At 38.2% G+C, this 60,948-nt stretch overlaps 1 protein-coding gene across 1 annotated transcript; it reads right to left on the bottom strand.

Moving 5' to 3' along the window:
- Positions 1-13,054: 13,054 nt before the first annotated feature.
- Positions 13,055-40,083, bottom strand: LOC149787364 (cytochrome c1, heme protein, mitochondrial-like). The gene is made up of 8 exons (XM_089977940.1): positions 39,970-40,083; positions 36,509-36,550; positions 35,472-35,620; positions 30,351-30,477; positions 26,411-26,581; positions 24,754-24,901; positions 16,177-16,277; positions 13,055-13,885 (listed from the first exon to the last, which is right to left on the bottom strand). Exons 1-8 carry the CDS (start codon positions 40,039-40,041, stop codon positions 13,784-13,786), a joined length of 912 nt encoding a protein of 303 aa, XP_089834066.1. The 5' UTR covers positions 40,042-40,083; the 3' UTR covers positions 13,055-13,783.
- Positions 40,084-60,948: the final 20,865 nt, after the last annotated feature.

Genomic DNA, 60,948 nt, shown 5'->3' with positions numbered 1-60,948 from the left:
AAGACGAAGCAAAATCTGAAATAAGAAGAGTTTAGAACTGATGGATCGTTTACATTTGGACATGTGGTTGCAAGAGAAATATTTGCTGAACGGGGTAAATGTTCGCTTGAGACTGAATCGTAGCAGTGCCGCTTTCCATTTGTTGGCTGATAGTACTGCCAAAAGCAAAATCGAGGAGGCCAAACTCTACGTACGACGCGTGGAAGTGTTACCTAAAGTGGGAAACGACATCAGTCAAACGTTGAGCAGAACGACCGCCAAGTATCCCATACGACGCGTGGAAGTGAAAACGTTCACCATTCCCGCTAACCATCAATCCATGATCGAAGATCATCTGTTTCAAGGACAGTTACCCAAGCGTTTAATCCTTGGTATGGTCAACAATGAAGCCTTCAACGGAGACTTCGATAAAAATCCTTTCAACTTTCATCACTTCAACGTGAAGAAAATCGAAGTCAGTCGCGATGGCAAGACCTTGTGTACCCGACCTTTCGAACCTGACTTTGGTGACACAAAGATGAATTACTTGAGATCGTACTTGTCCCTGTACGAAGCCACTGGACAGTTAGGGACCAACACCAGTCACGGCATTACGTACGAAGATTACGCAGGAGGCTATGCTTTGTGGGCATTTGATTTCACTCCAGACCAAGGCGGCGACGAGGGACGTTTTCACCCTATAAAATCAGTCCACATTCGTGTGGAACTTCAGTTTACAGAACCACTGAAAGACACAGTGAACGTTATCCTGTATGCAGAATTCGATAATACCATAGAAATCAACAGTTTGAGAGAAGTCATTCTAGACTATTAGAAGCTATGGAAGACTGTTATCCCGCTTTACCTAGTGGAGAAACTTTGGAAATGGAATGTGAGGAGACCGTGGAAAAAGAATCTCAAGACAAAGACGACGAAGTTATGATGAAGTCAAGATGGCCAGAACAAGAACCCCATTTAGTCTCCTGTTTTGCCAAACACTTGGTCGAAAAAATGACGGAATTGATCAAGAAAGATTGCTATGGATGTCAAAACGATCATCCCAGTCAAATTCAACACGATAAATGCCTGATGCTGAGTCAAGAAGAAAAATTGGACGAGTATCTGGACAAAGCTTGGAGTCTCATCTCGGACGAAGTCGTGTTGCATCAGTGGTATAAAGACTTGCGTGAACATTCTTGTCCACCATTAACCGCTCAAGAGATCCATCGTATCGAAGCTCTCCTGAATCAGAGTGAGGAGACGAAACGAAGAAACGGTTATTTGTCAGACATTTTCAAGCAAAATGTCAGGATCGAATTGATGACTTATTATTACCTGTGAAGAAGAAAAAAAAAAAAACAAATCAATGGATACCTGGGAACTTTATTACCTTTTGAACCACAGTTCGTATACGGCTTCTTGGAATCCTGTCGTCTGTGCTAAAGATGAACTCCCTCGTCGCAAACCTCAAGACCATCTAGCTTATGTCATCAACACGGACGACAGCCATCTCCCAGGAACCCACTGGGTAGCCGTCTACTTTCCTCAAGAAGGATGTGTGGAATGTTTCGATTCGTACGGATTGCCCCCTTTGGAATACGATATCATTGACTTTATGAGAAGAAATGCTCAGACCACCCGATTCAATAATGTGAAATTACAAGGCACAGATTCCTTGGTGTGTCGCCAGTACTGTGTGTATTTTCTGCATCATCGCAGCCTGGGCTATTCCTTAGAACATTTAGTGACTCATTTTGATCCTCGTTCTTCTTCAAGAAACGATGTGAAAGTAGATCGATGGTTTTGTGACCATTATGCTTATCTTTTGTCTCAAGCTAGGAAACGTAGTGTCCATCAATGGCCTAATGACTTCCAACAGTGGAAATCACAATTTCATTCACAACGTTGTCAACCCTGTTTAAAGTAGAGTGTGAATTGAAAAAATGTTTGTGATTTGAAAAAATGTTTGATGTTATATTGTTGGATTATTGTTAAAAATGTTAGAGTTTTTGGTTAGTGTTAAGTGATTTTGAATAAAAAAATGTTGTGTTTTGAAAAAAAAATGCCTTTGTCTTTTGTTTGGCTATAAGAATGTTGATTCATGCTCTCTGACTTCTCTCTATCCCTCTCATGACACTCATTGACCGTTGCGGCTCGAAAACCGTAGAGGGATGTTTTCCTTCACGTCCGCGCTTTGACTTTAAGAACCGGGGTAGTTTCCAGTCTAACCATCCATTGTCGACTCATCCTCCTACGATGTGCTCCAAACTAGCTAAGCTAAACGAAGCCTACGTGAATTTGCATAGGGTCAGACACAGTCTGATACCGAAGCCAGAAGAGATAGAGAATGTGAGAATGTTAAAAGTCACTGAAGACCTCATAGAAGAGCTCTTCAGAGAAGAAGTGAACAGGGAGAAAGAAGAATGGACAGAGAAGTACAGACTTCAGAGACAGCAGCAACAGCAACAACAACAGCAGAGCAGCAGCAACAGTAGCAGCAACCTGAACCTGACAGAGGCTTTGTCGATTGTCGTATCGACACCAAAGAGTTCTTCTTCTCTTTCCGAAGAAGCAGACCTATCGTCAGAAAGTCTATCCTCAGAGGACGTCGCATTCTTAGAAACTAAAAGATTGCCATAGCAAACAAAAAAAAAAAAACAGCCCTTTTCAGGGCTACCCAATACTCTAGAAAAGAAATAACAATCGATTTGCCAATGTGTGTATGTAGAGTAGTGTGAATATAAACACTGACTCTTTTTTATTAGTGTGAGGGTATGTGTTTGTGTTTGTGTTTGTGTGTTTGTAAGTGCTCAAGTACGTTTGTGTGGATAGTATATTAAGATAATGTTGTTTTTTTTTGCTGTTTGACGTGTGGGGAGAGTAGATTTGGGGTTTGATTGCTTTGCGTATGTGGATAGTATATTGAAGTGATTACTGAAAATTTTTAAATTAGTAATGGGTAGTATAAAAAAGTGAGTGAGTGTTTCTTTTAGGTCCGCGCGTTGTTTGGTTATGATCTAGGTATGATAAATTTTGTTTTAGGGGGATGTTTTCCTTCACGTCCGCGCTTTTAGTATAAATTGAAACTAGGTGGGCAGTCTAGCTACCCTGTTCATTCGTTGACAAGACAATGAATACCAGAATTGTGAAACTGCTAGAACTCCAGATGCACCTGGAATATGCCAGGCGCATAGTAAATGAACTGGCCGCGGAGGCCATTGTCGAAGAGGGAAAGATGAAAGAGGAGGAGGAAAGAAGAAAAAAGAAGAGGAGGAAAAGGAGAGAAGAAATTTCAGAAAACCCAGAAACAGAAAATTGGGATTCTGAAGCCACTTATCCAGCCTCTGCACTCCCAAGGAAAAAGGTAAAAGGAGACTGGGGAAGAAGATGTGTGTGTGGTGCCAGGCCTGGAAGGTGCCATCATTAACCAGGTGTCACTGGAGTTCAAAAACAAACAGCCCTTTTCAGGGCTACCCAAACCTTTATAAAAGAAATAGTAATCAATTTGCCAATGTGTGTGAAGGTAGAGTAGTGTGAATATAAACACTGACTCTTTTTTATAGTGTTTGTGTTTGTGTTTGTAAGCGCTGACGTAGGTTCGTGTGGATAGTAGATTTGGGGTTTAATTTTAATGCTTTGCGTGTGTAAATAGTAGATTAGGGGTTTGTTTATTGATGCTTCACGTATGTGGATAGTAGATCATATGAAATGAGAAAAGTAGGGGATGTTTTCCTTCACGTCCGCGCGTTTTAAGTGATAATCTAGGTAATATCAATTTTGTTTTAGGGAGATGTTTTCCATCACGTCCGCGCTTTCACTATAAGAACCCACAGTATTCGTCGTTCAAACCATTCTACAAAGAATAAAAAAGAAGATGGCTTCAAACCAACTTGATAAAATGAAAACATTGCAAGACGTCCTGGACAATTTGGGTATGATGGAGCAAATGTTGGTTAACATAAACGAGGATCACTATTCTTATAGTCCCCATCGTGTGAAGATGGAGATAAACAATTTAAGAAAAGTGAAGGAAATGATCAGTGCTCTGATGAAAGAAATAAAGGAGGAGAAGGAGGATGAAGAGGAAAGGATAAGGATGAGAGTATGAAACGAGAAAATTGAAAAGGAAGAAGAAAATGAGAAGAGGAAGAAAGAAGAAGAGGAGAAGCAGAAAGAAGAGAAAAAGAAGGAAGAAAAGAAAGAAAAGAAGAGAAAGAGTGTAGGACAGAAAATAAGAAGCTGGTGAAGAAATAGAAGAAATTAGAAGACGAAACCCAAAGGCCCTTTTCAGGACCACCCACATTTCTCGAAAAGAGATTGACTTTCCATTGCCTACCCCATTTTTTAATTTTTTAAAAAAAAAAAAAAATAGAGTGACCCAAGACTTTTTTCCCCATGTTTCAATTCCCCTTGAGGCTAAACAGTCCCACCCTGTTTATTCCCATATTACCATGTTCAATTCCCCTTGAGGCTAAACAGTCCCACGATTTTTCGTCCATGTTAAATTTCCCTTGAGGCTAAACAGTCCCAGGGTGGTTAATGTTAAATTTCCATTGAGGCTAAACAGTCCCGGGGGGGGGGGGTCTGTAATGCTAATTTCCATTGTGGCTGAATCGTCCCTATTCACTACTATCAAGGAAAAAGGTATTCAGCTATGTATTTCACAATCTGAACCCTCTACTTACTCAAAAATGACTGACTACTTAATAGCACGTTTGTCAAAAGTAATTACATTTATTTGAACATCGTGTTATGTATATTTTATTTAATTTATATTTGATTTAATTCAACGGTTTGTAAGTTTTAAAATCTTTTAATTTTAATTATATGTCAAAGTAATGTAATTTTGTTTACAAGGAATTTGATATTTTCCAGAAAATTCAATTTGACCGGACTCTATTCGTGGACGCCTAATTATAGAAACACTGTTTCTATTTTTGACATAGCTCCTATCCTTGATTGAGAATCAAGTAAAAACTTCTTTTTAAATTCTTTTTTAATGTGTGAATGATAATGGTGAAATCGAGGTTGTACTGGACTATATGCCATTAGACTTGAAGATACCTTCTAAATCATTCTAGAATATGATCACGTGACCCTCATCCGGGAATATGTTTTGCGTCTGAAGGTACTGTATAACCTTTGTTTATAGAGATTTTCTCAGTCGGATTTTTACTTTACACTGGAAAGTGTCTATTTGTGACAGTTTGGAGTTATATTTTTTATTTTTATCCAAATTATTTGGATTTTAAAAGACTATTTCTTTTTCCTGGAAATATTTGAGTGCTTATACAGATTTTTGTGACAAAGATATTTCTGTAAATTTTATTCGGGAACTGTAAACGATACATCACCATACTGACTACAGTATACGTCATCGCCTTCCATTTTTTATTTTTCGTCTGGATTCGAACTTGAATTCATTAGAACATTTCATTACTATGACTTCTAAAATTAATTCGTAGATTATTCTTGGATTATTTTGGGATTTGATTCTTAAAACCGTAAGTTCTTATTTTTTTATGTATACCTTATTTTTTTCCAGGGAAATAAATTATTTGTTACATTTTCAAAGCTTGTTGTTTTCATCTTTCTTTTGTTACCGTTTATTACAGCCTAAACTAGTAATATAAAAATCGATGAATTTAAAGTAGTTGCGCACGGGACTTACATAGATTTTGTCAAAATGGGTTAAGCACAAAAATGTTTATATCAGAGTTACAAACAATGACGACTCGTGCTTTTTGTATGCAATCGAATAAATTCTAAACACTTCCGTAAATGAACCCCTGATAATAACAATATTCATTTTTAAACAAATGTTCCTGTTGTTTTAGTAGATGTCCGATGAAAAGTAGGATCATAGCAAATTTGACAATGATTTTGATATCACTGCATATATCTATGAACTTACCGAAATTTACCAAATGATCAAAAAGGAATATACACTTTGCCATGATGACATTTGCACCATTACATTGGAATGACAAACATAATAAAATAGAATTAGGATACAGGTACAGCATATAATCTAGAACAGACGGAGTGAAGCCATCAGATACTCAAAACGTATTTCAGTTATTCTAACCAAGGTTTGTTTCTGTTAAAAAGGGTACTCGCTGATATAATTTAGATATTACCAAAAAAAAAAGACAAAGATTTAATTCCATTGAAAATAATGGTTTTCAAAAATAAATAGTTAAATAAACAGTTACAATGAACGGTCTGCTTTCCATGGATGGAAACAAAACTTATGAGGGAAATTAGGAAACTATAAAATAATCAGTTATGTGGCGTAGTGTTTAAAACTGGCGTAATAATCGGGGCTGCATGAATTTCTTACCATCTTGGACACCACACAGATCACTATATCATCTCGTGTTTGGCAACTTTCAGACAAACAAGTCTGCTATAACGCATGACAATGATGACAGTACTATACAGCATCATCAACAGCAAACAGCGATTCCACAATAATTGGTGATAATAGTCCGACATATACAATTGTAATAGAAATATATATTGCAATGGAAATAGACGTGTGTGTGTGTGTGTGGCGGTGTATTTAAATTTCAGTGTGAATATTAATCACGATGAATTATAATCTCATTCATGTAAGTGAACAATTCAAAATGTCATCAAATAAAGTGGTAACAACCATGTGACGACATCTTTGTTGCTAACAGCATTGTTCTAAGGTACACATTTCTATCTTTTAAACGACTTATTTATTTCAAAGATAAATATTAAATAGGTTTTCTGTATGACAAGTTTTGGAGCGACCTCTCCAACCACTCTGGGGCGAGTTCTCCATGGGGCGAGTTCTCCATATACTGTCTCTTAGGTGTATGAAAGCACATATCTGAATGGGGAAAATAGGTATTATGCACGAAGTGGAATAAAAGACATGACATACAATACAGAATATATATACGAAGTTAAATAATTGCCTCCAATTTTCGGGATTTTTTTGGGTTGTTTTTTTTTTAATTCTTGCCGATGTTTTCCCGGACTTTGTTTATAAAGACAATAACACGCATGGACGACAAATATTTTTACATGTATTTGTTCTTGTCTTTATTAACAATTGGTTGTCGCTACGGGCTACAGCGGTATACTTTATTTCTTCGTTGCATTTTTATTTAAATTCTCCTTTTTAGAGTCATCTGAAGTAAATAATGGCCTTTCAGTGCCATAACTATGAATTAAGATTAAAATAGAAAGAAGTTTAACATTTACACACCATTACAAACGACGAACAACTGAAAGTACCACATACATCTTTATAATTGATTTCAGAGTTTTATCAAATATGGCACAAATATGTACAAAGATTAAGTTCAAAGTCTTATTCAGCACAGTTTTAAAACACGAAATATAGTGTATCAACATTAAACTGACGAAGTTTAGCTCTAATGTGTTTTGTATATTTTCAATGTATTAATACAATCAACAAAATACAAGTAATGCTTGCAACCTGTGCTGTAGGTAACTAAAAATTCCTACTACTGTACACAAATTATTACACATTAACATTGCAAAGATATAAAACCAGTTACAAAACTGGAACAATGGAAATACGTAGCCATTTATTGACATTAGACAAGATTATTTCTAGTTCAATTTACACAACCTAGATAAATATTCGCTAGTATTGCCATTTCTTTTGTGATGTTAGTTCCGCCTTTGCACGCTTTCTTTGCCAGGTTTGCATCCCACATCTATTTTCATCCGGATGCATTGGAATTTTCCATTGGAGGAATGTATAAACTTCGAAGTATTGGAGTTTAGTTGGTTTTGTAAAAATTTTTTTAAGATTCTTGTCTTTTCTGCGGAGATTTCTTTTGTGTCCAGATGGTTTCATCAATTACATATAAAGAGGAAGGGCCAAATAATTTATAATTGCCATGGTTTCATCAATTACATATAAAGAGAAAGGGCCAAATAAATTATAATTGCCATGGTTTTATCAATTACATATAAAGAGGAAGGGCCAAATAATTTATAATTACCAGAGCCAAATAATGCGTGACACAAATCTATGAACTAAGCTTGAGTTACACTATATAACCTGTTGATTAATTCGGGAATCTTGTGTTGTTTGCAATAAGTAACCTGCTTATTTATTATTTATGGATTCCAAGTTGTTGCTGGTCCAAAGACTAGTGATTGTTTTGTTTTTCACTGGTTTGTATACAGATTTTAATTTTTTGTCATGAACCTTTTAAAGTACTGTGCAAAATTAGAATATTGGTTTAAATACATTGCCCGATCGTCTTCTCGTGTCGCAAACTCAGCGTCATGTCATCTTGACTGAATATCAAGTCACCGTCTTCATTTAAGAGCACAAAAAGTTTAGATTTTGTGACAAGATCATCACGTCCATGTTTATGCAAAGAGTCCCCAATGTTGTCTTTAATATGCTTAGTGCAATACAAAATTTCTGCATTAAAAATTTTGGATCTTAGAGCATTTTCAGACCTTTTTCATCGTCCGTACCAAATATAAACATATCATCTCCAATTTTGTTGCGAATATGAGAAAAGGATTTGTAATACCTGTTTTCATCCGACTCCCAATGAAGACATTGTAGACCTTAGAAAATAGGGAATGTACAAGTTTTCCTGTTTACAACGCTTCTATTTTTGTATGACATTGAAGTTACAAAAACGTCATCCAAGTTAAAAGTTCTGTCTATTCCAATAATGTTTTTATTCTGACCTGAATGTTTTTATTTTATCAAGTCCAAAATGTGTTCTTTAGTGTACAGTACAATAACTGGGTATTTTCTTTTTGTCAGAATCACTTCCTGGGCATTGTCATTTGTGTGAAGTTCACCTAAATTTTCTATAAAATCATCGGCTAGATTTTTATTTCCTTGTTCAGCTGTTTGACTTTCTTCTTTTATCTATAAACGTTGTCTTCAATTTGCCTTAAAGATTTTGGCGCAGTAAAGCCATCTTCTTTATGCATCTGTAAATATCTATCCGATGCCTTCATCTCCCCTTTACCATTTACAGCTTCTTGTAGAATATTTGGATTTGTTTGCCGATAGGGTTCATTACGCTTACTGTTTCCTGTTTGGATGAAGATCATTGATTGGTTGCAAATAAGGTGAAAGCTGATTTTGTTATTAGGGACTGACCATATCTTTCTTTTCTTTTACTTTGATATACATGTATTTTGTTCAATTAATATAATGGGTATATTTTTTCTTTTGCAATAAATCAGAGCAAGAATATTTTTCAAGCTATCTGAGGTCTACATTTTTCTGTTAAAAATAAAATTTCCACCCACTCCCCTCTAGATTAATTAATGGTGGTATTATATTCATGAGGGTCAGAAATCTAAAACAAAAAATACATATAGTCATGTTTCAAGAAGTTTTTAATTTAGACACCAGATTTCAACTTTTGACATTTTTAAAGAGGAATCAAATCAATATAAAATGGATCCTGAAGTTGATTGTGCTGATGCTGCTTTACATCCAATTAGATTATTTCAGTTTTCAAGAGATGGTATTTATTCTTTAAGGACAGACTTGTAAGCTTTATGAACTGGGCCAAGCAAATTTGGTTTTAACTACACTGGACAAGGTGACAGTAATACCTATTTCACCCTGACCACAAAGATTCATGATTGGAAAGATGTGATGAGCATGAACTATGGTCTTCTAATTGTCTTTACTTGAAAAAGTTTAGTCATGAAGAAGCCATGGCTGAAGATAAAAAAAACAAGTCTCAGCAGCTAAAAACGAGTTCTAAATATGCTTCCAAAATTACCCATTTAGATAACATGATATTAAGTAAGAATGGGAGGAATAAATAATTGATTTAACAACAGACACTGCATCAGTGGAAAACTTGTTTGATTAAAAACTCTACATGAAATTTTGTTTCAACTGATGCACTTTGTTTCAATGTAAATTTATATGATCTGGTAAAATGATACTAGTTGGTAAATTATGTGAACATTGTTGTAAATTATTCTTTTGCTGGTCTTTGTTAACACTAATATCAAAGGTAAGCATTATTTTAGGGTTAAGCCAACTGATTAGGATCATTTAAGTATTGGATATAGGTGATTGGCAAGCATAATCTCCTTGGATCTGCACAATCACTGGCACTGTATTACAAACATTTAACTTAAAGACGTCATTTCATCCAGGTGTAAAAACCACCAATTAGTTTGTGACAACACTGGCTGTAATCTGAGACAGTACAGGTTCATGGTTGTTTTACTTTAGACACATGACCCTAGGATATTTCCCAATTGTTGGTCAACCTTACAACCAGGATCTGGCAGCTACCTGGCTACACTTTGAATAAGTTTGTTTTATTGGTTTCATTTTAGTGTAACAATAAAACTTGACCAAAAATTTGTTTGGCTTTCAGTGCATTAATGTTTTGGTTCATTAAATGTATTTCGGTGAAATTAATGAAAGAAAAATTAATGAAACCAGAATTTTTATTTCAAGAGGATTTTGCTTCAGTGAGGTGTTGGTTTGAGTGCTATTGCTGTATATTTCCTGTGCTTCATGGAGGCACAATCTTACATGGTTTTCACAGGTAAGCTAGACCATGACTTTCAAGTCACAATAACATACGAAGCTGACGATTCAAAGCCCACCACCACCTACACTAGGGGTGAAATGATGCATCAATACTTTTGCCATACTAATGCACATATCGATACAAGGGGCGGAGAATCAATACAAAACAATACTTATCCTGTGACACGTTACTGTAATAGTCATAATTGTCATCAGTCTGGAACAGTTATTAGTCGGTTTTCTTTTTTATTTTTTAAATTTTTGTCCAAGACAGATGTCACAGACACAGGCATTCATTTTTGTCAGTAAAAAGGAAAAACCTTTTGAAAACACCCACTTGCCTTCTACAAATTAGCACAACATGGTACATAAAGTCCACATACCCCCACCTTGCTGATTCCATGCTAATTATATTATCTCAGCTACACGTGTAGTATAAAAGAGACATTCCAAATGCATTTCCCCTGTATAACGAAGTACTTTAATAAACATACCATTAAGTTAGTTGCACTGAATTCTGATTGATGGTTATTGTTTGTTCCATTCCAGGATAAACAATAACCATCAATCAGAATCAAGGTAACAGGGAGTAATGGCAAAGTAACAGAAATTCATGCAGAAGTGGGTATTAAAAGATCTGTAAAGTATGTAAATCATACACGAGGAACAATTTGGAACATTTCTTTCTATGCAAAGATTTTTAATGAACGCATGAGTATGTCACCTTGAATGAATATTAAAATTATTTACAGTGGCAGTAGGTGTTGTAAATATTGTTCATTCTTTACTTACAAAGACAGTTGCCTCTGACAGTAGCAGTTGTTTTAAATCTGCAGGAAGTACAATGCAATATACTTTATTGGAATTCATCCATACACCCACACGTGGACTTTTTCTAGATGAGATTATCCTTGCACATGGAAACTGCACTATTTCTAGTTTTGAAGACGACACTGTAATGTCTTCCAAGTTTAAGTGAAGACATGAAACTGGTAATAATTTATTTTAAAGCAGTGCAAAACAAAGGACATGGCAACCAAGATGAGTCATACATCAAATGGGGTATGACCTAAAAGGTTCTATTAAATTCACAGACAACAGGTACTGTCTGAAAGTATTTTTTTTTTGTTATCTTGCCACAGATGCGAATAGCATATAAACAGATGCCAAATCTGTCTCTGTATGTAACATGCATACTGGAAATACAATCAAAATGTCAACACATAAAAAAGGCACCAACCACCAGTGACAGACCTTCTAAAGATGAAAACACTATCAAAAGTGTATCAATAATGTATTGTATTGTAGGCTGTAAAATAAGAATCACATCAATATGTTGCACAGGTGTATCATTTCACCCCTAACTTGCACTTAAGGTGATGATAAATAATCACTTATTTTTGTTTTTTCTAATAGTTTTAAGTCATGAAAAACATATTTCATGATACATTTATCAATAAAGTTGTGTTTCGTGGGGTTCAATGCCATTTTTCAGCAAATTACATGCTCTATATGGTGGCCAGTATTATTTGGCACAGGAAAAGCTGGGAAGAACCAATGACCCTAGGGAAGCTACTGGCAAGCTTTTTCACATACCCATGTTGGCTTAACCGAGATTCAAACTCAGGTGGACATCAGTGATATGTGTGTGTGATCTGTAAAGGCGAGCACATTAGATCAATGGGCCAACCAGGGCCTCTAATGAAATAAGGAGTAACAATGGGAATTGATAATGATTTAATTTGCATTCCACAACTGTATCAACTTGAAAACTCCGTAATAATATGACTCTAATGCTACAGTAATAAATGCGAAATTTTGTCCTTTACTTTCCAAGGCATCTATGATGATGTATTCAGTTCATGATTCATCTTCTGCTGAGATTCAAACCCTTGTCCAGTTCAGAATGAATTCAAATTCTCTATCTGTATGATAATATTCTTTCTCCATACACAATTTGGTTCCTATTATCATGCATCTTGATGGATCTAGGGTTGCTCTTTCCACTATTTGGTGTGTATTTGATATTACTCTCCAAACGCTCCTGGTGGCCAGATGTGTAAAGCATTCGGCTTCTAAGATCAATGACATCCCACTCCTGTCTGGGTTAGAGTTTCCATTTGGCCAACTTGTGAAAAAGCTAGCCAGTAGCTTCATGTTGGTTGGTGGTTCTTCCTGGGGGATTTCCTCACATTCTTCCTCCATCAAATATAGTGGCCACCATGTAAAGCCTATCATGTTCTAAATATGGCATTAAAGACACAAACCACCTCTATATGCATTGATTTCTTCGCTGGAGTTATAAATAACACTGTAAGCTAGTTAATTACTGGCTTGCGTAGCATGCATGTCTACTACTTACAAATTTAGTTATGAGAGTGTATGGACAAAGTGATGGGAGCCATAATCCATGGTTCCAGTTTTGAATCCCAGTAGAGGACAAACTTAAACTAAAAGGTTTTAAAAAAATTCTCATTTCTTTTTAAATGAGGTTCAGCAGGGGCAATCAACAAAACTGACTCCTTGTAAAATCAAACATAATTTAATTTGTCAAACTGCTATAAATTAGCAGAAAGATGTACAGTGCTGCAATATGCACAATATAAAAGCTATCCAATTCCTGTCATTGTTCTTCTGTCTGTACTTCAAGCATGTGCTTCACAAAATTCAAAAGGGCAGTTAATTAGGTCATTACATGAGGTAACTGTGGTCCCTTCATCAACACCAGAAAAATGGTTTTCAACATTATTAAATTGTTCTTTTTCAAAATTTAAAAATACATGTGAATGAGAAAATACTGTAGTTAGTGAAATAATATAGGCAGCTAAACTTTGAAAACTTTTCAGAAAATGATGAATCTTGCTGGCATACGGAAAGATTTGTTGCCCAAACAAAAAAGTATAGCTTGTATTTTTCAACACTATTATTTTTGTATTTTATTATTATTTTCAAAGAAAACTTTCAACACTTCTTTCAAATTAAATATTCAGAACAAAATTATTCTTCGAACATTTTTCTGATGTAAATGAAGAGCATGGCTTGTCTAACATCTACACCAAACATTTTGTACAAAGTGTTAACAATACTAAATTTCACGTTTCATGCACAAATATATACTATTGATTAGCTTTAGTACCAGTGTTCATTTCTTATGTATCCTTCACTTAAGGTTTTAATATATGTTGCTTTGAATGAAATTTTATCACTGTGAATAATGTATTCAGGTACAGAAGTGTCTAATTATGGAACAAATCATCGGGGCTTGAAGGCAATCTTTCGGGTTTTAAGAGAAGACCATTTAGATCTCTTCATGTAGTAGGCTGCAGCAAACAGCACAGAGAAAATCATCAAAGCCTGGAAAAATAAAAAGATTAAGATGAAGCAAAGGATTAATATTAGAAACTCACAGAAACTAGCCTAATACTTAAAAGCCAGTGACTGGAGATCTCTGCCCATAACATGCTCAGCACATTCCAAAGTCGGTCCATAACAAAGTCATCCAATTACAGACTCGGTCCATACAAATTTAATTATGAAATCATTACCACCACTGTTGGCCCATGGCTTTCTTTCACTTATTAGTAAACAGTAAATATTTATTATACAATCCAACAATGTTGGGTTTGGCCCAAAGTTTCTAGTTTTTTGTGAACCTTACTTTTGATCATGTATGGTTTCCTAACACTTGTTGTTTATGAACAATAAATACATATTAGAAACAAGTTATTTACTAATTAGTTAATCATTAATGACTGCACACTTGACAGATTTTATAACTGTAATAAGCAAGCAAACAATAAAGTAAACCACTGAAGAATGCACATGTTATTTGTTCAAGGATTTGACAAAAGATTGCAATGCAATAAAACAATGAGAAAAACAGTTAACTACCTTTTGTAAATGGGTGTTTTGAGTACCTTTTGTAAATGGGTGTTTTGAGTACCTTTTGTAAATGGGTGTTTTGAGTACCTTTTGTAAATGGGTGTTTTGAGTAAAAATTAGTGCCACTCCAAGGACACGAGGTCAACCTTTTTGACTTCCAACAGAGACTGGTGGGTGAACAGCATATACTAAGAGATCAGTGTAGTGGGTATAAAGACCTGGCAGGCAGACTTCACTAGTACTAGTCTGATTACTCCAATGGAGTGACCAATACTTCAAAGCTACTGAGATGGGGGGGGGGGGTCAGATTTATGGCCCTACATGTTGTTTAAATATGCACCTCTGGTACATAATGTGTTTAAAGACTTTATGTAGTCATCTGATACAATGTTATTCAATTGTATCTTTATAGCCTCAATCTTAAATTCCTATTGAGGCCATAGTGCCCCCCCCATATGTTAACCTCTACACCTATATCATTATAATTTGATGCTAGATTGACAGATATAACTACAGTAAAACCTGTCCTAACGGTCACACAAGTTCAGCAGTCACCTGGTTAAAATAGCCATTTTACCCCACCCTCATAAATTTCCAACATAAATGTCATATAATTAGCAGTCAGCTGAATTTTGCAGTCAGCAGTGATGTGTTTTCTTAACCAAGCAGTGGTTTCACTGTGTCACATGCAGTATATCAGTAGTGACTGCTCAAAGCATGCAAACTAAACTTCTTTTTATGAGCAAGGAATGGTATGCATGAAGGTATATTAGTGAATTAATGTTTAAACTTTACACATTTTGACTGGACTCAACATAATCCAGTGAAACTCCAAAAGTGTCAACATATCAGCTTTGAAAGCAAGGAGTTTTTTATAATTGCAGAATCAATGTATAAGAAACATTATTAAGGGAGAAAGCAATGAAATTAGCCAAAATAGACATCAATTTCATTTTGGACCAACTATACATCATAAGAAGTCTTCTGGTGAAAATCCCATGGTAATATTCTTTCCATCCTGGAGAATTAGCAATAACAACATTTTCAAGATGTCCTTTGTGGTGGCCATATTGGATATCCAATTGGCAGCATTTTCATTTAGGGTCAACCAGACACTAAGAAGTTTCTGGTGAAAACCACATGGCAATATTATGTTTTGTTCAGAAGCAGCTACAACAAGATTTTTCAAGCTGGACATTGTGGTGGCCATATAGGGCATGGTCTGCACCATTTTTATTAAGAACCAACTAGAAAACACCTTTTAGTGAAAACCACATGCTGACATATCCATTATCCATTCAGTAGGCATATAGAGATAACATTGTGGCAGCCATAATGGATGTTAGAGCAGCATCATTTTCATTTTGTACCAACTAAACCAAAGGATGATTGTGTGTGTGTGTGTGTTAAGTTTCATGGCAATATCCAAGTAGTTAACGATGAGTTGTGATAACAAACTTGTGCAAATGGCTGACAGGACAATATATCGTTCCATAACTCTTCTTGTCTATAACCAATAGAGCTTATATTTATTGTTCACAGAAAGATGGCTAAATTGTTTGTTGTCTGAATTAAAGCGCTTCAGTATCCATGGTAACAATGACTGAGAACAATCACATTAATTTTGTTTTTTCCAATCTTTGTTGCAGAAATAAAATGACTACAATAAAGTTACTTCATGTTCATTAAATATAAGCCAATATGAAATACAAATTGAACTTGATAAAAAATTTCTGTTTCATTAAGAAGTATTTTTTCTTCACCTTTAATCCCATTTTCTTTCTTGTATCATGCTCAGGTTCAGCAACCCATCTAAGGAAGGTACAGACATCCTTAGCTAACTGACTTGTTGTAGCTGGAGTGCCTGAAATGAAACAGAATAAACACATCAGGACCCAACCATACTGTTACTATAAATAATAATGAGGACTTTGTATAGCACCTAATCTTTAGAAGCTCTAAGCGCTTTACAACATTAGACAACACCTATAACCAAAAAACATGATATTATTACAAAAAACAAACACCATGAAATTAAAAAGAAACAAAAAAACATGCTGAAAATATTTAAGGTAGGGAACATTATTAGGTCTTTAAGTTTGTTCTTGTAGTCGAAATGAGTTTTAAGAGCACTCTTGAATGGGATCACTGTGTCTTTGTGTCTAAGTTCAGTGGGCAATTCATTCCACACAGCTGGGCCCTGGTATGCAAAAGAACTTTGTCCATATGACTTTGTTTTCATAGTGGGAATAATGAGTATACGATTGTCAGAAGAGGAGTGTAAGTATCTTGCTGGTGTGTACACATGGGTGAGGTCGGATAGGTATGTTAAACTGAGTCTGTCAGTGAAACGTAGCACAGAGAACAAATTTTGTGTTTGATTCTGGATTGAATGGATAGTCAGTGTAGGGTACAGAGCAGCGGGAGGTGTGCTCTGATCATGGTACTCTAAGTATGATCCAAGCAGCTGTGTTTTGAACTTTTGTTAGTTTCTGAAGTAGATATTGAGATGAACCAGACAGAATTTAGTTACAATAGTCGTCTTGAAAGTGCTAATGAACATACAAGTGTTTTAGTGGCATTTGACATCATAAATGACATCATTTTTATTTTGGAGCAACTATACATTATAAGAAGTCTTCTGGTGAAAACCCCATGGTAATACTAATTCTTGTTCAGGAGGACAGCAATCACGAGTTTCAAGATGGTCATTGTGGTGGCCATATTGGACATCAGATCAGCACCATTTTCTTATAGGACCAACATAAAAAAATCTGATGACAACCCATGTCAATATTACAAACTTTCAGAAGGAGTAGTGAGAGTAAGATATTCAATATAGCTGACGTGGCAGCCCACATTGAATACAGATCTGCCCCATTTTCATTTAGGACCATCTAGACATCATAAGAAGTCTTTTAGTGAAAACCCCATGATGATATACCATCCATGTGGGAGTAGCCAAAAGATCTTCAAGATGGACAACATTTTAGGACCAAATAGACCTCATAAAAAGTCTTTTGGTGGTCAATATGACTTTCCATTCAGGAGTCATCGTAATAAGACTTACAAGATGGGCACTTTTCACTTAAGATCTACTAGACATTACAGGAAATCTTTTAGTGAAAACCCTATGCTGATATGACCATCCATTCAGGATGAGTAGTGATACCAAGATTTTCAGGATGACCACTGTAGCTGCCATAGTGGATGTTCAAAAGGCACCATTTTCATTCAGAAACAACCAGTCCAGGTATGAATGCATGTTACGTTTCGTGGTAATCCCCCAGGTATTTCAGGTGGAGTAGCGATAACAAATTTGTGGTAGTCCACCAGGTATTTCAGGTGGAGTAGCGATAACAAATTTGTGGTAATCCCCCAGGTATTTCAGATGGACTAGTGATAACAAATTCGTGTTAATGAACATATAGATGGATGAGAGACCATCTTATAAGTGATTCTGGTCTATCACCAGCAGAGCTTTGAAAAACTAATGCTTTATACTAAAATGGGTCAAACATCATGTAAACATTTTGTCTGAAGTGAAGACAGCTGGTTTATAACACTTTTAATATATGGCCCCTTAGTTAAATATATAATGAGAAACAAGGTTTGTTAACTAACCAGAGAAATTGTTGTTTCACATATAGTCTTTAGTCTTAAATTTATTCATGTTTACAGTGATACTTCTCAGTAATCTAGGCATCATTTTAAGAGGGAGGAATTTTCCTTTCCAATGAGTTATATGCATCCTTACGAGTTAGACCAGTCAAAAGTTAAAAGCCAGTGAGTTTCACTTTGTGATTTTGTGGGGATGGTGTGACATTGTTAAATTCATCCCAGGTCACTAGTATTTTCAAGGCTATGCAGCTTTATTGCAATCTGATTAAAATCAGATCTCCAACATTATACATGAAGATCTGACAGCAACCACTTAGGGGTCAAGTTCTGGCAACCTATCTCATTACCACAATCACTAATTTTATCAGTCAATCAGAAGAAGTCTTATATTTTTGCATTTGGAGACTGAGCAGTGTGGATGAAGAGCATGAATGTGCAACAAATGATTTGATTTACTTTCAAATTTTTGAAAGCTGCATTTCCATTGGCTAAATCAAAGGTCACCAGAACATGACCCATAAGTGGTCGTCATCTGATCTTCAGATAGGACAGCATTTGATTTTAATCAGATTGGCTTTATTGATACTCTCTTGCCAAAGCAAAAACACTAGCATATGAGTATGTAATTACTCCTGACAAGAAAAATGTTAACTTAAAGAACATCTGTGGATTTCACACCAGCTTTCACATGATGCACACATTCGAGCTAATAGTGAGACAAAAGCTGATTGGTCATAATTTAATTTGGTCCATGATGCGATCACCTTTCAATTCTTTTGGCAATCATCAATCTCCCAGTTGATATGCACCCTTAAATAGCTCTTGAGAAATGGAAGTCTGACTGAAATGGATTACTTATGCATACTTAGTATCAAGTTTGCACTGGGTACCAGTGTAAAAAATTTCAGTTTTCAGTTCAGTTAACTGACAACAAGCAGGCAAAATATGCAAAAGTAATCGATAACTGATGCATGCTAGATGTTAAGCCAGATGTTCTATACACAATATTCCCTCAAAAGGTACAAGATTTTCTCACAAAGTACATATGGAAGTTTCTTCACTGAATTCACAATAAAAAAACTTGTCTCAGAGACTGGCAAATATAAGCAAATGAAATTAGAATTTTAACTAGAACCTAAAGACAAATATTCTATCACTGTGACTTGGTCCCAAGGTAAAAGAGGGCAAGCTAGCTTCTTGAAAAATGAATTGTCTTAGCTTCATGACTCATCCCAAATATGAATAAAATCCATTCAGGAAATATAAGCAAATGAAGAAACTTGAACAAAAACTAAAACACAAATTTCCTATGACTGTGAACTTCACCCAAAATGGTGAATGAGCATCTCACAGAATGAACTTTCTTTGCTTCTTAATGATTGATCTCAAATATGAAGAAAATCCGTCCAGAGGTTTAGCAAATAAAAGCAAAATGAAAACTTCAACCAAAATGTTAACACCAACGTTTAGGACCAAAACTTTGACCCCAAGCAATAAGGGACGAGTAAACATGTCTCAGAATAAATTGTTTTAGATTCATAGTGATTTATGTCATTTTTGATGACCATATATCAAACGGTTTCAGAAATATATGTAAATAATTAACTTAACAAAATGTAAAATCATTCACACTAATGCATGCAATGCAAGTGTTGTGGGTAAATGATGATAATTTCTATTAGGACAATTGAATCCATTTGATTGGTCAATTTCAAGTCTGACTCCAATTTCAGCCAATTAGATCAATGCACTTCAGACTAAGTTGAGTTCATAACTTTAGAAATATAATTCCTTATATTTTCTTTCATACTTGGAATGAGTAGCCACAGCTGAGGTAACTCTAAAACATACTACATAGCTTGTAAATTAAAAACTCTGACCCAAAAAGTCTGTCATGTAGTGAAATTAAAATCCCCCAAATTCACTGCTACATAATTTATTTTCTAATTCCATTTATGCAAAACATCACTGCTAATAAAGAGTGATATTAAGTGTTGATGTAATCAACCAGTTTCCATAAAATGAAAACAAGATCAGTGCCCATTTGCTTTTTGCTTTTCTTTCCTGTTAGCTAGCTACAAAAAGATGTAAACAAAAGGATAGTATAAAATGTTTAACATTGAGGTTAATTTAGGGTGTGACTGAACAGATGTACAGATGCCAAAGTAAAAACTATGCTCAACTTCTACTAAGGCAGGCTTGACAAAGAGTGCAGGTCCATGAATTTGTGTTTTGACACGACATGAACGTAACGATTATTTCAATTTCATAAAACAATGGATCCAATGGGATTTTGCTATGGACGAGACAATTTTATAATATTATAATAGTTTCTCACAAAAGAATTCTGCTGAATGCTATTGATCACCTGCATAATCCAAAAACCTAGCATAATCACTAGAGAAGGAAAGTAGATTAAAGGGATAATTATGTTCCCTAATTTAAATACACACAGCAGTGTCTAAATGCAAAAACTGATTGTGGTGTGTAGTATCCTTCAAAATGAATACACCCACCAAGTTTCATGACTACTCACAAGCATTAATAAAAGGGATATACATTAAACAACTTACGCAATGTGTGGAGCATAAATATACTATACTGATATACTCTTTTCAGTGGTGAATTGTGCCCATCATTTTACATCACTTTACATACAAAGGTGTCTAAGAAACTTAATGTGAAACCTTAAAATTAACACCAATGACATTGTACAAGTGAGCCCTATGACCTGCCTTATTTTCCAATCCTGTTTATCTGATATTTGTAATGGCAGTGACTTGTATCAAATTAAACTAAAATTAATTCAAACAAGTCTCTGCCACTGAAGGCAAAAGTTTTTCTTGTGATATTGTAACAAGCAAAAGTACTGCTAGCCTCATACCATCTTCATATTCGTTAATCTCATTATGTAAAGTTTTGTGTATATCTATATTTTTTGTAACTCCTGATTTTAACTAATTTGTGTAATTTTTATTCATGGCTCTAAATTGTACATATTATCTTTAATTACATTTTGCCTACATGACTGGGGTGTGTATTAGGAATATCAATAGTTACATTTTGCCTACATGACTGGGGTGTGTATTAGGAATATCAATAGTGTAAAATCACATAGGATTTATAAATAGATGCTTAAGAATGTGCTGACAATTACTAATAATAATGTTAACAGTAAGACTTAATGATGACTCTGGGTTTATTTCTCATTGGCTGATAGGGTCTAGATGGTTCTAGAAGAATTCGGTAACTTCTCATTGGTTGGGCTAAGTCACATAATTAGGTAATTTCAAAACAAACTGAGTAGTATGATCTGTCACATGGGGTATGTTGTAAAATATAGTCATAATAGAAGGGGTGTATATAAGGAGAAAACTGAGCAATTTGATTCATTCCTATAGTGGAGTCATCCTCATTTCTTGTGCTCATGTTGTAAATCTGCAGACATGATTTACATTATACTTGATCTTATTTGAGAGGAAAACTATTTGTTTTGACTGTTCAATGAAACAGACAATGCTCCTTATTATTCTAAACTGTTGTAAATTATTCAAAGGAGTTCTGGACAATGCCATCTTGACAATGACACAATTCTTGGAGGACCAAAATATTTCCGCTTTTGAAACTTATGCAGAACTTTTCATAAATTTTGACTTTAATAGAAATTTATCGGGATTATTTTGGATTCACTTCATAATACTGTAAGTTCCTCACGAATTTTCAATTATAACTTTGATGATTAAATTATCTGTCAAGTTTTAAAAAACATACTGGTTTTGCTTCTTTCTGTTGCTTAGTTTTATGACCTAAATACAGTTAGCTCCTTATCATCTTCTTATTCAACAATCTCATTATATAAGGCCAGTGCCATGGCAATGTATCCATCTAAGTACAGTGTGACCCCACTCTAACGCGCTCCGTTATAACGTGAATTCAGATATAACATGGTCATGGCTTGGCTCCCGAAATGTCATATACATGTATTTTTCTTGTGTACAAAAAAAATTCTTAAAAAGTATGAAAAAATGTATAAAGTTGCTTCTCATTTTGGGGAAGAGATCGCGTATGAATAATACAAGACGATCGTGGCTTGGCTCCTGAAATTTTATATGTATTTTTCTCGTACATGAAAAAGTATTTTTTCTTCTTCTTAAAAATAAGAATAAAAAACGCATAAAAAGTTTATTCTGGGATCACGTAGGTCTTCGCCAATGTCGCAAACTTGGATTGTTTTTCCTTATTGGCTGCAAAACATACCATTAGACATTTATATATAAACAGGATTCACATATATGTACCAATTCATGGTTCTTTAAATAAAGTAAACTATTATGTCTTCTCCGTTTTCACTACAGGTGTATTTCTCGTTTAATATGCATCAATTCAAGATGGTAACTGTGCCGACAAAGCACGTATTTTACCGCCCACATTTATTATCCCCCCCCCCCAATTTTTTTATTTTTATTTGGAGGGGGGTTACATATTTTTCAGCTAACTGACTTGGTTGCATATAATACGGTTTGGTATATAACGCGGTCGGGTTTTATGGCTCCTAACTAGCGTGTTATAGCGGGGTCGCACTGTACTGCTATCCCATACCATCTTCATATTCAATGATCTCATTATACAAGGCCTGTGCCATGGCAATGTATCCATCTAAGTACTGCTATCCCATACCATCTTCATATTCAATGATCTCATTATATAAGGTCTATGCCATGTCAATGTAACCACCTAAGCACTGCTATCCCTTACCATCTTCATATTCAGTCTCATTATATAGGGTCTGTGCCATGTCAATGTAACCACCGAAGTACTGCTATCTCTTTCCATCTTCATATTCAACGATCTCATTATATAAGGTCTATGCCATGTCAATGTAACCACCTAAGTACTGCTATCCCTTACCATCTTCATATTCAATGATCTCATTATATAAGGTCTGTGCCATGGCAATTGAACCACTTAAGTACTGCTATCCCTTACCATCTTCATATTCAATGATCTCATTATACAAGGCATGTGCCATGGCAATGTATCCATCTAAGTACTGCAATGTAACCACCTAAGTACTGCTATCCCATACCATCTTCATATTCAATGATCTCATTATATAAGGTCTGTGCCATGTCAATGTAACCACCTAAGTACTGCTATCCCTTACCATCTTCATATTCAATGATCTCATTATATAAGGTCTGTGCCATGGCAATGTAACCACCTAAGTACTGCTATCCCTTACCATCTTCATATTCAATGATCTCATTATATAAGGCCTGTGTCATGGCAATGTAACCACCTAAGTACTGCTATCCCTTACCATCTTCATATTCAATGATCTCATTATACAAGGCCTGTGCCATGGCAATGTATCCATCTAAGTACTGCTATCCCATACCATCTTCATATTCAACGATCTCATTATATAAGGTCTATGCCATGTCAATGCAACCACCTAAGTACTGCTATCCCTTACCATCTTCATATTCAATGATCTCATTATATAAGGTCTGTGCCATGGCAATGTAACCACCTAAGTACTGCTATCCCTTACCATCTTCATATTCAATGATCTCATTATATAAGGTCTGTGCCATGGCAATGTAACCACCTAAGTACTGCTATCCCTTACCATCTTCATATTCAATGATCTCATTATATAAAGCCTGTGCCATGGCAATGGAACCACCTAAGTACTGCTATCCCATACCATCTTCATATTCAATGATCTCATTATATAAGGTCTATGCCATGTCAATGTAACCACCTAAGTACTGCTATCCCTTACCATCTTCATATTCAATCTCATTATATATGGTGTGCCATGTCAATGTAACCACCTAAGTACTGCTATCCCTTACCATCTTCATATTCAATGATCTCATTATATAAGGTCTGTGCCATGGCAATGTAACCACCTAAGTACTGCTATCCCTTACCATCTTCATATTCAATGATCTCATTATATAAGGTCTGTGTCATGGCAATGTAACCACCTAAGTACTGCTATCCCTTACCATCTTCATATTCAATGATCTCATTATATAAGGCCTGTGCCATGGCAATGGAACCACCTAAGTACTGCTATCCCTTACCATCTTCATATTCAATGATCTCATTATATAAGGCCTGTGACATGGCAATAGAACCACCTAAGTACTACTATCCCTTACCATCTTCATATTCAATGATCTCATTATATAAGGCCTGTGCCATGGCAATGGAACCACCCAAGTACTGCTATCCCTTACCATCTTCATATTCAATGATCTCATTATATAAGGCCTGTGTCATGGCAATAGAACCACCTAAGTACTACTATCCCTTACCATCTTCATATTCAATGATCTCATTATATAAGGTCTGTGCCATGGCAATGTAACCACCTAAGTACTGCTATCCCTTACCATCTTCATATTCAATGATCTCATTATATAAGGCCTGTGCCATGGCAATGGAACCACCTAAGTACTGCTATCCCTTACCATCTTCATATTCAATGATCTCATTATATAAGGCCTGTGACATGGCAATAGAACCACCTAAGTACTACTATCCCTTACCATCTTCATATTCAATGATCTCATTATATAAGGCCTGTGCCATGGCAATGGAACCACCCAAGTACTGCTATCCCTTACCATCTTCATATTCAATGATCTCATTATATAAGGCCTGTGTCATGGCAATAGAACCACCTAAGTACTACTATCCCTTACCATCTTCATATTCAATGATCTCATTATATAAGGCCTGTGCCATGGCAATGGAACCACCTGGGAAGTATGGGTTATAATGCAGTCCTTCTCGAATCTCTACACCAGCTGGTGGGTCACAGTAACCAGTCAATATGGAAAATAAGTAGTTCTGCAAAAAATAAAAATAAGTAATCTCTTAAAACTGCTCAAATATGGATATAATCAAATCAGAAAACAAATGGAGTAATGATAGTGTTTACCTGAAATTATGTAGATGCCACACTGGTCAAAGCACCAAAAGAGATGCTGCCATGAGATTATGAAAATGGGACAGCTCCACCCATCTCAAAAACAGGGGTGATGGTGACCAAAGTTCAATTTTCGCTTAACATAATCTCTCTCTAAACATTAGTCTGTTGATGGTTTCTGAGGTTAAACTGTTCCTTTTCCATTTATTAAAATTGTTTTGTACTGAGAACTCCTTCCAGTCTGCTGTCTGAATGGGCAGATGCAAAGCTAGCTTAACCAGCTTACAAAATTGAAAAACAGTTCTTTATGGTTCTTATTTACAATTTCCCCCAGTTCATATTTGTTGTTTCTTGGGTATCTCCATTCAAGTAAAGATTTTCTCTAACCATGACATGAGCTCTGCCAAAGTTTCACTTTCTTGAATCAGAGCTTTGCAGACTACTATGCCAGATTTCTTATCTGTCTGATAATGCCCTATTAGGGTTTAAAGTCCATCACGGTCATAGTCTGCTTGTCTAGAATGAGGTATTTTGATCAAATGAATATTTTTGCTATATAGTTATGTAGCACAAGATCCCTCAGGGATGAATTGTTTGAGAAAAGAAATTAAAATTGTACACTACTTTTAATTGCCTGTAATTTGATTAATCTTAGTACTCTGCATTTAATATAAAAAACACTGCTGAATAGGGGGCTGACCAGCATGCCATCTGTTTCAGTTCATCCCGCATGTACATAAGACTTGCATTAAACATTATTTTGAGTTCAAAATCACTCACTGGTATTTCCAGCTCCAATAATTTTATATACTTCAAAACTTTATAAATCATTGTCATCATTATTGCTATCATCGGCCAGTATTTCCTGAACTAAATATCATTTGAAGATGAACCATGTTGAGTGTCAAACATTCTGGGTTTTCTAGATAGCCCATATTTTAAACATGCATTTGTAAAACTTTATTGATGAATGTGAGGTTAAAACTATGACAGAATGCTTGTTCCAGGGCCCAAGGTGCGCATCAAATTTAGTTCATCAACCATTTATGTCAAGCCAAAGTAACCTGATGTGTAAACAATTGCCAACCTGAACAAAGACATATGTTGTGACAATTACTACGAGACCTCTACTAGTGGTGTGACTTATGTTGTAACAAGTATTTTAGTTAATAAAATTTCATACTGCACAAAGTAAACTTTTATGTATATGACTTGAAACTAATCTGAAAGAGGTCATGTGCATTGCTGCTAAGTGCATGAATTCATTTTAAAAAAAATCTGCATTATTTATGCACTTGCACATAAACATCTGTTTAAATAAATCTGTAAAGATAACTTTAGATCTTTCCTAAGTTTAACTGTTAAAAAAGTATCTTCATTTTAGTTTTGCATTAAGAGTATAAAATTGATGTAAACAGTCACAAACTAACCTCTCCTCCATGCCTGGCATTGACAATGAAAGTCAGATCAGGTGGCAGGGCTCCGTTGTTTGCTGCTCGAGCTGCTTCATCATTTGGGTATGGCTTGGGAAATTTGTCTGAAAGTTTGCCTGGTCTTTCAAACATTAGTCCCTGATCATTTGGGCCATCCACAACTATGACCTGCAAAATGAAAATGGCACAAATAAAAAAAAAATAATTAATGTATGCAAAACCTGTGACTTTGACCTCTGACAAATCAAAAGAATATTAAAGATCAAAAATGCATCCTTTATTATTTATGTGTTTAGTTCATGGACTACACAAAAAGCTGACTGAACATGTTACCACTGTGCTGATGAAAACATGTGTTACGTGACATGTGCTTATGTGTGGACTACATACACTAAAGAACATAAAACTGATAGCCTCCATTACCAATGTGCTCAGGAAGACATTTCATAAATGTAGTTCCATGGCATATGTTCATGTGTGGACTACATATGATGAAGACTATTAAAAAATGTTGATCAGTGAAATATGATTACATGTGGACTACATACAATACAGTACACACAAAACTGACAGACTGTTCCACTTCTGATAATATTATTCATGAATGCAGTCAGTGGCCTATGGATCTGTGTGGTCTACATACAGTATAGTACATCCAAAACTGTTAGACCTAGTAACCCATGTGCCAATGAACAGTGCAGCTCAGTGGCATTTGCTTAGATGTGGCATACATACAGCACAGTACATGGAAAACTGAGTGGCCATGTTATATGTGTGCTGAAGTGAGTATGTGTGATTTGGGTTTTTAATGTAGTCCTGACACCAGACCGATCAGTAGAACGCTAACCTCTTAACACCAAGTGCCTAGAATTGCAGCTGTTATTACTATTTTTATAAGTCTCTGGTATGTCCTGCATCCAAGATGGATGTTCTAACCACTTGAGCGGTCTGCTGATAAAGTTTCATGTAGTTCAGTGACATATGCTTATATATACGTCATTTTAGTACTTTGTGTATTACAATCAACAGGTGAGGGTTCTGTTCCCTAAAATCAACTTCAGGCCAAGTTCATTTATCAAAATACAAAGAAGGGTGTAAAGATCCCTCCTCAAAGTCAACACTCTTAAAACATTTGATGAATATGCATGAAAGAGTATCAGTAAGAAGATGCAAGATATAACAACTAAGCATAAAAATTTGGAAATGAAAAGTAGTCCGAGGCATATTGGATTTTCATCAGATTGCATAATATATTACAATTAAAACCATGAGATATGAAAAAAGGTTTTTCTGTACTTTTTACCCTTAAATGTTTAAACATTGTTTATGAGAGATTACAATTTTAAATGCAGGGAACTGAGTACATTGTTTGGATTGTTGCAATCTATCAGTGGCCATTCAAATCATGAATAAAGAAAGTGCTTTCAATGAAGAAAAAAAGTTAATTTCTCTCCTGCACTTTTTAAAAATGAATCTGCATGTATCACCAGGCACTAGCTGAGGAATGACATTCTTACTCTTAAGTCAGCCACTACGCCAATTACTGCACTTTCCTTCCAAGTCAATAATAGTCAGAACAGAACTATCGCCCAGATTTAAAGAACTACCGCCTGGTTTCTAATCTCTCGTTCATATAAAAAAAAAATTGAAAAAGTTGTTCTATCCCAACTTACCTCATCTGAATTAAAACAGCCTTTCCAGCAATGTACAATCTGCATATCGCCCTTACCACAGTACTGAAACTACTCTTCTGAAAGTAGTTAATGACATTCTCTCTGCTTTGAACAGCGGAAAGAATACAGTCCTCACCCTCCTTGATTTGTCTGCAGCATCTGACACAACAGACCATGATTTATTACTTCACCATCTCCAGCATGTATTTGGCATTCATGATACAGCATCACCATGGTTCAAGTCTTAGTGTCCACAAATGGAATACACTCCAGCCCAGTTGATCTAGGTTGTTGTGTTCCACAGGGGTCTGTACTCTTCATTATATACACTCAGCCGCTCTCAAGTGTCATAGAACATCATCCAGTGTCTCACCAACTGTACGCTGATGACACCCAAATAATACAAATCTAGCCACCCAACTGAGCTTCATGCTACCATCCAAGGTGTAGAGAGGTGCATTTCTGATGTGAAATCATGGATGACATGTAACAAGCTGCAGATGAATGATGATAAAACTGAAGCCATTCTGATCACAACACAAAGACTTTCTCATTCACATCATTTAACTCAAACAATAAATAAGAGCAACACCAACACTAAATTCAGTCAGTACAAAACCTAGGTGGTACTCTGGACAGAACTCTCACACTGCACCAACATGTTATGAACATATGCAAGGCTGCATATCCTGAGCTGAGACTCATCAGCTTCATTTGCAAATATCTTTCAGTTGATGACAATAAAGCATGTGTTCATTAGTACTTTGAAGACTGAACTACTGCCAAGTTTCACTGAAGGACTCCAGTCCAACATACCTATCCGACCTCACTCACGTGCACACCCCAATCAAGATACTTACGCTCCTCTTCTGACAATCATATACTCATTATTCCCACTATGAAAACAATGTCATATGGACAGTGTTCTTTTGCATACCAGGACCCTGCAATGTGGAACGAATTGCCCACTGAACTAGCAGACAGTTATATATTGGATAGTGCCGAGTATATTTCATTATGCAGGAACATGTTATGCAAACAATTTAAAAGTGACTGGATGAATGAAAAAAACAAAAACAAGTCAATGCACTTCTCTCACATTTATTTTTATGAAATGTAAACCCACTAATACTTCTGTGTGATTTCTTTACTCTTTTGTTTGTTAAAAAAACACTTCCCTCTCTAAAATAACTATAATTAAACTTTGTATATTTTGTGAAGCACCGAAATAGTCTCAGCACTCTTTGCTGGAAAAATTATCATTCATCTCTCGCATTACACACATGTAAATGCATTTTAGTCAGCATGTCTCTGAATATTAAATTGCATGTACAACTTAAAATGTGCACTGTGGATGAGCCAACAGGTAGGTTTCATGCAATGTAGTGGAAATCCGTTATTACATAACTATACTTCTGCGACTTCCTAATTAGGGCAATAAAACTTTATCCACTGAGTACAAGCCAGTGTGGACAAACCACAAACAATATACCCATGATTCATACCATTTTATGAAAATATTGTCTAAGGTCTTTGTAAGAAAAAATGTCTTGTATGTAAGGACCAAACACTGCCACAACTTGGCAGATTCTGTACCACCATACTGAAATAGTCCACAGATTCTCTCAAGATGTGCCAATTGGTATACTGACTTCTGTTTCCTGTTTCCTTAGAGTTCTTCATTTATCGTTTGATAAACAAAAAAACCTTATTAACTATCACAATAAAGCAGATATTACCAATGAAAAAAATTAGAAATGGACTTTTTAATGAACTTCCTTATTTGACAAAATTTAGCACTTTTTCTGGCCTTACTAATGTTTAATAAAACGTAAACATATTTCCAATTTGTTGTTGTTGTTGGGTTTAACACCATTTTTCAGCACACGATAGGCTATGCATGGTGGCCAGTATTAATGGTGGAGGAAGAACCCGGAAAACCCTGGGAAAGAACCACCGACCCATGAGAAGCTACTGGCCAGCTTTCTCACATACCCACGTTGGCAGAATCGAGACTCGAACCCACGCAGACAGAGGTGAGATGGCAGTGATCCGTAACGGACAGCGCTTTAGACCACTCGGGGCCCATCCATTCCAATTTTTAAGGATCGGTATGAATGATGCATCCGGTCTGTGACGGAAATAATGTGAAAAGATTAAGATCCCCTGTGGGAATGTGGATTTTCTGTAAAGTATGATGTGTGTACTGTAAATGAGAAATCCTACTGTCACAAAACTGATCATTAATTCTAGTCAATGTTTACCTCAGCTGCCTCTGCTTTTGCTTCATCCTCTTCCATGATCTCACCCACCAGATTTCTGTAATACATGTATTCCAGGCTGTGACATGCAGCACATACTTGCTTGTACACCTGGTACCCACGACGTACACTGAAAACAGACAGAAATGTACACATAATCAAGTTTGTGAACAGCTAGAAACACATGCTTAAATACCATGTTCTCCAAAAGGAACACTGCAAAGAAAAGACAATAAAAAAAAAAACCAGCACAAAGTTGGCAAACCAGCACAGGTAAAACAAACTAAATGGGTCACTAAGGGTAAAAAATGGCAATTAAACATCAAGTCCTGTCATCTGGTACATGAGTCAGGTCTGACCATATTCATACCATCTACTGTCCAAAAAGAATTTCCAGGAATTCAAGATATTACCATTTCTTCATTTTATTTGCTGCATATTAAAACCATTTCTAATATTCTTGATCTTCAACTTGGCAGCCATTGTGGCCACCCTATCAGCACCATTTTATTTAGGAAAAGCAAGAAACCATCAAAAGACTTTTGATAAAAAAAAACCCATGGTGATATGATATGTCTCATTTAATTTTTTAATTCAGGAGAATTACTGACAGGATTTTCAATATGCTAACTGTGGCATCCATACCCCAAGTTTAAATTGGCACAATTTTCATTCAGGACAGGAATCTATCGTTATAAGTCTTCTACTAAAACCCCGATGTTGATATGCTTTTCTGTTTATTAGGAGTAGCAATCACAAGATTTTCAAGATGGTTGCCATGATGGCCACAATAGATGAAAGACTGTAACCATTTTCATTTAGTATCTACCAGACAAAAAAAACCTAATGTTGATATGACACTCCATCTAGGAGTGATAAGATTTTCAATATGGTGGCCATGGCAGATATATTGGATAACAGCTTGGAACAATTTTTTATTAAAGATCAACTAGACACCACATCTTCCAGTGAAATCCCGTGCTGGTAAAACCTTGCGTTCAGGATGAGTGGCAAGAACAAGATTTTCAAGATGGCAGCTGTGGCAGTGATATTGGATGTCATATTGGCAACATTTTCTTTAGAACCAACTAGATGCAAAAAGTCTTTTAGTGAAAACCCCATGTTGATATAACCATCCAAACAAACATTATAAGAAGTATGTTAATGAAAAACCTCAAGTTCATATGACCATCCATTTATCAGAAGTCATTATAACACGATTTTCAACCTGTGGTGCCAATACTGGTCACAATTTTCAGTGGTGAGTGAATCGGTGTTCCACTGGGTACAACTTTTTGTCATAATCACTACTCCTATCTGTTGCAATACTAAACGGCCCAATTTGTATGGCTTCTGCAATTTTAAGTGAAGTGTCTTCTGCTAAACACCTAACAATATTAGATGATTTTGTTCTTGCACATGCATATTTTCTGCAATTTTGGAATTGGGAAACATCCGTTTGGACAAAGGACCAATGTAGTATTCTACCGCTAGAGGTAGCCTGTGTTCTATTAAGAACTCGGTACTTAACACCTCTGCATTTATAAAATTCATGTCCACAATCAAGTTGTGCTGTAAAAAAGAAGTTACCTTAGTATTGGAGTTAGTAAAATGAGCTAATTCATGGTTTCTTTGTTTTACCACCATGACCAATATTAAAATCCTTTCCACATAGGCTGCAAGGGGCGTGAAGCTGTCCTGGAATGGAACGCTGTATTGTGTAATTCATCTCTGAATCAGTTATTCGTCTTTTCCAAATCCATGTGAAATTATTTGAAAAATATTTTTGCTTAAACACATAAATCGACTAGAATAAATCTGACTTGACATTTAGCGCCAATAGCTACAGACTGGTTCAGTACCATATATGAATTAGAACAAAGAATCTATGAGCAAAGATTAAAAGTTAGAAAACCAGTCATTTCTCTCCTAAGCCATACAGCTGCTATAAATAGAAACCAGCATATTTCGTGGAGATAGGGCAACTGCTATAAATAGAACATAATACTGTTAGGAAAGTGCATGCAAGTCTTCGGACAGGCGTACTCTTATATCGCAATTACATAGACGCGGTCTTTTCTAGAATATGGTCTGTGGGATTAATGGGATGTTAATAAAATGAGAAAACAAATTATCTTTTTTTTGGAGGGAGATATACTGAAAATGCATAATCCGAATACAGTTACGCGGAAGATGTAATTTAGTGAGGAAAAAAAAAGCATAATGACTATGCCAAAAGTGTAATGTTTGGCATGTATGAGAATACATTAAACAGAAAATGCTGTCATTTAACAGAATAGCTAAACATGGCAAGGCATATGTTTGAACTGATTCTTCTACCAACATAACAGCTGCTGAGGAAGAAACTTTTCTAAGATATTTCAACGGTAATGTACCAATCACTACACTCGCCAATTTACAGGATTTAAACATGCAAATACTCATGGTATTCTCCAAGCTAGAAAAGGTAAACCTTTCCTTAGAAAAACTGACACACCATCAGTGAGCCTCATTCAAAGAGTTGTAGCTCTGATATGCTTCAGGAATGATTGGCTCTTGATCAGGAGTGGCTACCCACATTCAAAGTAAAATAAATGCCTTGAATCATACCAATTCAAAGGAAAATGCCTTGAATCATACCAATTCACTAAGTTAAGCACAAGCTGAAGCCTGGTATTTACAATTTGGTGAAAAAGTTGTTATCATGCAGAGTTGAAAAGGTTTGTTTACATTACACTTGTCTGCCCCAGAGAAGACAACTAAGGAAAATATGTGAAACTTTAAATATGGCAGTGGCAAAAAATTATAACATTGTCAGTTAGATCAATTTCATCAAAATTTAGAGCTGTACCCTATCCTATTTCTACAACTCCTCACCTGAGCAGCATAGAAATACTTTCTAAGCTGCGGTGGCAGAGAAACTTCTCCAGATAATAAAGTCTGTTAGGTTTGTGCAATTCCTGCATGTAATGCAAGACTTCTCCAGACAGAAGTCCATTAGGATTCTGCAAGCAATGCATGACTTCTTGACCCCCACTATGAAGTTGTCTATAAAGTTTTAACGGTACAGTTAACTCTTGTCTGGTATTATGGTGGATCTCAAAGAAACATTATTTGATCTGTACTAAGAATGATGGACTAAGTATGAGCTCTTTTAATACTAGTTTCAACAGGAAAACCAAGATACACTCTGATGCTAATTGCAATTCAGCTGAATTATCGAGATCTTTCTCCACAGAAAATATCAGCAGTGATCTTCATAAACTTGTGATGTGTACAATTACATAACTCACTGAAAGATTTGATTATTTGGACAATCCCTCCATTTCAAATTTTCAAGTTTTAAAAGTGGCTGTATGATTTACTGTCTCTGAGGAAGTATGGAAATGATGAGATCAGAGGCATGTACAATTATTTTATAGATGTACTGCCTGTTGGAGGTAAACGATAGGTCACCCCAAAGAATAATTGATAGATCACTTCAACCAAGTGGAAGCTCATGAAACATACTTTAAAAGATCACAGATTTTCCATCTCAATAGATATTAAGTGTACTGCAGCAAGAAAATCCAAAGTTTTAGGTATGTTAGAGTTGGTGAAGATTCTTCTTACCACATATACTCACTTATAAGAGTCCAACTGTATACTGCACTGGCAGATCTGGGTCTGTGCAGTTTGTTAGAAGTAATAAGATGAACAAACAGCATAGACCCTGATCTTTGTTGTGTGCATTCTGACTTGACTTATAAGTGAGTATATATGGAATTATCAGCCCAAGTGGAGTGTGAAATAGGCTTTATCAGGCGTGAACCCCATAGCTGCAAGTTTGAAAGCAAGCTTGATAGAAGAAAGAGAAGCAAGTGTAGAAAGTTAAAAATTCTATTCAAAATCATCATTTCAAACTTGTTTTTACATATCAGCTGATTTAAACTGATGAAATACTAAAATGTTGAACATTATTGTACCTTTTTCTTATTCTACTTAACCACAGCTGTTGAAAAAACGAGATAGTGTATTAAATGATAACCTTGAAAATAGGACAGTTTCCACAGCAGAAGCCATCTTTTCTTCATCACAGCATAAAAATGAAGTATAAAACATTGATAAAATGATTAATTTTATTTGTAATGGACCTAGACACACCCTGTCATCTGCTTCCAATTGGGCCACACAACAAAAAAAATTCTCTGGGGTTCTCCACAGGATTTTGAAAGTTGCAGTAAATGACCACTTTTTTGAAAAAAGTTGCAGTTCCAGCACCAAATCTTATGGTTGTATTAATGATATTTATTTTTCCCACACATTAGAAGTGTATTACTGAGTCATTGGAATTTAATATGCCACCAGAATGCTAATGATCATTCACTGTAAAATGATTAGAATAATAATTAATGAATGAGAACTGAAGGCAGTTGATAACGATGATAATGGGGATTGTGATGATACAACAATTCTCAATGCTGCTACCTTGCTATTCTTTAATTTGTTTGCAGCTAGAAGGGATCATGGAAGAGATTACACTTTCTTTCAATTGTAATTTATTTAATTAGCTTAATTCTATTTTAAATCCATCAATTTTCACTGGAATAAGAAACAAATGACCATATTCATTCACTTTTTTCATGTCATCTTTAAGCAACACATCATCCTACATTCACTTTTTTCTTAAACAAACTTTAACAAATTTGTCAATAGAAGGTTTTGGACCTAAATCCTTCAGTTATAGACCTTCCTCCATCACCATTAACCTTTTTGCAGTTTCTTGTCAAAAATGCCCTTAGTCCTTTGTCTTGATATGATTATATTCAATTTTGTTAAGTTCATTGTTCCTTGCTTGCCATTGCATTATTCCATCCACAGTTGTAACACCATCGTCATTCAGCCAACAACATCCTGATCTGTTGTAGCATAATGCTCCTGCAGATCAGGGCCTATGTTTGTTCTACTGATTATTCCTTACAAAGTGCACAGACCCAGAAATGCCTATACATTATGCAGATCTGGGTCTGTGTAGTCTGCAGTTGGACTTGTCTCATCAGCGAGTATATAAACAGTACACCAGAAAAAATGGCTCATCTCTTACTCATCACATTTAAGGTGAGCTGACATTATGTCACGTCTTACCTAGCCCGATCCAGAGTGCTCAGCATCCCTGCATGATCCCACGGATATGTGGGTGGATGAAGTGTTAGATCAGAAGCTAATACTGCAGTGTTCAGGGCAACAGCAAGCCCCACTCCTCCTGCTGTTAATGTACCTATGGCAGCAATGGCCTAGAGTAGCAAGGAAATAACGACATTATAGAATGTTCTGAATAGTTGTTTTTTTGTCTTTTTTCACGACTTGTATTTATTGTTCTGAACAATAATTTTCAAGATCAGATGAATCATAAAAAAGAGAATGGTTTGCTTTTATATTACAACTGTCATTCATTTCATATATCCTATCTGTCTTACAACTGTCATTCATCTCATATATCCTATATGTCTTACAACTGTCATTCATCTCATATATCCTATCTGTCTTACAACTGTCATTCATCTCATATATCCTATATGTCTTACACGTGTCATTCATCTCATATATCCTATCTGTCTTACAACTGTCATCCATCTCATATATCCTATGTCTTACACGTGTCATTCATCTCATATATCCTATATGTCTTGCAAGTGTCATTCATCTCATATATCCTATATGTCTTACACGTGTCATTCATCTCATATATCCTATTTGTCGTACAACTGTCATTCATCTCATATATCCTATCTGTCTTACATTGTCACAATACTGCACTACACTAAGAATACCTAAAATACACATGCAACACCTAAAATATGTGGGGAAAATTGACAAACTTTAACGATTATGCTGTAAAAGAATCTAGATCAGGAGTGTCCATCATATGGCCTGCCAGACTCATTAGTCCTGCCTGCAGAGCAGGTCTCTTGTTAGTGTCAAATTTGTATGCCTATCTTAGCTCATGATAAAGATGGCCCGAATGAAGTACAATCATATAAAATCTGGTCTGCCATAACAAATAAATTTGACACCCGGGTCTAGATTGTAGTTTAAAAAATTTACTCATCATCCCTGACATTACAGTAGATATTAACCTTTAATTTAAAAAAAAAAAATTAGTAATGAAAAATACAACTTACCCATTTCTTCCCTTTAGACAAGTTCCTAAAAGACAGGTTTGCCTGTGGAGTAGAATATATAAACAGACATCATTTTTGTTTTCTTGGTAATTAGTATGTAAACTAGTGAAGCCAAGAACTGTCACAGAAGCAGGGTTTACTTGTTACATCATTTTTCAGCACAAGATACATGGTGGCCAGTATAAATGGAGGAGGAAGAACCCAGGAAAACCCCGGAATGAACCACCAACCCACGAGAAGCTACTGGCATGCTTTCTCACATGCCCACATTGGTATAATCCGAGACTCAAACCCACACAGAGGTGAGATGGCAGTGATCTGTAACGGTGAGCGTTTTAGACCACTTGGCCATTTGGGGACCCCTTATTCAGATCTTTAATCATTAGGACTATTGTTAGAAATTCAAGGATTATTTGGAACTTATTTCACAGTACCGCAAGTTCTTTTCATATTTCTCAATTCTGTATTCAATGGAAATAAATTATTTGTTGAATTTTACTTGTTGCTCTTCACTCTTTTCTAATACTTAGTTTAAGACCATAGAATCAAAATAATACCAAATAAACCACTCCGTCAATAACTCACAAACCCACCTGAAATATAGGGTCTGGTCTGGATCCCATTTTTTAAACTAGAAAATTCTCCCAAAATTGGCCCCAATTTTGTTAAAGTGAAGTCATATTTTAGTTTTAACGTGTAATTCAATCTTATTATAATTATAAATGCAACATGCAATCTTGTATTCAAATGTGAAAAACATCATTTTTTTTAAAAACGTAGCTTTAACAATTTTTCAGTCATATCGATACGATGTCTGCAATGTGGCAGCTTATAGTGATGTCTAGCACTAGGGCATCATGTCCCACCCAGTCACATTATCCTGACACCAGGCCGACCAGTCCTAACACTAACCTCTTAATGCTGAGCACCAAGCGAGGCAGCTGTTAGTACCATTTTTGTAAGTCTTTGGTATGACTCAGCCAGGGATCAAACCCATGACCTCCTGCTTCCGAGGTGGACGCTCTAACCACTAGGCCACCGGAGCAGTACAGTTACAACTGAATTAGGTTGAATTCTTTTGAGATTACATTTAAAGGAGAGGTAACAATTATGACATGATTGGTCTGCCTTTTGACCACATATCAGAACTGGTATGTTTAGACATCAAATTATAATCTATTGGTCAGAACTGGAGCATATGGTGGCTCATGAAGCCAATTTTCAAGGAATGGACCAACTTGAATAATCTGTTTGGCAATTAATTTGCTTCATTTGGTCGAATGTTTAAAACTTATGAATCATTTATGACTTCTCTGGATTCATTTGTGTGTGTGTGTGATTTTGATTTTTTAACAGTTTTTTTTTCAGTCATATCGCTATGATTCTGCAGTGTGGCAGTTTAAAGTGATGTCTAGAACAGGGGCATCATGCTGCAGACATGTAGCATGATGTCCCACCCAGTCACATTATCCTGACACCAGGCCGACCAGTCCTAACACTAACCTCTTAATGCTGAGCGCCAGGTGAGGCAGCTGTCAGTACCATTTTTGTAAGTCTTTGGTATGACTCAGCTGGGGGTTGAACACACGACCTCCCTCATCCAAGGTGGACACTCTAACCACTAGTCCACCAGTTGGATTCAATTGTGATCAAATATCAACGTTTGTTTCATTAAGCTTTAAATTATAATCAGTTAGACAAAACAGGAAAATATGGCTTCTCACAAAACCAGTTTTCAGCATGGGATTGTGTTTTATTGCCGATTAATTTGCTTCAATCGGCAAAAACATTTAAAACACCAAGCATTTTAATTAATGGATCATTCAGTAAAAAAATGAACTCAGTGCAAACATCTGAATTTTAACACCACAATGGTGCAAAGAAGTAAATTTTCTATTTCTGAAATTTGTTAGAAAATTTAAGAATGAGTGGAAAAGTTAATTGACAACTCTGTGATATACATCACTGATATTTAAATAATATAAAATCTTCCTAGATGTGTGGCTATATATTTGCATATAAAATGATTTGAGCAGATCATAATAGAATATGTTGAGAAGTTGAAAATATAATGGAGTATAAAATAATCTACTGTCTGGTTCATATACAAAATACACAGTAATGCATATTTAGAAAGAGAAACACTTTCAAAAAAATCAGATTGTATGTTTCTTATAAAATACAGTACAAGCATTTCTCATTATTCAGCATGAGACAAGAAATCTTAAGCATCAATTGTATCCACCAATAACAAAGAATCTCAGCTGCTGGGGCATGACTGTTCAAAAGAATTGACTCAAGATTTCAGATTTGGCTCTTGAGATTTTGGAGTCAAGGGTCAAATGACTGTTTAGTTTCGAAATCTATTGAAAACCCTGCTCACTTATCATGTGATCTATGTTTTGATCCTGTTGTGCACAAGTTATTGAGGCTTAGGTGTATACACAATCATACATACAAACATGGAAAATTAGAATAGTATTTTTATCTTTGTCTTATAAAAAATAATTTTAAAATGTTTCCCATTTAATCAACATGAAGAAAAAAAACTTAAATGTCAGTATGTGTCCACAGATAATGAACAATCCCAGCTATATACTGCTGGGTTAAAACCTTATGATCAGTGAGATTTCAATTTTGACTCTTCAGATTTTCATTATGACTAACAAGTTTGTGGGATGAAAGGTCGAATGATTATTCAGTTTTTATACCTATAAAAAGAACCCTGCGCCAGAGATTTGTTTGCCAAGATATGCAAGGACTTGAGTGCTCTAATGTGAAATGCTTAATGACTTTTCGACTAGTTTACTTTTAATGATCCAAATCATTAAATTCTATTTTCGTGCTTGTTTCAATGTAAAAGGATACTAGTTTTAAACAGTGCTCAGTATTGTAATTTATTGACAAGTTTCTTTTTGGTAAATACACTGCAAAGATTCCTTTCATTTAAACTGAACAAAACCTTTATCTGATGTGAAACTGACATAATGTCAATGGCTCTTTTATTAACTTTTTATAATGCTGACTAAATTCCATATTAAGTTTGACGAATAAATAGATACATTTGTTTCATATTATTTACTTGTTATAAAAACAAATTTTATGCAAAGAATACAAAACAATTGCAACTTTTACTTCATCTATTCAAGAAAGCAACACTCTGCAAAACAAGAACAAATTATAACTTACTTGGTTTACATTATACACAAACACCCATAACATTAACTTTTTAAAACTGCTATAATGAGACAAATGAATTGCAATATACTAAGACTGGGAGGCTCTGTTACTCTCCGTTATCTACTATACTGTCGTCTCTTAGTATTACGCTACTGACTGTGAAGGACGTCCTTCATGCGGCATACCACAACAAAGGTTTTTAACATTTAACTTACGATAATCTGAATAGAATAGGCAACAAGGAACAAAAATGAAGAGCTTCACTAGTGATGCAAACATACCTTCTGATGGATTATGCTTGAATGTGCTCTTAAAAGAGCCTGCTTACTTGCCCTACCGACTAAAGTCGCCATGTCTGCTGCTTACCATATCCCCAAGGGCTGCGACAAATTAACGAACCAGACCATATCTTACCGAAGTGGACTTAAACGGCGATTTTCAAACATAAAACAGAAAATTGATAACCAAACAAATATTTTATTTATATTTTATATAATTATTCTTCCATAAACTATGTGTAAAGAAAGTTATGAGTTAAGTGGGTCATGCAAGTGAGATTTTATAAAATAAGATAAGTTAAAAAAATTAGTTACTGTATGCAATTACCTCAACATAGGTTTACGTATATTATACGGTAGATAAAGCGCTTAAGTGTACACTATGTATTTATATTTCTCCTCTAAAAAAGATTTGGGGTGGGGGAGGGGAGGGAACACAACACTATCTATCATCCTTTTGAATGTTGTAATAGTTCTCTCTTACCTAGTTTTATATATGTATGCATATGCATGTACGAATGTATGATCCAAACGTCATTTAAATAATAATAATAATAATAATAATTCCTTGATAAATACTACACCTGTTAAAATATTTTTAGCCATGTGTATTTTACATATTACGAAAATGTAATTATTCTCAAGTTTTTCGCATAATTTTGTGAATGGATAATATTGTAAGGCCTATTTATATATGTATATACTTTTGATTATCTTCATATTTGCAATAAATTAACTATCGTCTAAATACACATTCAACAAAACTCGAGGCTTACTGAATTCAAACTAAAAGTTATTTAACATACACCCCAAAGGGTAGAAAGAAATTTCGTTCCAAGAGGATGAGTGACAATATCAAGTGGAAAAAATAAACATATTATGACTCAGCTTTGAGTATTAATACCCTAAATAAGAATTATTACCTAAAGAATAAAAAGTACAAAATATAACAGTGATGTAGTTATTAAAGTGTCTAAATACGGTTTTCATAGTTCTGATTCGGTCCAATCCTGTTTATTTCAGTAATTCGTCACACAGAAACCATTGTATAATCGTCCAACAGCGGACGTATATTTAGCAATAAGGTAAGATTTTCATTCGGAATGTCTTATATGTTATCCCACTGTTTGGTAATACTGTTTGATGTTTGTTGTTTTTGGTTGGATTGGGGGGGGGGGGTAGATGTTTGTCGTCTGTTTAGAGCAAGACTCTTTGTTCGTTTGTGACATAATAAGATTAAATGGTGCATCTATCTATGTGAAATGGATTATTTATAGAAGTTGACAAGATAGAATAAGCTGCATAAATGACAAGCGAGTATAAAGAGTTCAAGGTCGGGAAGGAGACGCACATTCGTCTATTATGTAATGTAAGCATTCCTTAAAAAGAGATGAAGTCTAATATTTCTTCCTAGTCTACGATTACCAACATAACAGACAAATTTAACAGTAACCAGAATCAATTTAGAAATAAAACAGCCTGTAATCTCTGGACAACACAAAATGGTCGTGGCTAATTAGTTCTGATGAAAACGTAACTTGTACAAGGAGCCCCCACCAATAAAATAAGATACTCCCTCCTTAAAAAAGTTATCAAACAAATATAAAATAAAATCAAATAAATAAAACTTAAAAATAAATAAATGTGGATATTAAATTACCAGACACAGGATGTGTTTGTAACGTCACGTACAAAATTTAATCACTAATTAGCTCGAATGCATCTTATTCATTCGTTAAAGAAGCCGAAAAGATGCTATATAATTTGTCAAATACCTATTCGGAACATCGTGATAAATTAACTGGGTTAGGGGTTGAGTTGAATGATATAATAAAGGTCAGAAAAGTCATTGCATGATATTGTTCAAGATTAATTTGAATCGCTGACATTAATCGAGTCACCGGTGAGCGAAGACGGAGAAATGTCCAGCGTATACAGCGAAACATCCGACTAAGACAACAAAACTATTGAAACGACCACTGCAGACAGAGATGATCGCCGTAATTAAAAAAAAATGCATTCGCATTAACATGCAGATGGCATCCACACTCCTTAAGCTTGAGAAGAAATACCGAAATTTCTACAACGGTATTTGACGTATGTGCGCGTGCCAAGTGGTTTACCTTTTTTTTGGAAACAAACAAATATGGAATGGTGGTGGTGGCCATGGCCTCAGACGGTAATTTTCTAAAGTAGGCGCCACGATATATACGTATGGAAAATTTGAACTGAGGAATGGGTTTATAGCCTCTAAAGGGTTTATGGTGTCATTTGGGAAGGGTAATAGTAAAGGGTTTTAAGTTTTAGTTGTCAACGTAGACAAAAACTCCAAACAAATACACATCAAACATCGACAAAGACCAAGGGCAACATTTGAGAAGTATCTCTTATACATCTCTGAGCGGTCCTGAAAAGGGCCGTTGTGTTTTGTTAACCAAATGGAGTTGACATATTGGCATCTCACCGGTATTCTTCGTTTTATCAAACTTCCTCTCACAAGGACTATAGAGGAAGACCTTATTCAGGCATCACTGTCTCTCCACAAAAATCCTTCTCTTCCACATAAGTAGTGAAGGGGGGGGGGAGATTAGCGTCAATGGGAATTAGCATTAAAAACACCCCTGGGTCAGATTAGCGTCAAGGGAAATTTAACATGGAGAAAAATCGTGGGTCAGATTAGCGTCAAGGAAAATTAACATGGAGAAAAAATCGTGGGTCAGATTAGCGTCAAGGGAAATTTAACATGGGAATAAATTGTGGGTTAATATACGTACAAGAGGAATTGAACATGGGATTTTTTTTTAAAAAATTTTTTTAAAAAAGGGGGTAGGCAATGGAAAGGCTATCTCTTTTCGAGAAATATGGCTGGCCCTGAAAAGGGCCTTTGGGTTTATGTTAATGTATTCATTAACATAAAGGGCACCGCATTGGTCTTCTTCTTGTTCTTAGGCTGCGTCTCACTGTTGGCCCGTAAATTAGCACTCTTTTCAGGCATCCTTGTCTTTCAACGTAGATCCTACGTATCCACAGGCTGGTGTTTGTCCTGTGGACAATGGTCCATTTGGATCGGACATACATGAGCATGTCCGTCCGGAACATCATGGAAGACACAAGCGTAGAAGATTGCACATCGGTCCACATCTTGAAGCGACGAGAACAGGTGAATCAATGCAGTGAACTGCGCTTATTTATAGGTACAGGAAGGATTGAAACGGATTGAGTTCATTCACCAATCCGAACACGCGTTACAAAATTCAGTCAGCCCGCATCCAATCCGAAGAGAGCAGTCTGTGACGTCACGTAGTCAATATAGATTCGCTAGCGCTTGTGTGCAGTCAATCTCTGCGACAGTGATTCAACATGACGGAAACTCAGAAAACGATCCATTGGGCTGCACCAACAGGGGAGACTGCCCAAGGGAACCCGGACTTACTTTCAGAAGAGGTGAACAGGGATTTTGTGGATTTTCTCTCCTCGCAAGAATTTGTTGCGGAACCTTCGTTACCTTCTTCATTAACGCAAGTGGAGAATTTTAGACAGAGACAGAAAGAAGAATTGGAGAAATTTATACAACGACAAAAGGAAGCGGAACAAGCTTTTCTCCTACAGCAGCAAGAGGAAGAAGAGGTAAGAAAAAAACAACAGCAACAACAGCAAGAAGAAGAAGTAGCAGCAAAGAAACAAGAGGGTGAAAATCAAACGGTCACGGTACTGTTGGACATTTTAGCGGAGTTAAGAAGTCTGAAACAAATGTATCAGGCTTCTTTATTACGACCGAAGAGAATACGACCTTCCCGAGCTAAACACGTCAACCCTGTGACTAAGCCTACCGTACCACCCTTAGTGATTTCAACCCAATCATTATCATCATCATCAACAGTACGCAGTCCAGAAGTAGGCCTTGGCCGTGGCAAAGGCTTAAGGCAGTTAAAATTGATTGCTTAAACTCACCCCTTCACCATGAAGAAAAAGGCCCTTTTCAGGGCCACCCACATTTCTCGAAAAGAAATACAATTTCAATTTGCCAATAACTCAAAAAAAAACCCCACCCATTTTACCCCTACAGTACGTGTATGTGTATGAGTGCGTGAGTGTAGCTTCTTATTTTAAAATCAAAACTCAAAGACACTTACCTTATATCATTAATTTATTCTTTTCTCCATTTTTTACAATCCAATTCACAATTCACAATACAAAACTATAAAAAGTTCATTGACTTCTTCTTTCTCCTTGTTTAGTCTCTCTGTTTTTTAAATTTCTTCACCGTCTTTTTCTCTTCTTTCTCCTCATTTTCTTCCCTTCTTCTTTTCTTCTCCTGTTTCTTTGCCTCTTGTAAACAGAATTGTTTTCTTTCTTCCTCTTCTTCCTCTGAAGAATCCCTCTCTTCCTCTGAAGAATCCCTTTCTTCCTCTGAAGAATCCCTCTCTTCTTCTGAAGAATTCCTCTTTTTTTCTGATTCCTCTTGTTTCTTTTTTGGGCAATCTGGAGACCAATGTCCTTTTTCTTTACAATAATAACAGGTATCTTTACTTTTGTCCCTTTTAGCCCCTGTTTTTTTTCTTTTTTGACGGTCTGGACACTCTGAAGACCAATGCCCTTTCTTCTGACAGATATAGCAAGTATCTTGACTTTTATCTCTAAAGGAAGGAGAGTAGTCCGTAGGCTGGTCTGAAGAGAATTTTCTAATGACCCCTCGCAAAGCTCTGACGAAACGTTCCATCTGGTTAGTCTCTTCCATCGTTGTGCTCGGCTTGAGAGTGAAATGAATAGTGAAAGGACAAGACACACACCCTTTTATATACGCTGGTCTGCCATGACTATAAATTAGTCTATGGTGTTTGAACTTGAGTCATTTGACGTTTTTCACTCAAGATGAAACGATCCTATTCATTCGAGAAGAAAGAAGAAGAAAGTAAGAGGCAGAAACGTGATCTATCGCCTCGTACCAGGGCTGAAATCTTGGCACAAATTCATGCCAGTGATTTTGAAGAGGACATGAGTGAACCAGAATTTGAAACCTCTAAACCAAGTTCACCACCCTTAGTCAACCCTGAAAAATACTATTCCATTCGAGAGACGGAAAAGCGCTCCTCTAGAAAATTTAGAACCACGGCTTACAAATACACGGTGAAGTTTAAAGATTTCAAGGCTGAAGTGCCGTTAGAGAAAGCAGAAGTGTTTATCACTGGGGTGTGGGATTCTTTGCTCACTGCACTCAAGCAACAATGTCAACCCAAAGAAGACGATCGCTTGAGACTTTCCATACAACACGACGGTTTGAAATCCCCTGTTTGGATCGAGTTTAGCACCCCTGCAGAATTGACCGCTTCCAAAGTCATGGACAAGATTCAACACGTACAACAATCTAATGATCAGTTTGACATCACCGATGGTAAAGCCACACTGGACATGACCCACGTCTCTCCTCCTCAAGGAACTGGATACAAAAAGATGTTATTGGTGAACGACCTTCGCAGCACCAAAAAGAGTCTCGTCCAAATTAACAACCCTCAAGACCAGATGTGCTTAGCCCGAGCCATCGTGGTGGGACGAACCTATGCCAACAAGAACGACACGGCAGAATGGAAAAGAACCTGGAAAACTATTCAACAATCCGACCGAGCCAAACAACGAAATGAAGCAGAACTCCTGTTACAACAAGCCGGACTGTCCAAAGACACACCCTGTGGCATTCCTGAAATGCAAAAATTGCAAGATGTCCTAGCTCCAAGATACACCTTGAATGTGCACCCTCAAGAAGTGCGCGGACCTCTGTTGTTTCGAGGGCAAGACTTTAAGGACGGAAAATACATTCATGTCTATTATCACGATGAACATTTCGATACCATTACCAGTATCACCGGATTCCTGGGATACAGTTATTACTGTGAGAAATGTGACCATGGTTATAACAATCGAGAGCAACACAAGCATTGTGGATCGAAATGCACAGGATGTTTGGCCTCTTCACCCTGTCTGAGCGAAGAACCAGTGCCTTGTTCAACTTGTCTGCGCACGTTTGTCAGCCCTACCTGTTACCAACAACATCTGAAAACGCAAGGTTCACAGAAGAAATGCGCTTGTCAACTGCTGAGATTGTGCTCTACGTGTGAACAAGTCATACGTACCAATAATACCAAGGCACACGTATGTTCAGGAAAGAAAAAATGTCACATTAGTCACCACATCGTGGACTTGGAACACGAATGTTACGTGCAAAAATACCAACCCCCACCAGAGAAAGAGGACGGTCACAAGAAGAAAGGCAATTTCATCTTTTTCGATTTCGAATGCATGCAAGAGACTGGCATTCACATTCCTAACTTCTGCGTGGCTCATCGAGCGTGCGAGAAGTGCATTCAAGAACCTATCTTCAGTCATTGCCCTCACTGCAGCAAGATTCCTGGAGGGCGTGAAAAAATCTTTCGAGGACCGAACACGTTAGCCGATTTTGCCCAATGGGTCTTAGACCCCGTCGACAAGACGTGGAGCCAAGAGGACATCGAACGTTACGGAGATTGTCATCGTCATGCCACGGTGATGGCTCACAATTTCTCCGGATACGATGGACAGTTTCTTTTGAGGTACTATACGGAACATGGCACCGAACGTCCTAAAGTGACTTTGAACGGAGCCAAAATCATTTTCATGCAAGTGGGACAAGTACAGTTTAAAGATTCGATGAGCTATTTGGCCATGCCTTTGAGTCGAATGCCTAAAACGTTTGGAATGACAGAAATGGCTAAAGGGTACTTTCCACACTTTTTCAATACGGAAGCCAATCAGCACGTCGTTCTACCCCATTTACCTGAGGCTCACTATTACGACCCCGACAACATGCGTACCGAACAACGAGAAGCTTTCTACGCTTGGTACCAGGCTCACGCCTCGGACCCTTTCGACTTTCAGGAAGAAATGCTAAAGTATTGTCGTTCCGACGTGGACATTTTACGGCGTTGCTGTGGAAAATTTCGAGAACTGTTCATGGAACACGGAGGGGTCGATCCTTTGAAAGAAGCTTGCACCATTGCCAAAGCATGTTCCTTAGTGTATCGACAACGATTCATGCCTGAAAACACCGTGGCTGTTATAAGTCCTCAAACGACCCACTATGTCAAGCGTCAATACTCGGTCAAAGCCCTACGTTGGTTACATTACTTGTGCGACAAGGAAGACAAGTGGATTCAGCATGCCCGCAACGGAGGGGGCGAAAAGACCATCGGAACGTATTCGGTCGATGGCTGGGACTTAGAAAACCCCAAGATCGTGTACGAGTTTAACGGTTGCTTATTTCACGGATGTCCCGTCTGTTACCCTGACCGTGGCACTAAAAATCAGTTTTTACAACGAACCATGGAAGACTTGTACCAGGACACTTGTCAGCGGCGCCTAAAGTTAGAACAGCAAGGATACCAAGTGGTGGAAATGTGGGAACACGAGTACGATCACCGTATGAAAACCGATCCCGAGTTTAAACGCCTCGTGGAAAGTTACCAGTTCATGGACCCGCTGAACCCGAGGGATAGTTTGTACGGAGGAAGGACCAATGCCACCTGTTTGCTGTACCAAGCCGACGAAGAAAAAGGAGAAGAAATCAAATACTTGGACGTGTGTTCGCTGTATCCCTACGTGTGCAAATATTGTCGCTTTCCTGTAGGGCACCCGCAACTGCTGACGGAACACATCGACCTGAAAAACATTCGACAATACGAAGGCTTGATCAAGTGTAAAGTTTTGCCTCCCACGAACCTATACCATCCCGTCTTACCTCACCATTGTCAAGGCAAACTGATGTTTCCATTGTGCCGTACTTGTGCCGAAACGTGCAACCAAGACCAACCTTGTCATCACAGCCAGGAAGAACGGGCCTTGACGGGAACCTGGGTCAGCGTAGAATTGTTCAAAGCTCTGGACATGGGATACCAACTGTTAGAAGTGTACGAAATTTGCCACTTTCCCAAGACACAACAATACCTCAAGGGTGACCCTACTCAGAAAGGCATTTTCGCCGACTACGTGGATGCCTTTTTGAAACTGAAGCAAGAAGCCAGCGGCTATCCTTCCTGGTGTCACACTCCCGAAGACCAAATAAAATTCAAAGAGAAATACTACGAACAAGAAGGCATCACTTTAGACCACATCGAGAAAAACGAAGGCAGGCGATCGTTTGCCAAAGTGATGTTAAATTGTTGTGGGGTAAAATGGCACAACGACCGTGTTTACCCAAGACGGAATATTTGACAGAACCTTCCCGCTACTTCCAGATGATTCACGACAAAACCAAATACATGAAACACGTGGACGTCGTTCGAGAGAATTTGATCTTGGTCAATTACGAAGAAGATCTGGACTTTGTACAAGACGACCCTTTTGGAAATGTCATCATTGCGGCTTACGTGACAGCTCATGCTCGCTTAAAATTGTACGAAGCTTTAGAACTGTTAGGGGAACGCGTCCTGTACTTTGACACGGACAGTTGCATTTACATCCATCACCCGATTCAACATCACCCTAACATCGAAGGAGACCGTTTAGGAGCCTGGACAGACGAGCATCCCGACGACAAGATTCTAAGTTTCGTCAGTGGCGGTCCCAAAAATTACGGCTACGAATACCGGGACAAACAAGGAGAAGTGCACACGACGTGCAAAGTGAAAGGACTGACTCTGAATTATCGTACCAGTCGAGTGGTTAATTTTGGGGTATTGAAAGAAGCCTTGCAATCGGGAGAGGATGGAAACTTTAAAGTGACCACCTGTCAACCGAACAAGATTGTACGTTTACCCACTCACCACATCGTCAGTCGACCTTTGGAAAAAGTCTATCAAATTGTATAGCAGAAGCGATTGCGACTTGCCAATCACTTTACGTTGCCGTACGGTCACGTCGGTATTGGTCTGTATATAAAAAGGAACCCTAGGCAAGATCGATAGTTCATTGTGACTACCAAGACCGAGCGAACAAGATGAATACTTTGAAAGAGACATCGTTCCAGTTTGGGGATTGTAAAAAGTTGTATCTTCCTCTAGTGTGACTAATACTGGATGGATAAGACCCAGGCATTGCGACGGAAAATGTCCGGAAGGAAACTGCGATTGTCCATGTGGTTACCATTGTAATTGCGTAACGGAGTTTGCAGACGAGTGCGATTGTGAGCCTTGCGATGGGTACGATGCTGTACGTTGTGACCTGAGCGATGCCGTAAAGCATCATGGGAACTTTAGTGTCCCTACCCCTATCATGGAAAGTGATGCTGTGCGTGTCAAACCTGTGGGATGCGAAAGTGATGCCGCTCGTCCTCTTGGACATTTTACTGGGTTTCGTTTTAAAGGGGAATTTTCACCTTCACGTCTACCCCCCTACGGATGTCATCCAGCCCTGAGCAAACTCCTGTTCCTGTCACCCAACCCTCATCGAAACGAACCTGTGAAAAACGAATATTCGTTTCCTGTGCGTTTGTCGGAATACTGCGACTTTGAAAATCGTCTTCAATCGTTCAAAGGAAAATGGCCTAAGTATCTGGGAGGACCGACCCCGGAAGAATTAGCCAGAGCCGGATTTTTCTACTTGGGGGAAGGAGATAAAGTCAAGTGCTTCAGTTGCGGTGTGTCACTTCACCACTGGGAACCGCAAGATTCGGCCTACGTTGAACATGCTCGATGGTCACCGAATTGTCATTACTTACCCTTAGTGGGACCGAGACATTGAAGTAACTTCTTACCATAATCTATTGATGGATACTTTACAAGAGAACATTCGTGCTTTGCCTGTGGAGTTGAGAGAACGCATTTACCGAGAACTGGTCAAAATACAAGTGAAACGTAAAGAACAATTGCATCCGTTACGTCACCGGTGTTTGAACCACTGGTACCTGAAGGCTATACAAGGATTGATTCAATTGAAAGTGTTCCATCGGACAGACATTGATGAACGATCCTCTAGTTTTAAAAAGGATTGGTTTGGTATGGACGATTCTACCTACATCATTGTAAACGTACTGCATCGAATTCCAGAGGAAGAGTTAACGAATTACCAACATCTTGAACACAATGTCAACTTGGTGAAAGAGGAAACTTCTGAACGAATTGTAATGTGCAAATTAGTGACTAAACGATTTAAATTCGACACTGAAGTAAAACCATGTTTGTGCAAAGAGTACATTTCTTGTGTCAGACCAAAGAGGATTTAGTATGACCTATTCATGGATACTTTGCTAGAGAACATTCGTGCTTTGCCTGTGGAGTTGAGAGAACGCATTTACCGAAAACTGATCAAAATACAAGTGAAACGCAAACTCAAAGTGATTCGTCCGTTTTTAAATTATGCTATGTTTCAAAGTACAAGAAGACTGATTATGAGTGGATATTACATCAGGCACAAAGTTAAACGAGGCTATTGGCCACCACCCAACGATTCCAAAAACAGTGTATATACTTATGGATACTTTACAAGAGAACATTTTGGGCTTGCCTGAGGAGTTGAGAGAAAGGATTTACCGAGAGCTGGTCAAAATACAAGTCAAACGTAAAGAACAATTGCATCCGTTACGTCACCAGATCTTTAACCACTGGTACCTGAATGGTATAAGAGGACTGATTCGTCAGAAATTTTTTCACTGGTCAGACCTTGTTGAACACTTTCAGTGTATGAATGATGATGATGATGGACCAGACGTTCGTAATTTTGGTTACTTGGAGATTCACTTACTGCAACGTATTGAGGAAGACGAGTTAAAGGATTACCAACATTTGTTACATGGAATCTGCTTAGAAAAAGACGAAACATCTAGACAAACTCTGACGTTTCAGTTACAGTATGTAACATTTAAATTCCCTACTGGAGAACGAACGTGTTTGGTTAGAAATTACCTTTATTGCTTCCGAAACAAAGACACTATAAAATCAAGTTGCCGTGCCACGGATTATGTCACATATCATTCAACAGATTCCGTGGAAGGAACTCAATGACCATATTCAAACCGTGGATCATTACCATCGATTATTACAAGAACTGTATCCGTTCAATTTGGGACGACAAGTGGTGTGTGTCTTAGTGACTTATTTTCTGGGATTTCGTTTACCAGCCGATTCTTTGTGGACTCTTTACGATCAGTATTTACCACCTCAATGGCCTTAAATGGTCACGAAAAACTCCTTTTGCTCAAAGCCTTGCGTTTTCATCTGGATACTTCTCGACCTCAACAGGAAAAAAAGATTCGTCAACTTTTAGCTCCCCAAGACGTGTATGACGATGTGTGTGTAGCTTGTGACTTACATCCCCATTGGACAGATGTCCGTGCCTGGAAAGAATGGGGTTTTGAGGCTTGGACCCAAGAAGTGGCCGAGTATGCACGAGAGTTATTCAAGGAAAAAAGTTACTTTTCAACCCGTGTTAGTGACGGTGCCAGAAGAACCCGTCACCCAGGACAGGACTGTCCTGGACAGACCTGAAAGACCCTTTCGGGAGGACACTTGTGTGACCTTCCCCCTACTATAGAACTGGTTAGAACATTACCCAAAACATGTTGTACAGACACTTGTGTTTATTCCACGTTCATGGTTATCATGTGCCTTTTATCCTTGTACTTAAGCCTTTGGCTTTTATGTATTTTTGTCTTTCGTATTCATGTTTGAAAAAAAACATTCAATAAACGTGTTCTGAAAAAGTATATAAACTCTTGTCTTGTTTGTTTTCGTGTCACAAGTGGCATTTCTCACACCATGGCTACCTCTGCTGTCTCTGCTCCCTCTTCCTCTACTGTCAAAGTCATCGACGAACACTTAGATCGTGCCAGTTGGGAGGCTTTGTATCTTCGCCATCCCTTTAACATGCTCATTGCTGGACCTAGCGGTTCAGGCAAAACCGAATTCGTCAAACGTTTGATCGAACATAAACATCATTTGATCGATCGGCCACCTCAGCGGATCGTGTGGTGTTACAAAGAGTGGCAATCGGAGTACAACCTCTTGCGAGAAAGTCAAGGCGATTCCATCGTGTTTGTGGAAGGCATTCCTAAAGAAGACGACGGCATCGTCTCTGACTCCCGTCAAACCCATTTGGTCATTTTCGACGACATGTTAGGAGAAGACGAAGAAGAAATTAAATTGTGGTTCACGCGCAAAGAGCATCACCGTAATGCCAGTGTCGTTTACATCACCCAAAATCTGTTTCAACAAAGTAAAGCCCATCGCACCATCAGTCTGAATGCGCATTACGTGGTCTTGTTTAAAAGCCCTCGAGATAAATCGCAAGTGCAAGTCTTAGCCAAACAGTTAGGAACGCCTTGGCTGACTCAGGCGTACGACGATGCCACTCAAACGCCACACGCCTATTTACTCGTCGATTTGAAACCTACGACTCCCGATGATTTGCGATTTCGTACCCACTTGTTTCACCACTGGTGCCAAGACGGAGGGCCTGTCCTGTACACGTCTCCGTCCTCGACTTCATTTCACTCCCCATAAAAAAATCTATAAAAACCTCAGACCCTTTTTCGTCTGTCTCACACATTTTGAACATGACGTCCCTTCAGTCGCATCTTCCCGTCAAATTGATTCGTGCCTTGTATGGCATCAGTCGAGAAAAAAATCCACAAACACGAGCTCGTGTCTTAGAAGCTAGTCTCAAAGAAGTCTTACGATGGTTCACGGTGATGGCACGTCAATTACTCCAAGGAATCATTCAGATTCCTCATCAAACCCAACGCTTTTTCGATCGAAACAAAGTCGCTTTGGTCCAACTGGCCGATCCCCGCATCGACACTCAAACCAAAAAACAAATCATTTTGAAACCTGGAGTGAGCGGTACTCTAGGATGGGTCATCATTCGCTCTCTCTTAAGATGGGATCCTAATGCCCCCAAAGTTATCCCCAAGACAAAAGTCCAACGAAGCCCCAAGAAGAAAAAGATAAAGACCAGGTCCCTAAGAAGAATAACTTCTCCAGTGGCAGGACCCTCCTCTGACCAGACACCACCACCCCGGAAAAAGAAAAGAAGCCCCCAGAAAAAGAAACAGAGAAAAAGTCCCCAGAAAAAGAAAAGTCCACAGAAGAAAACTAGTCGCAAGAGAGGCACCTCGGCCAGGACGCAACCTTACACTCGCAAACCACGACCTGCCACGGCAGTGACTGCGTCTCCGGCAGCCTCACGTTTGTCCACTTCTCCGTTGATGTCACCAGGAACTGAAGAGTACTTGGAGACGTTGATCACACCAAGAACTTCTCCGTTGATGACCCCCCAAAAGAACTTCCCCAGTGGCAGGACCCTCCAATTTAGCGGCAGTGGCTGCTGCTCACAAAGTACCTTCTCCCAAAATCAAAGTCCATGAAAGATCGGGCATGTTACAAAGTTTACTGGATTTGTCCAAGCAAGAACTGGCTCGATTTAGTCCGTTGCGTACCCCTGCACGACGTGTCATGCCTGTCCTCAAACTGATACGACGTAAAGACAATCAGTGGCGACGCGTTCCAGTATAAAAAAGGCCTGTGACCAAGTAGGAGTATCAGTGAACTTGTAAAAGATGTCACCTCCAAGAAGCCAAAAAAGAAAGAGACAAAGGCAGACCCGTCATCCGACAAAGCGCTTAGCCAAGCATCGACGTTACCCTAAGAAAAGACACAGTCGTTCCAAGAAAAAGAGGCGTCAACAAAGGGGAGGATTCCTTGGCGATTTTGGGAAAAACATTGTCACCTTTATGACAAAGCGATAGTCCCAAGAAAAAAAGATAAAAGGGTGTGTGTTAAGTCATCGACGTTAGTGTCTGTTTGGTGAATGTCCCGGCACCCACAAGCAAGGATGTCACCCTCCAGAAAACCCCAAGGAAAGAAAAGGAAAGGATTACCTCCACGTTTAGTCAAACATGGCAACATGTTATCTGTTCTGTCCAAAGCTTCTCCACCCCTACGAAAAAAACTCATTCAAACGGCCTCCAAAGAGGTCATCGATACCGTGTGCGAATGTTGTTTGAACGTTTTGAAAGGCACGATCCCTTTGTCCAAACACCAGAAACAATGCTTAGGCAAACATCGTCACGTTCTTCGGAAAATGGTTCAAAAGAAAATTCCCATTCGTCAAAAAAAGAAGATGTTGGTCCAACGTGGAGGCATTTTGCCTCTCTTGTTAGGCCCCATACTGAAAGGAGTCTTGGGAACCATGTTGGGAGGACTAGTGGGAGCAAGATAAAAAGGCCTTCGGAAGTCCCAAGATCTCAGAATCGACCCCTGACAACCCCATGGAAGGACGAAAACTAGCTTTAGTGCCTTACAAACGATGGATGGAATACCATCGGTGGCAAGAACAACGCACCCCGCATTTATCTCCCAATCCCAATTTGAGCGAGATGTCCCAGTTACAACACGAATTGCAGTCCTTGATGGATCGCCAAGATTTGTCCGAAACAGAAAAATCGCAAAAGTACGGTCAACTCTTGCAACGACTGCAACTCTTTCACCAGAAAGCTTTAGACGAAACAGCTCTACCCACTCTGAAAGATTTTAAGACCTTGATGAAAAGTCCAGCACCATCATCATTACCACCACCACCACCACCACTACTAGCATCCCCAGGGATCACCAGAGATGCTACCCCACGAAGACCTGAGGAAGAAGAGATGCGAGAAGTGTTTCAAACACCGTCAGCAGCTCCCATTTCGAGTAAGATTGCAGCATCCTTGTTGACCCCGTCCCCCACACCCCAACGAGAAGAAATGAAAGCTTGGGTTAAAAAGATGATGTCCACTCCTTCTTCGACAGAAGTGAAATAGAAAGAAGGGAAACCAGAAGTGAAAAAAGAAAAGAAGACCAAAGCCATTCCATTGCCACCTCCACCTCCACCACTACCTTCGACTTCTACTCCCGTAGCCCATCGGACACGTAAATCCGTTTCCAAACCACCCTTTCGTCCCACCCAAAGTAGCATCACCGAAGAGTGGGTGACTTATTAACACACCAAAAAAAATGGAAAAAGTCTTAGCCAGCATTTACTACGATCCCTCCCATCCTGCAGGTTACGCAGGAGTTCAAAAATTGTATCGTGCTGACAAAACTCGACTGAAAAGTCTCCGTTTACCTCAAGTGCAACGATGGTTACAAGAACAAGCTACCTACACTTTACACAAACCCATTCGACGCAAGTTTGCCAGAAGTCGCACCCGAGTGGAAGGCATCGATCATCAATGGCAAGCCGATTTAGCCGATGTCTCTCATTTGGCCAGCTATAATCGTGGCTACAAATATTTGTTCTGTGTCATCGACGTCTTTTCCAAATTTACCTGGGTCGTGCCCTTGACTTCCAAATCCAGCAGCGAGTTAGTGCGAGCCCTGCAACGGGTGTTGAAACAAAGCGGTCGTCACCCTCGTCGATGGCAAACGGACAAAGGCACCGAATTTCTGAACCAAGCTTTCCAAAAAGAATTAAAGAAACGTGACATTCATTTTTTTACCACCGAGAATCCCGAAACCAAAGCCAGCATCGTGGAACGTTTTCAACGCACTTTGAAAGAACGCATGTGGAAATATTTTACGCATCACCACACTCTGAAGTACATCGACATTTTACCGCACCTGGTGCAAGCGTACAACCAATCTTACCATCGAAGCACCGGACGTGCCCCGCAAGACGTGACTCCCGACAACGAAGTGTTGGTGTTTGAGCGCCTGTTTGGTACGTCCCCGACGAGGGCTGTCCCCAAGAAAAGTGGAGTGTTGGCCGTAGGAGATTGGGTACGCATTGGCAAAACCAAACGCACTTTCGACAAAGGTTACTTACCTAACTGGACGACCGAATTGTTTCGCGTCACTGGACGAGTGCATGGCCGTCATCCTGCCGTCTATAAATTGGAAGACATGAACGGAGAAGTGCTCAAAGGAACGTTTTATTTGCCCGAGTTACAACGTGTCACCAAAAAAGAAGACGACGTGTACGACATCGAAAGCATTCTCGAACGCAGAACCCGTAAAGTGGGCAAACGACGTGTCAAAGAAGTCAAAGTACGTTGGAAAGGATATCCACCCAGTTTTGATTCTTGGATCGACGCTTCGCAAGTCATCGACTATAAAAAGAAGTGACCATCATGCCCTTTCACACAACAGACGCAGCCACGTCGACCACTCCTTCTTCACCCAGTTCTTCTGTGCAAGATTTACAAAAACAACCCTTGTGCGTGTGGTGTGGACAACGTGTGCCTAAAACGCAAATCGTCTTTTTCTGCCAAATCTTCGTGGTGTATTGTGTCATCGGGGCAGCCATTGCCAAGTTGAGTTTGCAACAAGGAGACAAACAATTGTGGACCATTTTATTGAGCAGTTGCATCGGTTACCTGCTTCCCAATCCCTCCCTGAAATTCTCCTCGAACGGGAACCTTGTGTCCAGTGCCAGTGTCAGTCACCACTCCAATAACAACCAGAACCCCATTTTGGGAGGAGACACGCCTCTGACGTCCAGTAATATCCCCTTGGACAGCCACAGAACTCTGGAATTATGAGTCACGAAAACCAATTTTACTTGACCTTACCCAGTGACAGTTCCATGGAGGTGTTTCCCAATAACACGTTGTGCTGTTACACGGCCAAATTACCTCAAGCCATCCCCTTAGATCACGAAGCCCATTGGGAAGTGGCTTTAGTAGAAATGATTCACCCGACCCAAGTCCTCAATGTCCTTTCCCATCAAAATTATTTTAAGGTGGAAATTCATGACCCACAATTGCAACATGAGTTGGATAAGATTGGCACATATAACAATAAAACCTATGATGACAAAACTAAAACGTGGACCTACAACTTGGTGATTCCCGCAGGCTATTATTTCAGCGGTCAACATTTGGTCAGCACCATAGCCACCAGGTTTAATGGCGTGTTCCATAAAGCTATGGATGTTGTCAATAAAAAGATCACCCTGGAGTGCCACAAAACAGCTCGTCGCTTTCTGATGAAATTTCCTGAGGGGTCCAAAATCATGTCTTTCTATTTTTGTGATGGATTGTTTGACATGTTGGGCGGTGACATGGAGATGAGGAAGAAAGTAGAACAAAAAAAAAAAACAAACCCCGAAGTATCAGTCATTTTCGACAACGAGTCTTTTGGCACGTTCTTTCGTACCCCAGTAGAACTGAATCAAGGACTGAATTTGATGTTCGTGTATTCCGATGTGGTGGAGTACAACGTGGTGGGACACACCTCCGTGCCGTTACTGCGTGTCATTCCTTTCAAAGTGGATTCTGCCACGAACGCTGACGAGGAAGGTGGAAACACTTATCACGTCCACCGCGAATTTGTCCATCCTCACTATTTGCCGGTCAGCAAGTCGTATTTGGACACGGTCAACATTACTATAAAAGGAGATTTGGGACAAAATATTCCATTCACCAAAGGAAAAGTCACGGTGAAACTCCATTTTCGAAAACGGTTCTCTCACGACTCGTAAGTAAGTCATGTATCCAGTGTACAGAGGAGTGGCTCGACAGCGAGGACACGGCTTAGGAGATATGTTAAAATCGGCCTTTCGTTCGGTGGCCCCGGTGTTGAAACCGATGGTGACACGCGGATTGCACGCCTTGAAAGATGCGGCACTGACGCAAGGCAAAGAATTTCTCCAAAATGTCATCATTGACAAACAAAACCCTAAAGAAGCCTTCATGAGGGCAGGCAAAAATGTCTTGCTGCAAACGGGCAAAGACATTTTGGGCCGACGAGACACACCTATAAATGCCCTGCACGCTACCGAGTCAGGCATTCAGCAAGGACAAGGCAGAAAGAGACGACGAAGAAAACACCCTTTCACCAGACTTCAAGCTAGAAAGGCAAAGAAAAGAAGAACCGTTCGAGACTTAGACGTTTTCGATTATTGAGAAAGAACAAAAAAAAATGATGCACCGAGAGTCTTGTGCTTGTTCCAAGACGGAACTGGATATGTTTGCCATGCCCCCCACCATGATGACCATGCAAGAATCCCAGTGGGTGGAATTTCACCCGGTCTCCTCATTGACCGATTCCGCTCCCATCGAGTTTGAAATCAAAGGACAGCCCGAAGATTACATCGATCTGAATAGCAGTTACATATACTTAAAAGTGAAAGTGTTCGAACCACCCAACAATGACCTAGACGATGGTGATGCAGTACCTCCCGTCAACAATTTCATGCATTCCTTGTTTAGCGAGGTGGACTTGTACTTGAATAACAAACTGGTCAGCAGCAGCATGGATACTTACCCTTACCGAGCCTACCTGGAGAATCTCTTGACGTACGGAAAAGAAGCCAAGAACACTCATCTGGATGCTTGCGTGGTATGGAAACCTGACCAAGCGACTAAGTTCAACACTATTGTACTTGCTGCGGATGCTTCACATTCAACGGGATTTGTAGAACGACGAAAGAAAATTGCTGGAAGTCGTGTTTTAGAACTGATGGATCGCTTGCATCTAGACATGTGGTTGCAAGAAAAGTATTTGCTGAACGGGGTGGATATCCGTCTGAGACTGAATCGTAGCAGTGCCGCTTTCCATTTGATGGCTGCTACTGATGCCACTTACAAAACCAAAATCGAAGAAGCCAGGCTCTACGTACGTCGCGTGGAAGTGTTGCCTAAAGTGGGAAACGACATCAGTCAAACGTTGAGCAGAACGACCGCCAAGTATCCCATACTACGCGTGGAAGTGAAAACCTTCACCATTCCTGCTGGACAGCGATCCATGATCGAAGATCATCTGTTCCAAGGACAGTTACCCAAACGTTTGATTGTTGGTATCGTCAAGAATTCAGCCTTCAACGGAGCCTACAAGGAAAATCCTTTTGAGTTTCAACATTACAATGTGTCCAAGATCGAAGTCAGTCGCGATGGCAAGACCTTGTGTACCCGACCTTTCGAGCCTAACTTTGCCCAGAAGAATTACTTGAGATCGTACTTGTCCCTGTACGAAGCCACGGGACAGTTAGGAACCAACACCAGTCACGGTATTACGTACGAGGATTATGCAGGAGGCTATGCTTTGTGGGCTTTCGATTTCACTCCTGACCAAGGCAGCGACGAGGGACATTTCCACCCTATAAAATCTGGCCAGATTCGTGTGGAAATTCATTTGCGAGTGCACTACTCGCAGATAACACAGTGAACGTCATCCTGTATGCAGAATTCGATAATACGATAGAAATCAACAGTTTGAGAGAAGTCATCCTAGATTACTAGAAGCCATGGAAGACTGTTATCCCTCTTTACCTAGTGGAGAAACTTTAAAGATGGAATGTGAGGAGACCGTGGAAAAAGAAGAAGAAGTGATCATGATGAAATCGAGATGGCCAGAACAAGAAGCCCATTTAGTCTCCTGTTTTGCCAAACACTTGGTCGACAAAATGACGGAATTGATCAAGAAAAATTGCTATGGATGTCAAAACGATCATCCCAGTCAAATTCAACACGATAAATGCCTAATGTTAAGTCAAGAAGAAAAATTGGACGAGTATCTGGACGAAGCTTGGAGTCTCATCTCGAACAAAGACGTGTTGCACCAGTGGTATAAAGACTTGCGTGAACATTCTTGTCCACCATTAACCACTCAAGAGATCCATCGTATCGAAGCTCTCCTGAATCAGAGTGAGGAAACAGAACGAATAACCGTTTATTCGTCAGACATTTTCAAGCAAAAAGTCAGGATCGAATTGACGACTTATTATTACCTGTGAAGAAGAAAAAAAGCACACACAAAACAATGGATACCTGGGAACTTTATTACCTTTTGAACCACAGTTCGTATACGGCTTCTTGGAATCCTGTCGTGTGTGCTAAAGATGAACTCCCTCATCGCAAACCTAAAGACCATCAAGCTTACGTGATCAACACGGACGACAGTCATCTCCCAGGAACCCACTGGGTAGCCGTCTACTTTCCTCAAGAAGGATGTGTGGAATATTTCGATTCGTACGGATTGCCCCCTTTGGAAGACGATATCATTGACTTTATGAGAAGAAATGCTCAAACCACCCGATTCAATAATGTGAAATTACAAGGCACAGATTCCTTGGTGTGTGGACAGTACTGTGTGTATTTTCTGCATCATCGCAGCCTGGGCTATTCCTTAGAACATTTAGTGACTCATTTTGATCCTCATTCTTCTGCTAGAAACGATGTGAAAGTAGATCGATGGTTTTGTGACCATTATGCTTATCTTTTGTCTCAAGCTAGGAAACGTAGTGTCCATCAATGGCCTAATGATTTCCAACAGTGGAAATCACAATTTCATTCACAACGTTGTCAGCCCTGTTTAAAGTAGATTGTGAATTGAGAAAAAATGTTTGTGATTTGAAAAAATTGTTTGATGTTATATTGTTGGATTATTGTTAAAAATGTTAGAGTTGTTTAGTGTTAAGTGATTTTTGAATAAAAAAATGTTGTGTTTTGAAAAAAATGCCTTTGTCTTTTGTTTAGCTATAAGAATGTTGGATTGATACTCTTTCATTTCTTACTATCCCTCTCATGACACTCACTGAACGTTGCGGCTCGAAAACCGTGTGGGGGATGTTTTCCTTCACGTCCGCGCTTTGACTTTAAGAACCGGGGTTGTTTCCAGTCTAACCATCCATTGTCGACTCATCCTCCTACGAAGATGTGCTCCAAACTAGCTAAGCTCAACGAAGCCTACGTGAATTTGCATAGGGTCAGACACAGTTTGATACCGAAGCCAGAAGAAATAGAGAATGTGAGAATGTTAAAAATCACTGAAGACCTGATAGAAGAGCTCTTCAGAGAAGAAATGAACAGGGAAAAAGAAGAATGGACAGAGAAGTACAGACTTCAGAGACATCAGCAACAGCAGCAACAACAGCAACAACAACAACAACAGCAGCAGCAACCTGAAGCTGACAAAGGCTTTGTCGATTGTCGTATCGACACCAAAGAGTTCTTCTTCTCTTTCCGAAGAAGCAGACCTATCGCCAGAAAGTCTATCCTCAGAGGACATCGCATTCTTAGAAACTAAAAAAGAATGCCATAGC

The sequence above is a fragment of the Sinohyriopsis cumingii genome, chromosome 12, assembly GCF_028554795.1.
Source record: "Sinohyriopsis cumingii isolate HCF-2022 chromosome 12, ASM2855479v2, whole genome shotgun sequence".
NCBI lineage: Eukaryota > Metazoa > Mollusca > Bivalvia > Unionida > Unionidae > Sinohyriopsis > Sinohyriopsis cumingii.
The sequence above is the reverse complement of the archived record's forward strand: the minus strand, read 5'-3'. Positions and strand labels throughout refer to the sequence as shown.

Bases quoted from the DNA above. Each gene is read 5' to 3' on its own strand.
- LOC149787364 (XM_089977940.1), bottom strand. From the start codon at position 40,041: ATGGCGACTTTAGTCGGTAGGGCAAGTAAGCAGGCTCTTTTAAGAGCA. The intron at 36,551-39,969 runs GTATGTTTGCAT...TCTACTCCACAG, and splicing joins CAAGCATAATCCATCAGAAG to GCAAACCTGTCTTTTAGGAA. The intron at 26,582-30,350 runs GTAAACATTGAC...TTCATTTTGCAG, and splicing joins CAAAAGCAGAGGCAGCTGAG to GTCATAGTTGTGGATGGCCC.